This window comes from Pipistrellus hanaki (genome assembly GCF_964339955.1).
Source record: "Pipistrellus hanaki genome assembly, chromosome: 3".
Lineage (NCBI taxonomy): Eukaryota > Metazoa > Chordata > Mammalia > Chiroptera > Vespertilionidae > Pipistrellus > Pipistrellus hanaki.
Window position 1 is genome coordinate 16,874,809 of NC_140505.1, and position 72,089 is coordinate 16,946,897.

Here is a 72,089-nt window from a genome sequence, read left to right on the forward strand (position 1 = left end):
GCGTCTAAGAGCAGGAGTTACAAACAAAAACTTAATAAACAAAACTACAAAGTTATTATTTGTAAAGCAATCCAGATTAACAAGGAGCAAGACTCTGGTCAGTGTGTTAACAGAAGTCTAGGAATAACCACCACCATCTCCCACCACCAACATCTAAGGCTTAATGAGGGTTTTTGCTCTATTCCTTTATAATAAAACTGGTCAGGTAAGGCCATGAGAAGAGAGAGGAGAGGCTCAGAAAAACAAAGGTTGATATACCATATTTTCCAGTGTATAAAACGACCACCTAATTTTACAGTTAAAACATATGTTTAGGCCTATATTCGCTGTTTAAGACTACCCCCCACTTCCGAGGCAACACCAGTTCTTTTTTTAATAGACAGCCTCTCTACTCAGCCAATCCAAGCAGACTTTTTATGCATGCAAATTATACATGTTCTGTACCCGAAGCTACACTGTGTTCTAGTAAAAAGCCTGCTCAGATTGGCCAGAGTCAGAGAGGTGGTCTATTAAAAAAAGAACTGGTGTTGCCTCGGAAGTGGGCGGTAGTCTTATACCGCGAATATAGGCCTAAACCTATGTTTTAACTGTAAAATTAGAGGGTCGTCTTATACGCCAGAAAATACGGTACTCACAAGTCCAAGAGACAGGAGACAGGGCACACTACCCGCCACGTGGACAAACACCAGGGAAGTCCGGAGGCAGAGTCAGGAGAGGGGAGCACTTGGGCATGGCTTTTATTGGGGTTTGTGCAGGAAGGACAAAGCAGGGCAGGTAAACAGCTTCATGGTGGCTAGTTTAAATCATTTCAATGGCCTTTGGGCTAAAGGGGTGGAGTCTAGTTGCCAGGTTTGGGTTAATTGAGGTAGAGGACTAGTGCCTCCTAGGGTGCAAAGGTCAGATAGAGAAGATAGCACTCTGGATTGGTTAGTTGACAGGTCAAGACATGATCCCAGCTGGGCCCTCAGCTATAAGAACTGGCTACCTCAGGGAGGGGCAGCCTCCCCCCAGCCAGAGGAGTTCTTGTGTGTTTTTTAAGATGCTAAAATAGCATGATACGCAGACAATTTATATGTGCGTATGTATATGTATGTACATTTAAACATACGATTTCCGCTGAAACCGGTTTGGCTCAATGGATAGAGCATCAGCCTGTGAACTCATGGGTCCCAGGTTCGATTCCTGTCAAAGGCATGTACCTTGGTTGAGGGCACATCCCCACTGGGGGGTGTGCAGGAGGCAGCTGGTCAATGTTCCTCTCTCATTGATGTTTCTAACTTTCTATCCCTTTCCCTTCCTCTCTGTAAAAAATCAAGAAAATATGTTTAAAAATTAATAATTTTAAAAAAATAAACATACAATTTCCTAGGTACCACAAACACTTTTTTGAACTGACTTTTTTAAATTTATCTTTATTGTTGAAAGTATTACAGATGCCCCCCTTTTTTCCCCCCATTGACCCCCTCCACCCTGTACCCTCCATCGCCCTCCCCGCAGGCCTTCACTGCACTATTGTATGTTATGCATGGGTTATGTATATTCATATACATTCTTTGTTTAATCTCTTCCCACCCCCCTACCTTCCCTCTGAGATTCCTTTGTCCCTTCTATGCTTCTATGTCTCTGGATCTATTTTGTTCATCAGTTTGTTTTGTTCATTAGATTCCACATATGAATGAGGTCATGTAATACTTGTCTTTCTTTGGCTGGCTTATTTCACTTAGCATGATACTCTCGGGTCCCTCTGTGTTCTCTCAAAGGATAGGAGACTTGATTCTGGATGGCAATCCTGGTAGTGAGTTAAGCTATCTAATGCTGAATGCCAGAGGAAAACCAGAGTGGCCTATTGTTTTGTGCTAATCAAGTGCTCAGCTATTAGAAGGGTGCAATTGAAGCCAAATTGCTATAGATTGAAAGTGAATTGGAAGTAAAGAAGCAAAAACAAAGAATGTGTGTATAATACTCCTTTAAGAGTGCTGTGATGAAAACACATGATACAGAATTAGACCCAAAGGAAGATTTGGTATTTTTAGGTTCTGGGGTTTATATAGTAAGGGAAATGAGCTGTGAAAAATACAGATATTGAAAATATGAGTAGTTTTGGAAATACATAAAAAAGGAGAACTTAGATGAATTACTTGACCTCTTAGACCCTCACCTATTTCTTGATCTGTAAAAATAGTCATCATTATCCAAACTGCCAAAATTTTGGTGAGAATTTAGTGCAATGAAATGAAATATAGCACATTTAGCACATATTCTAGCATAAAGTATTGCTCAATAAATTATCTTTTTATTTCTTCCTCCTTCTTTTTCTTCTAATATCACACCATTACTCGTTCTCTGAAGTCCAAACCAGCTGCAAAATATAAACTTGCCATACTTCTTCACCTTTTCAGGTTTTTCTTTGAGTCATTTTCAAAGTAGCAGGGGGAGCTGAAGAACTTCAAATAAGTTATTGAGAACCTGATAAATGTCAATGGCTACCTCCCAAGGCTGCCTAGGAAATGAAGCATAGCAATAAATGTCCTGCTTTTTTGAGATGAAGACAGGAAGAAACACTGAAATAAGAGAACGCATTAACCTCAAAGATAAACACTTACTGAGTTTGTTTTTATCTCAGCTGGTTGCAGCATTAAACTATACAGGCCAAAGTATAGTAAGGATCCTTGATTGCCTTCCTTAAGTGACATTAGCCATGTAAATCAACGAGGCAAATTATCTACGTAGAATTAACTGAACTATACAAATAGGGATGAGAGTGAATATTGGATTTTTATTTTTTAAAATATCCTAGGGCAAGAGAAACAAAGGAAAACATAAATTATGGATGAAAAAGGGGCCACATGCTAACCTGACAAGCTCAGGGAAGGCCTGCATGGCAGTCTTGCAAATTCAAAGACCTAATGTAACCACAAAGGATGGTCTGAAATTAAAACTTTAACTAAAAGCAGTTATGGTGGGTAGTCAAGTCCTAGGCCAGTATCTTCCCTGACAAAGATCAATCTTTACCTTAATTGAGCCTATTGTCTTTTTGCATCTACAATAACATTGCTGAAATGTCAGGGTAACTTGTAACTTCCCTTTTTCTGAATCCCTCAGGGCACAACCAAATGCCCTGGGCTCCAGAATTCTACCACACATCCCTTCATTGTTATTTTTATCCTGTTAATTGTAGACTGTTAACTATCTTAAAAATGGAACTGCTGTTTGACCACCCCTTCCCCCCGCCCAGTTCCCACTTTTGAGAATATATCCTAAAAACCCCAAAACACCAATCAGAAAGAATATATGCACCCTATGTTCTTGCAGCAAAATTTACAATAGCTAAGATTTGAAAGCAGCCCAAGTGCCCATCAGTAGATGAATAGATAAAAAGCTGTGGGGCATTTACATAATGGAATACTATGCAGCTATAAAAAAGAGGGATCTCTTACCCTTTTGGACAACATGAATGAACCTGGAGACTATTGTGCTAAATGAAATAAGCCAATCAGAGAAAGACAAATATCGCATGAGTTGCACTTATTTGTGGAATCTAATAAACAAAATGAACTGAGAAAAAAAAAAAAAAGACCTAAAACAAGGAGTCATGGAATAGACTAACATACCTCAATGAGGGGGTGAGGGGATGAGGAGAGGTAAACCAAAGAATTTATATACTTATATGCATATCCATGGACAAGGACAATAGGATGGTGAAGACCTGGGCGTGAGGCTGGGAGCTGGTTGGAGGATGGTAAAGGGAGCTGGGGAGTGGGGGGGAGAGAATGGGAGACATCTATAATACTGTCAACAATAAATATATATGTAAATATAAAAATAAATTTTAAAAATTTAAACTACAATGACAGTTCCAGGGACATATAAAGGCAGGAAATGTCAAAGATTAAAATGTTAATTAGAACATTTGGTTTCTTATTAAAACAAGCTGCAGTGTTGTCCCTTTTTGACATTTGGAAAGCTGAAATTCTTCTCTACAGTTTATCCTTGACTAATATACTCCTTCATTTAAAAAAAAAATCAGTGAGAATAGTATTTATTTTTTAAAGTTTCAAAAGTATGCCCTCACTGGAGAGCAGGTATCATGGAATCAAACTTAGTCATTCCACCAAAGGTAAAAATCTGTAGAAATATTTGCTTAAAATCCTCTGGAGAATACTCTGTATCCCTCCAAGGTAGTGAGCAGAGAGTCACTTCCTGGCGCTCTGTAGCACCTGTTAGCATACCTGAAAGAAAGGGTACTAGAATTGCTGGAGTAAAAATGGGCTTCAATGCAGCACAGAAAGAATACATTTCAGAGGAATGGGTCTCTACATGAAGTCATGCATAAGCAACATAGATTTACATGCTCCTCGCACATAGAAAGCACATATAAAGCTGTGTATACATGTCTGTGTATATAATGTGTGCATAAGAATCTTTTGAAGATCTAGTTAAAATACAGATTTATTGTTTCCCCCAACTCAGCGCCCCACTCTCCCAACTTTATTAATAAGTCTCAGGTTGACTCCTGCAGGAGTAGCATTTTAAACTATCATCTCAATTGATTTTAAGCAGGAGGTCTGAAGACTATATTTGCAAAAACACTGTTATAGTGTGATTTTTAAGTTATTCACAAAGAGAAAAAAGAATGATGCTGTAATTAGTACCTTTATCTGAGCTGTTCTTACCTTCAGCAGAGTAAAATAACCTAAGTTATCTGATGTCTGGACTTCTGGGTCCATTCTGTAATTAGAAGGCATACTGAATAGGTGCTTTCTCTATATAATTCATGCATTGATTTTCATTCACACTCAGAATAAAATTACTCATACAAGCATAGGTAGGCACCTTCGTAGTGTGCAACATATATAAAGACACCACCCATCAAGGCCTTGGATGTTAGGTCTCTTGACATGTTTCATCTCTAGTAGGCTGCATATCAACTCTATTATTCCACTCCCATGACCATACTCTGCACAGCTGAGTTTCACCCAGAACTGCTGAATAGCTCATTTCCCTTTGCCTCATTAGAGTCTTTACTTTTCTTGTTCATTTTGTATTTCATCATCTTAACAATTTTCTTGATAGTGCAACTCCTTTCTTCATTATTGTTGTATCTTTCATACCTAAAAAAAAAAAACACAAACCCTAGAGCAATCCCACTGACCATTTTCCTGGAACTCGCAGAGGGATGTTCAGCTGTTAAAGAATCTTGAAAAGCAATCAGATGATTCTTACTCTAAATTCATGATTTACAAACTTCAGCCAGGTTCTCAAACTTCTCCGAAATCCTTCTTTAGTTTTATTAGTACACAGTCTGTCATTCTCTACTGTAGCTACTTCCAATTTTTAACACTCTCTTCAAACTCATTGACCACTCATTCTGAAGGGAAAATTAATCTCCTATTTCATAGAGAAAATAAAACATACCATTCAAGAACCCCTATACTTTCTGTCTCCAAACAACACAGTGCCTACACATGCTCCTGTTATAGTCAACAAAATATCCCTTTTCCTGTCTCCAGAGAATCCTACCATGGTTCTCTGAATCCCTTTTCCATCTTCTGTTTCTCAAAGTATTATCTGTGTATCACCCTCATCATATCACCTAGTTACAGAAAGATCGACCGGGTACAGAAACCTCAGTTCACTCCTGCTGGATCAGATTCTCTAGATTTGGCATCAAACAAGCATCCATTCTGTATGTTTTCAGGTGATGCTTGTTCTCCCTCAGGTATGACAATGACTGACCTGCAGCCTCATCAGAGACCTACATTGTTTACTTCCCCTCATCCCTGGGTCTTAGGCTTTTCCCATCTATATTTAAATTTGCATAATTTTCTCATCAACTTAATTGTCTGGCCCTCACCCAGTTAGACTCTTTTTTCCCTTCTGCTTCATGGGCAAAATTTTTCTACTACACTTACTTTCTATACTTTCTACACTGACATTCCCTAATCTTTTGATTTTAGAGAGGAAGGGAGAGGGAGAGATAGAAACATCAGTGATGAGAATCATTTATCGGCTGCACACCACCTTCTGGGGATCAAGCCCTCAACTTGATCCCCAGGAGGTGGTGCTCTTGCCCAGAATCAAGCTGGGACCCTTCAGTCCACAGGCTAAGGCTCTGTCCACTGAGCCAAACCAGCTAGGGCTGACACTCCCTTTTCAATCAACTGTCCTCACCACCACCATTCCCATCTACTTGAATGACTATGAAAATCTCTAATCACCTCATTGCTGAATCTAGGAAGCATGTTTTTGGCCTTATTTGATCTATTGGCAGCATTTAACTCAGGTGACCTCCTACCTTGACTTCCCTGACACTATCCAAGTTGCTCCTTCTCTGTCATGGCTCACTCCCATTCTCTGCCCAACTCTATTCTTACTCACTCCACTGCAATTTCCATACTTTTGTTCAAACTACCTCCATCTTTTGCCTCTGTACTATTATAACCTACTTCCCCTGTGAGCCATGCTTCAGCAGGAGATTTTTCAAACATAAAAATCATGTTCTCTTTAGTATTAAATACTTCCATTGCTCCCCACTGCCTTTAAAATACCATCCTGAATCTTAACCATGGACCATCAAACCCACATCAACTAGTCTCTGTTCTTCCCTCTTATCTCTCCCCACAAATCTTGTCCTACTGCCAGATGCCAACTTTGCTGAACTGCTTGCAGTTCCTCACACCTACCTTGTTTTCCTCCGCTTTCTCTTCCCTCATCCTTTGCTCAGATGAGACCTACTCCTCCTCCAGTGTCACCTTAAACATCTTTTCTTCAGGGAAGCCATGCCAGTTTGGCTCAAAATAGGCCCAGATGACCTTCTAGTTTAAAAGCAGGATTTTATGGTTTTTCAGTTTATAAATCTGATAATCCACATTATTACATTTTAGCTAGAGCCTAAGGAATGCATTCCAGCCTTGGCTTTGGCTTCAACGTGTGGAACAAAATTTTTCCCATTTCAGGGGGAAAAATACTCAGCCATATGCGTCCAATAGATTGTCCCCGTGCAAATGTATCTGGGCTGGATATCAGCCTGGATCCAAATGAGGACTTCTAGGCTCGATCCCATGTCACAACCAAAACAAAGTTAAAGTGACCCCTGGGATAGCTGACAGGTCATCACAACTATTCTGGTATGTATGCAGGTAGCATACTCTAGCTGATAGAGACTATTGCCATAGGAATAGCTCTGGTGTATTAAATAGGTATTAAAAAATAGTCCAGCTGCACATGAAGAGTCACTCGGGCTTGGGAGGGAGAGGTGAAGGGTCAAAGCCAAGGTTAAGCTCTGAATTAAGAACATGCTTAGCCCTCAAAAAATTTAAGACAAGAGGAGAGACAAATATTTTACCTAACACCAGAACCTAAAGTGGAAAGAACATATATTTTCTTCTTTTTTTTCTAACAAAATTCAGTAAGTGACTGGTCTCCAGTACAAGTGATGGTAACTGCATTACCTAGAAGCACTGGGCCTGCCTTTGTCAACAATATGAGGCTCATATTTTAATTCTGTGAAACTCAACTTCAGAGGCGAAGGTTTAGACAAGGGATAGAAATGGTAAACTGGAGAATGTCAGTCAGCACAGGCAACAATAGTCCTACCCTGCTCGGTCTCCCCAAACACCCAGAGCTGGGGGGATCTGAGGGCACTGAGTTGCTGGACTTATTGTACAAGGAATCATACTACCAGTCACTTCTATAGCTGTCTGGACATTCAGTCATCTGCCCTCTGCATTAGACCCTTCAATACTATTACTGCATCCTCCTTGGAGCATTGGCTCACTCATTCATTTATTCAATCATCAATCATTCAACAAATATTCTTTGAGACCAGGCACTGGAGACACCGTAATTAATAGGTCGGACAACATCTTTGTCCTCACTGAGCTAAGACTCTAGTTGGGGAAATAATACATAAACAAACAAATATACATGCAAAATAATATAGGGAAGTGATATGGGGTTATAAAGGGGGAAAACCTAGGGGGAAAAAATATATTTTGTTTCTGACAGAGTGGCTCAGAAGAGCCTTTTGAGAGTAAATGTGATCATTTTCATATGGTAATGCTTTGTTTAAATTTTTGAGGAGCCGCCATAGTATTTTCCATAGCAGCTGCACCATTTTATATTATAGGATTTCTGTTTTTGAAGAATCACTCTAGCTGCTGAGTGGAAAATAGATTGTGGAGGGATAGGAATAGAATCAGGGAACCCAGTTAGGGGGCTGTTGCAATACGGCAGGCAGTCAGTGAAATGTTGATGATTATAGTGCTCTGCTGGCTGGGGGGTTAGAAAACTAGTGAAGGCACCAATCATGGGCTTGGTGTAGACCACCAGGCTCACAACAGGAACAGAGCAAGCCCCCGTGCGGCGGGGAAAGGGGAAGCGGGAATAGATGATTCCATTCACACTCTGCTTAGTCAACAGTCTCTGTGGGAACACCGCCAAACGTGGCTGGAGGCTGAGAAGTATGACAGATCCTGCATACAACATCTCACACACTCAAATATTCCACTAACGAGGGTGGGAAGCAAGGCAGGCCCCTCCTTTGGAAACCAACTCTCGGGGGAAGACATGAATCAAGGAGCCCCGAAAGGCACTACCATTCACTGATTTGGCTAGTCCCTTGGTCACTGAGTATGACTTCAGGGCCAGACTAAGGAATGCAGTTGGTTCTTTTTAAGAGAAAACTGCCACTTCTCATTTGTGTTTCGGCGCAGGGACTTGGAAGGATTTGGAGATCCGGGGAGCTGTGATTTCTCAACCTTGCCGTTGTTTCTAACCATGTTCAGTTATTTTATGTTTGAGAAAAACCAGCACACCTTGCGCTCAGTAGATCTAAATAGTCATCAACATTCTTTTGTTAATAATGACATTTAATAAATGGCTTCTGTTTCACTCTTTTGGAATAGGATCCACAGATTCTTATGGGAACCTGAAGAGTTCCTGAACTTCTACAATGACAAGCATTTCATTTAAAGTTACTGGGCTGACCCACTTCGGATGAGAAGAGGTGTGCATTTGTTTTAATGCAGTGATCTGTTTTAGAATAAGAGTGCAATACAGGCAGCTAGAAAAGTTAAGCCTTGAAAAAATTGACTCGTCTAATTCCCTGCTACCCAATTAGCAGTTTTTCATTTGCGGAGTATGCACTTCCCACTGCTCCAGGAGAGCCTTTGAACCCCAAGCCATAAAATCTTATTGCTGATTTTCTACTGAAATTCCCTCTCCAGTCGGATTATATACTAAACCAGAGGCTCAGATGAGAGACGGTGGACAGGGACCTCTCATGAAAAAAGTTAACAAAGCGTAACTAAACAGCTAAAGTGATCATGGAAAATTGGGAGGACCTAGGAGATTTTTGGAAGCATTTCCTCACCAAAGTACTTAATTTTTTTTATCATAAAATATTGCTTAACACATTCATATGTTTCTAGGTTTGTCCACAGAGGGATACCAATAATCATTTGCATTTGAGTGTTTAGTTTATGAAATTATTTCCTTATGCAATATTTCATGTAAATGGAAAAGACTTCTATAAAGTACAAAGTTTAGGTTCCTTATTCAAGTCACATGCCTCTTTTTTTTTAATATATCTTATTGATTTTTACAGAGAGGAAAGGAGAGGAATAGAGAGAAACATCAATCAGCTGCCTCCTGCATACCCCCTTCCTGGGGATGTGCCCACAACAAAGGTATGTGCCCTTGACCGGAATCGAACCTGGGACCCTTGAGTCTGCAGGACAGCGCTCTATCCACTGAGTTAAGCTGGTTAGGGCAAGTCACACACCTCTTCATCTTAAATATTTTGGGCAGCAAATACCTCAGAAGACATTAGTGGAAATAATTTCATTACATTTTAGGTACATGGAAAGAAGGCTTTTCAATTAGGATGATACGTTTATTTAAAAAAGAATGTGTGTGTCTGTTGTCACTTGAGAATGTGGTGGCTGCTCATGCTCTGTGCCCTAAGGAAAGGCAGAGAACGTCATGGTTTATGCTTAAGCTCTGGGAGTGGTGGCCCTGGCTTCTGAACCCAGATCTGCCCAGACTCACCGTGTGACCACAGGGAAGCTCAATAACCTAAGCCTCAGTTTTACTAATATGGACTGTGGGGAAAGTAATAGTGTCCCCCCTCAGGGAGGCTCTGAAAGCTGAATGTAATGCTGCACATGAAGTCTGCCCAGCCGAAACCGGTTTGGCTCAGTGGATAGAGTGTTGGCCTGCGAACTGAAGGTCCCAGGTTTGATTCTAGTCAAGGGCATGTACATTGGTTGTGAGCACATCCCCAGTAGGGGGTGTGCAAGAGGCAGCTGATCAATGATTCTCTCTCGTTGATGTTTCTAACTCTCTATCTCTCTCCCTTCCTCTCTGTAAAAAAGCAATAAAATATATTTTTTTAAAAAAATCAATAAAATATATATTAAAAACAAAAAAAAAGTCTGCCCAGTGCCTGGCACACAGTAGGTACCCAGTGAGAAGTGGCCATTGTAATGGCTCTTGTTCTTACCTTCCCCTCCCCCCCCCCCCCCCCCCCCCGTCCCCAAAGAAAACTCCTAAAAGCCTGTAGGGTGGGAAGTCACACAGCCCTGATGGACCTACCAAGTTTGAGCTGAGGGAGTCCTCTCGTTGCTTAATAGGCATGAGCAGCTTAGCATTTGGAATAAGGCCATGGCAAGGAGACCAGCCACAACAAACTGGACAAATACAGAAAGGAGTTTCTTCTCTTCCTGGCCCTGAATGATTGTTGTTGGCAAATGCCCTTGGGGCTCAAAGATGATGGTTCACCTGACTGTTTCTCTGTGGCTCACCACTAGTGAAGGACTCTTTAAGAAAGGATGTGCTTTTTTAGCCATTTGGTTGCCCAACCTATTTTTAGAACTCGAGCACTCTTTTAGTGCTTTTATTTCAATCACATTGCTATTCTAAAAGTACTGTATAACTCATAGTTTATCTTTAATTCTAATACTTTCAAAATCATTTTATTTTTAAACTTTGATATCCTTAGCTGTTCTGTATCTACTAGATACATGAAATTGCATGAAATTCGTGCAAGGGGCTTGGCCCTTGAAGCTCTGGCTGACTGCCTCTTGACCCCAAGGCTCTTTTCCCCCGCTACCCCCACCACAGGTCCTTCTAGAAGGTCATTCCCTTAGGTCATCCTGTGTCCGGTCTAATTAGCATATTAGTTCTTTATTATATAGAATTGGTTGCATTAAAATAGAAGCTGGTCTTGGCCAGTGTGGCTCAGTTTGTTGGAGTGTCATCCCATAAACCAAAAGGTGGTAGATTAGATTCCCCATCAGGGCACATACCCTGCTTGCAGGTTCAATCCCTAGTCGGGACTCATGTGGGAGGTAACCAGTTGGTATTTCTCTCACATTGATGTTTCTTTCTCTCTCTTTTTCTCTCCCACCCCCCCCCATTCTTTCTCTAAGGTTAATTTAAAATAAATAAAATAAAATAAAAGCTGTTTCATGAATGCAGAAAATGTTGACTCAGTGGATAAATGTGAAGAAATTTGTAGTTTAAAATTATTAGCTAAAAAATACGTGCTGGAGTATGTAATTGAAAAATTTGTCTGGGAGTTGTCAAAAATTATCGAGTTGTACTTTTAAGAACAGTGAATGGGATCCCCTGGTGGGTGTGTCCTTATAACTTTAACATAGGTCCCAGTGCACAAAAATACTTTCTACCTCTTTTTTTCTCAAATCTTCCTCAACCTCTTCCTCCACTCCAACAAATAGCTCTGAGAGATATTGACTGTACAGATACTACTAACTGTCCCCAAATCTGTTCTCTCTCTTTGGGATCATATTTCCTAGGCTGCCTTGCAATTTGATCACATTCCTCCATGGGTTGTAAGTGGATGTGATGTCTCCAGACCAGGCCTATATGTTCCCTCATTCTTTTTTGCCCTTCTGTGCAGAAATGGAGATATTCAGAGAAATCCTAGAAGTCACATGTTGAAGAGAGCAGAGTAGACCACTATATGGAAGAGTCCCATCCCACTGACCTGAACCTCAGCCTTGTACTGTGGGAGACAAATAAATAAACTAAATGTCTTTTAGTCACTAAGTGTACAGGGCCTTCTATTACTATAACCTAACCTACCTTAACTAATGAAAAAGATGATGTTACAGACTATGTCCTTTATCTATGCACTAGAGACCCGATGCATGAAAATTTGTGCAAGGGTAGGCCTTCCTTCCCCTGGCTGCTGGTCGGCTTCCCTCTGGTACCTGGGAACCAGGCTGGCTTCCCTCTGGCCCCAGCTTGATCAGGAAGGAAGTCCAGAATGATGTATAATAATGACACTCCAACCGACTGAGCCACACTAGCCAAGATCAGCTTCTATTTTAGTGCAACGTCTAGTCTAATTAGCATATTAACCTTTTATTATTATAGATGGGTACATTCCAGCATCCCTCAGTCTTGTCCACCCATCGCCTCTGGCCAGGGCTTCCCCATGCTCTTCTTCTCACCCTGCACACCTGCAGGATCCCAGCAGAAAGCCCGCCCTGTGACCCTCATTGGAACCACAAATAACCTCTGGGTAGCTGCTTCTAAAAAAGTACTTTGCATTGGCTACTTATGGGAAAGTGAGAGGCATCAGATTGGGGAGTAGAGATAAAAGGAATAAACAAGATAGAGGGAGGGGGGCATCAAGCTCCTTCTGTATTAGTCGGAATCTAACTCAGATCTGCTCCCAACCCCACTTCTGTTCCATGAACGACATCTTGGCATCCTGTCCACATGCTCCACGGCATCCAATCTTGGCTTGCCCTGGAGTGATCTTTTCTTTTCTATCTCAGCCCACACAGCTGGGAGTGCTGCAGAAGCAGAAGTCTGCCAAAAACAATAGCCTTCCTAAATGTTCCACATCAAGGGAATTGGTATATAAATTATCAACCGTCCAGCCAGCGGAGCATTATTCAATCATTAAACAAGAAAAACATGAAGCCTTTGTAACAACATGGAAATTGTCCCTGAAATAATGTTACTGAAGTTTTCCTCTCCTAAAAGCAAGTCATAAAATTACATCTGCAATATGGCAAAAACATTTTGAAAAATGTGCATATGGGAATAAAGCTGTGGATTAAACTTGGAGAGAAAAAAAAACATTGTTAGGTTAGAATAGTGGGATTCAATGAATTATTTGTTTAATTAAAGCTATTCTATGTCTAAATGGCAGGGGGAGAAAACAGCCTTTGCCATCCCGGCCTCATGACCTACAAAGTCCTCTCAGCCCTCCCTGCCCTCAGGGGAAATCACACCAGTGAGAGCAGAGGGAAGCCTGGCAGAGCTCAGAGAGGCACCTGACTTCAGATGCCCGTGGTCTGCACTGATTCAAAGTCTGAGCACAAGTCCTACTGCTGCATCCATATGGCCTCGCTTTATTTTTAAGTCTTTTCAGATTCTAAACATCTTACATTCTGATGGTGATGTTGTCTCCCTTAGTAACTCCAACACCCAAACAGAAACAGCCCTACCTCCCCTCTCTTTTCATGGTCCCAGTTAATGTGACATTATTTTAGAGAGCTAGTGGAAAGGGCTATGTCCTTAGCTAATTGGAACATGTTACTATAACTCTGTTGATGAAACTGATGAAGCGGGACTTGCATTCCTGTCACTGTGCAAGAAGGCATTTCTACCAGGGTCAGATTTTAGCTATTGAAATGTGCATGGAGAATGCGTATATAGATAGCAAGCACTACAAATAGGAGGCAAATTAATGCACGTTTGCACATATTCCTGACCACAAAATATTTCATATCTCAGAAAGCTTATCACTGCCCTCTCATCTCTATGCCAGCAGTTCTGTCTTCTCTGGTCAAGGAAAAATCAGTGTGCATGTGTCATTTGTACATCAGGCCTTTGTCCTGGCTTCTCTAATGTGAAATCTGTGAGAGGAACTCTCCTCCTGCCTCCAAGCTTTGCAGAATGCGACTTCAGACAAGGCCTTAGACAAAAGAGAGAGACCCCCACTGGGAGCATGCTAGGCACAAGACTAAGGAATGACAGCTGGACAAACTGCCGGGATTCTTGCTCTGGGGGATAAGGACTGAAAAAAAATGTGAGCAGCCACTGCATGAGATTAATGACATTTTCACAGGGAGTTCGGCCCTAAAACTCATCTCTCAGTTTAGCGGGGATAGGAACCAATCATGGGCAGCTGAGAGATGCAGGGAGCGTACTGTGAGGCAGTGCCCACAGGAACAAGACCTCTCCAAGGCGGTCTTCCCTGTGGCCTGATGCTCAGACCCTGGGCAAGGCAGCCAGAGCTGGTCTCAGCCCTGGAAAACCACTTTCCCCCTTTCCCGATCTCCTTTCCCACTCTCAGCCCTCTCCTCTCATCTTGCTGCAGGTCGAACATGATTGTCCAAATTGCCACTCCCTTCTTTGTCTTCTGCAGCCTCTCTCTTCTTCCCCTACATTCACCACACTTTCCAGTAATTATCTACTAGTATGTGTTATGCTGGCTCTCACATTATGCTTTAAGGATTCCTCAAGACAATGCTCTTTTAATAGGTCCTCCAGTAATATCTTTTCATTTGTCATTTTGTTATAATGTTGATGAGATGCTGTAGGAACTTGATTCTTGTTTTTATCAAGTAGCCTGTGGTGAAATTGGTTTCATTACCTGTCATTTCACTTAAAATGGTAGCATCTACCAAAAACCCTAACTGAGGATTTAGTGAACCTAAATCTGTATCAGCGATGGCTAGTAAGGTGCCTAGCAACTAGTAGGTGCTCAATAATATTTTGTTGTATCAGTATTAACTTTCTAACAAGGAAACTCTCTCTAGTGTGGAAAGCCCATGGCAGGAGAAAAGGGCTGTACTGTTCACCATTCTAATCCAGTCCCCCCAGCAAAGCAAGTGCCCAATAAGGATGAATTTGGAATTACATGCATCTTTAAACGAGTCTTCCCAGAGATGCCTGACTCCTGCAACTTCTTCCTGGATGTTTCTCCTGCAATACCAGGTGAGAAAAAGGAAGAACTATCAAGTTGTTCTCCACAAGAAATCATCTTAAGTCACCCTCTGCTACAGTCTTGACTTTATGTGGCATGCCGTGGAACTTGAGGAGTAAACACCAGACCTCAGGGCGCTAAGAGGCAATGTGAGAGATGAGTAGTTTCCAATATCTCTCACATCCCTCTGCAGGATGCCTGGTAGGGTGATCAAGGGAGACCCCACTGGCACCCACCTTGGCTGGTCTGGGACCTGTGGGCTGGGGGCAGCTCCTGTGTTGAGGGTATACCTCCTGGTGTTCAGTACGCATCATAGAGACTGGTTGTTCCACCGTTCAGTCTATTTACATATTAGGCTTTTATTATATAGGATGCCACCTCAATAAATTTAAAAATATAAATAGAACCAGGCAGTTTCCAAAACCTGTTTTTTAAAGTGTGTTTTTGTTTTTTGGTTTTTTTGTTTTGTTTTTTGTTTTTTGTTTTTTAGTTAAAAACTAAATTAAAATGCCATTAGTTATTTTTAATCAATGATTGAATTTATGGGAAGACTGTAAAATCCATTTCTACTAATTTTTCACTTATTGTGTGAAATGATATATACTTTTTGATCACTCCCATTATCCATGGATCTGAGAAAAACAGCTGGATGAAGAAGAGATCTCTAATTCCTCCCCTCCACCTTGTCATGACTGACATGATAAACATGAAGATGATTCATGAGTACTGGCAAATCTTTTAAAAAATTGTATCCTGACAATAAAATTATAAATGATCCCGGTAAGAAACAAAGAGAGGGCACAGCTAAAGATATTAATGTCCTTGAATAGTGAAGTCCCTAGAAACTCCAATTCCAGGAGGCATATGAAAAAGAGAAAGACTATGGGAGGTAACACACAAAAAAGAGAAAAGAAAGAGAAGAAATTGGCTTAAATATCTAAGAATGATATAAAATATCTAAACTTTCAAGTAAATGAGAAATGTCAAGAATGTTAAGAGAGCAAACACACATTCTTTGTTCTATTGAAAGTAAACAGAATAATAAGCAATGGAGTTATCAGTTGCCTGGGCTACTGATACAGTGTTAACAGATGACAGTGAGGCAGAAAGAAACTCAATTTGGATTTTGCATTGGTCTGCCTTGTCAGCAAGCATGATTTTTATTCTGAACAGGGTAGAAAAAAATATTGATAGATGAGTAAGGTATAACAAAGCAGCACCTGGCATCTCTGAAGTGGTTAGGTTTCCTGCCTGTAAAAGCATACATCGTGGTGTAGTCTTCTTCAAAAATGTACAGTACTTTGTGGAATTATAAAGACTGGATAAATGTGTTCCCACTTATCTAAAAAATGATACAAATGGAGCTTGTCATTTATGGAGCAGCAAGCTTGACATCAAATCCAGACAAGTTTCTGGGATGGAAGGTTACTAGGTTGAGTGTGAGCACATACAAGGGGACGTGGAGAACACTAGGAGATGCCACGGGACCTGTCAAGAATAATTGTGCCAAACTGACTACACATCCTCTCTCTCTCTCTCTCTCTCTCTCTCTCTCTCTCTCTCTCTCTCTCTCTCTCTCTCTCTCTCTGAAATAAATGTTTCAGATAAATCTGAATTTCAGGAAACTCACATTTTTATAGAAGGAATAAACTTTAGTGAGACAGAGGGCAAACTCCCACTCAGTGGATGACCTATTCAAAAGAGTATAAATTAATGCATGTTGTCTGCATTGAGGGGGTCTTCTCAGCAGTTTAATCAATAACAAAGGACACCACTTTGACCAGATGCATGAACTTTATGAAAAGGGGAAGGATACCTAATAGATTGAATGGCAGATTCGTAAAATTGTTTTAGGGGAAAAGTACCTGGAAGTCATGCTGCTTTTTGGAAACAAAACAAAACAAAAAACTAGTTTAACTATTTTACTTGGTAAGTTGAGCACTGTTAGATAGGTAGCATTGAATGTAAATATATTGGGGGGGGGGGGGGATTAGTTAAGTCTTGAGAAAAGTTTAATTTATTCCAGGAATTGATAAGACAGCACATGGATTAATTTTAGAAGGGCAGTCTGGAGCACAGTCTGAAACTCACTGTATTGCACTGCTGAAAACAGGACAACAAGCTCAAAATGGAGTAGTTTATGCTAATCCCCACATCACTAAGCTGAGAATTTCAGCTCTCCCAGAAGTGAAGTATTATTATAAACCAACCAGGAATTACCTGACTAACACTAGTTAGGCAACCTGCCTGATAGGCTGCTGAAACTCCCTAAAGGAAAGTGATATAATAACTTTTCTCTTGTTCCCACTCTCATCTATAATAATAAAAGCTTAATATGCTAGTTAGACCAGACAGCCGAACAACCTTCTGGACGTCCATCCAGATAACCTTCTTGACAAAGCCAGGATTGCGAGGGCCAAGGCAGCTGTCTGCTGCCAGAACCAAGGCAAGCCATTGTGGCTGTGAGGGTTGAGCCCTTGCATGAATTTCGTGCATCGGGCCTCTAGCCTGCCTATAAAAAGTCTTCCAACTCCCTAAGATCCATTCCAACCGCTAGATTGAATGCTGCCAGGTTCAAATAGATTTTTGCTCAAATTAACTCTTAAAAATTTTACTATGCCTCTATTTTATCTTTCAACAATATTTAATGTCAAGTTGCTTCAGTTTTGTTTTGTTTTGGTTTTTTTTTTTTTTACAATATCAAGCCATTCATTGCTAAATCAAGCAATGCAAAGTGGAAAAGTTACGCTGTCTCATTTCATTTATTTTTGACTGAATTTGTTGGACTGACATTTGTTCATAAAACCATACAGGTTTCAAGTGCACAACGTAATAAAACATCATCTGCATTGTGCACCTGCCACCCCACACAAAGCATCTTTCTATTCCCATGTCTGTTCCCCTTTGCCCACCTCCAACTACCCTCCCTCCCCCTTTCCTCTGGCTATCACCACACTATTGTCTGTGTGTATGTGTTTTATATACCGTTTTTGTATTTTTTGTTTTTTGTTTGTTTGGGTTTTTTCTTAATCCTTTCATCTTCTTTCACCCACACTGTCTCATTTTCGTTGCTTAAATACAAATAGAATGATTGACCTCCTCTCTCTCTCTCTCTCTCTCTCTCTCTCTCTCTCTCTCTCTCTCTCTCTCTCTCTCTCTCTCTTTCTCTCTCTCTCTCTGAGTTCTAGGAAACTGGAAAACCCCAACGACCATACACAATAAAAGGTAGACGTGTCTCCACTAGAGTCTGGGAACTGCCTTAGCGTGATGTCTCCTGGGAAGACCTGGGTATTCCCAGTCCTCCATACCCAGGGGCTTTCCTCACATCCCTGACCTGTTTATAGAAACTAAACTGCTGTGCCCTTTCAGCTAATATCAATGTATCCCTTTGAAATTTCCACTCAGGGTCTGACATCAATCATTTACCAAGTTCCTAGGCAACTCTGTGATGTCATCATCAGGTATGCTCAAATACTGTCACGGGCATTGTGATTACAGGAACTGATTGATTTTTATTGTGCCTAGCTAGAAACAAACATTCCCCTCTTCTAGTCAATTCTAGAGGTAATGATTTTTTAAAATCTTCACCAGAGGACATGCTTTTCATTAATGAGAAGGGGAGGAGGAGGGAGAGAGAAAGAAACATCAATTTGAGAGAAACTTTGATGAGTTGCCTGCCTCCTATATGTGCTCTGACCAGGGATGGAACCTGTAACCTGGGTATGTGCCTGCCTGGGAATCGAACCTGTGACCCTTTGGTGCATGGGATGATGCTCTAACCAAGGTCAGAGGTAATGACTTTTTTTCCACCTTTAAATTTCACTGAATTCTAGTTGCTCAGTTCCACACTGGATCATTCTGAAAAGCTTTATTCACATAAGCAAAAGTGTGAAATATCTTGTTAGAGCTGTCTATTTATTACATGACCTTCAAATGACTTAGCTCAAAGGACAATAGACTGCCTACTAAAAAGCCACATGGGGAAGTGCCCGGCTAGCTCAGTCGGTAGAGCATGAGACTCTTAAAAAGCCACATGGATTACAAATTCTTGGAAAGCTAAGTTGGATGAGAGCAATAGCCTCCTGTCTCCTCCTGAAAAAAAATCTTGGTAAATTGACACCATCTAAATTTTCCCAGCCAGCTATCTGAGTAAGCTTGTATGAATTAATTGGCTAAAATTGAGCCTATTTGAAATAGTATTTGCATTGTCACTTTTATTCATATATTTTCTGTTGACATGAGCACTTTAGGTTTTACCTTTTATTCTGTACTTCATCTACAATTGGAGTGTATAGCTCTGTGAGCATTAGTTATATTTTGGACCTAAATGAATCCTCATTCCTTATTAGATACTTTGCTCATTTTGGTAGTGTAAAGCCGTGCTCCTAAATCATTTCCCTAGCATGTACCTCATTTCTGAAGGTTACTAGTCACAGACTCATGAGCAATACTGCCACCCTCAGGGCGTGCTGGGAAGTGCCTTTCAATGTGAAAAACTTCACAGCCGTAGGAGGCTGGGAGACCCATAAGACATTAATGAAACAATATTTGTTTGAGTTGCAAGCTGGGAGAGAAAGGACCATGTTGTTGAGATGTCCCAACAATTATGAGAAGGATGTTTCAGTTGTTTTAGCAAAAGCTCAATGAAAGCGGGCATTTGATGAGAGCTCCCGGGGGTTTCCAGGAGAGTGGGATCAATGCATCCTCTCCAAATACTTGAGCAGCGACTCACTGAAGAAATGTCAGCTGATCACAGTTCACTCATTGTCCGGTACCCTCGCCTGGGATACATGCTCCACTGCGGAAGTCCCTTTTGTCCCAAGGTCACTTGGGATCCCTCACTCCCCCGGTATTCTTTTGTGGGTGAATGTCACCAGTGTTCTGATGACCACATGTTGGTTCTGTGATCAAAAGACATTTTTAACCCTCTCATTTGGGTTGCAAATTAATAGCAATTCAGAGAAGCCTAGAAGAAAAACCCTCTTTAGAGAAAAATCTTGATATTTAAAATCTGGAGGAAGGGCTCCTCCCTTTGATCTCTGAGCAGCTCAAGACTCCAACACCCAAAGCTCAAAAGGCTCTTGAGCTGTAGAATGTCATCTCATCAGCAGGATGAGATGACATCCTTTTGGCGGATCGGGCCAGTTTCTGTATTGTCAGAGGCCCAGGCAGTGTCCAGGAAAGCAAGTTATCAACAATGCCCCTGATCCCCCCTCTTATCACTACTATGGGAACTATGAAATGTTAGGACAAGGCCAGGATTACCCACCAACAGCAGTTGGAACCTATCTACCAGGCTCCCCTAACATCCACCTTCAGTTCTGTGCTGACATTTTTTTTAATGTTTTTATTGATTTCAGAGAAGAAGGAAGAGGGAGAGAGATAAAAACATCAATGATGAGAGAGAACCATTGATCGGCTGCCTCCTGCATGCCCCACACTGAGGATCAAGCCCACCCTGACTGGGAATTTAACTGTGACCTCCGGGTTTATAAGTCAACGCTCAACCTCTGAGCCACGCCAGCAGGGCTGTGCTGGAAATTTAACCAATAAAGAGCTTTTATTTTTACCACTCAATTGAATAGTTTTCAAAGATTTTGTTTATCAAGCTGTAGTCAAATAATATGTCCTCCTTTTATACATTAAAAACTAATGGAAATTTCAAGCAAGTCTTCTGTTTTGATTGGCTCATTCGGCATTAGTATAGGTAAGCATATATTGTTTTTTGGTGTGTGTGTTTTCTATTTTTTGTCTTTGGTTTGAAAAACTACTTTTATTAAATACCCAGACTACTAGAAGCTATCAAGTGTCATTTTTAGCTTGTCATGGAAGCTTATAAGAACCATTCTTGCAAGCAATGTCAGCATAAAAAAGGAAGACCGGAGGAATCCAAAGTCCTAATGTACTGAGAAAGGCATTTCCAAAAAGCAGGGAAGGAAGGGAGTTATGGAAAGACTTGAAAAGAGAACAAGGAGAAAGAGAAGTAAAAGCAAACTTCACCTAGGAACACTTTCATTAAAGAACATTTCACACACAAATCCTTTTAATTTTGATATTTAGAAATTCATGAACACATAAAACAGTGCCCGACACATAGCAAGTCCTCAATAAATGTTTACTGATGAATGGTGGTAAGTAGAGAGGAGAGTTACTTTTTAAATATAGTTTTACATTCTTTAAATTTGCTAGAAAAATGGTAAACTTTGCCTTAAAAAGGGAAAAAAGAAAGAAAATAACATGGTGTTTATTTATCAGGAGAACCTGGAATCTGATCAGCAGGGCAGAGGATGATTTCCCAGGGCAGAGCCTCAGCCCCGTGCAGCAATGAGCCTGGGCAACCCAGTCAGATCATTGTTGTCTTTTATCATTTTTTTTAATCTTTGGAAATCGCTCGTGTTCTCATGAAAAAGTATGCTGCAAAGCCATTAGAGAATAGAATATGATCAAATAATGCCAAATAATTAGCTTGAAATATGTCTGATGTGACGTGCTAGCTGAGGAATTAAGTGTTATTCTGAAGAATTATAGCACACAGTAACGCTGAGAATTGCTAAACAAGATGACACAGTGGAGGAGAAAAAGTTTCTTTTTTTCTTTTATTACATTTGGCTCAGCATTTATATTAAAAGCCTGATGTGTACACTTATTATCCTAATGATCACGCTGAATTATTCTGTGAAGCTTTGCATTTCAAATGTAACTGACCAAAACCGAGTCTCCTTCATTCAGTTATCTGTGTTCGGAATAACAAAGCTTCTCCTGCCTGCTGAGTGCAGAGCACAATACCGGACACACGAGTGCTCTGCTCACGTGAGGTTGAAGGAAGTGATTACTTGTTAATTGACACCTGATTCAATGTGAGCAAGTGAAATGTGCCCAGAAAACTGAGGCCTGATCTTACTTAAAATAAGGTATGTAAAAATGCAGCATAGGTGTTCATTTTTGTGTTCTTATTATTACAAAGCCAGCAGACAAATGATCATGATAGCAGTGGGGAACGGTATCAGAAAGGATAAACAATGAGGGCTAGATGGTAATTTGTTTCTCTTCAAAAGCTCTCATTCAGTCAATCAGCCAGTCAGCACATCATTCATTCACTCATAAAGTCACCAATATTGATGGCACACTACAGTGAGCTGCGTCCTAGGAGCAGAATGATAACCATCTAGTTATAAAGCTTTACCTTCTATGCCAGAGGTAAAGAGTCCAGCAGCCATAAAATAAAATTTTAAAAGCGGATTTAGGGTAAGATTCACTTCTATAAATGAACTGGGGCCAGATATTCTTTCATGAACTCTCAATCTAGGACCAACGAGGCTTTCATCTATGAAAAATACTAGTACTGTAAGTTTCATTCCCCATAGGATACTAATTTAAGGCACTGATTAAACTCCATCTAGGCCTAAAAGACGAAAATGGCTACAAGGCCTGCAAGACTTCCTGAGGAGCTGACACTGACCCCCTACCCCCAACCCTAAACTCTTCTCTAATTGACCTGCAGCAATTTCTGTTGATGCTCTATGACCACATGACTGAGACGAGGCAAGCTGAGGCTGCCTTTGGAGTCAAGTGCCTTGGACTTTCCCAGATTGGCAAACTAGCCTTTCCTACTATAGGTTCACAGTTGCCATTGGCAGCTCAAAAGCACTGCTCACCACTCAGTTTGTAGCTCCAGTAAACTCAGCTGCGCTGTGAATTTGCCCATGACTGTATCTGAGTTCTTCAATCCCCACATTTTATCAGATCAAGCTACTTAACAGAACTACAAGTACAAGGTAATTGGCTTTCTGACTATGTTTTCTGCTGTGTCATGGGCTTTACATAGCTTCTTGTTTTATGCTATTCTGAGCTGTCATTGTTTCTTATTTTTGTCCTTTATCCTGAAAATAGAACACCCTTTCCCTTGCCTTCTCTTTTTTGTGTATGGTGGAACTATATTTGACAATTTGGAGTGGTCCACAAACCTAGTATCTATAAACCGAGGCACGTTGGAAGCATCTCAGATTTATAGGTGTCAGAGCAATATGAGGACAGAACTTCAGAAACAGCCTCTTCCCATTTATGGGGCTCAGGACGGAATTGGCTTTCATAGCGGAGATAGAGATCGACTTTTATAAGAAGATACCCCTAGATTTATGGTGCTGAAAAAAAAACGTACTGACTGAGGTGAAGACAAGGTCAGCATTCGCACCAAAGAAATATGCCTGCGGGTACATATCTCTGTGGTAACTTTTCCATTCACAAATGAGGCTAGAATACCATAATTGTGGGTTTGGTTTCCTCTGGGCTATATTGAGCCCAAGGACTGAAGAACCAGGAGGAAGAGTGAAGGGAGGGGAAGGAAGGATGAGTTTCCACAGGTCCCCTATATTGAGGGTGGTGGTTAATAATATATGCCTATAGCTACCCATTGACTCAACAAGAATTTATAGCATCCACTTTGTGCCAGGGCCTATGTGAGGCTCCATAGAGAAACAGTGAATGAAACAGGCATGACTTCTTTTCTCATAAAGGTCTCAGCATAGTAAGAAAAAAAAAGTTGAACAAATTATAAATGGAAGGTTTGTTATGAAAAAGGAAGTGCGGTTGGCTGCTATGGGGACATAGGATAATGGGTCCTGACCTAACTGGAAAGTGGAGATGGGATACAGCCTCACATGGATCTGAAAATGCAACTAAGGTATGAAAAGTAACAGTTTAGCGAGGAAAAAGTGCGTTGAGTCTGGAAAAGATGGACTAAGACAAGATTATTATCTAATAAGAAATATAATTGAAATACTCTGAATCATTTTTTCACCCTTCCATTGTCTTCATATTTGCTACTATCTTTTCAGGAACACATTGTCCTAGAGAACAATCTCTCTACCCAAAGTAACTATATGTGAACTAAAATAATTGCTTTCCCAAATTCTTCACCCTTCTTGTGTCCCGATAAGATGTCAATTAAAGTCCAGAAAAAAATGTGTATGAATATGTATGTACATGTATACATATATACACACACAAAAAAAAAAAGAAAAGAAAGAAAGAACAGGACAAGGCTAAAGTGACAAGAACCTAGCTCACCATATATGCCTGACACCTTACAACTCTGTCTCCTTCCTATGTTTATTTTTTTATCTGCCTCAGCATCCATCCTGATCTTTGCATCATTGTAAAGGAATGCTCCTGGTCTGAGGTTTTCATACTCAGGAGGAAGAAGGGTTTTCCTAAGTCAGGAAAACACGTTTTAAAAAAAGAAAGAATAATGTGGAGAAATAGAAAAATTATGAAAAATAAGAGAAATGAAAAGGGATGAGACAGGCAGATATTAAAAGATTTATTGCGGCTCTAGCTGGTTTGGCTCAGTGGATAGAGTGTTGGCCTGCAGACTCAAAGGTCACGGGTTCAATTCTGGTCAAGGGAATGTACCTTGGTTGTGGGGCACATACCCAATAGGGAGTGTGCAGGAGGCAGCTGATCGATGTTTCTAACTCTCTATTCCTCTCACTTCCTCTCTGTAAAAAATCAATAATATCTACATTTTTTAAAAAGATTTGATGGGTAAAACAGTATGGTGTTTTCTCAAAAAAAATAAAATGGAACTGCCATTTGATCCAGGAATACCACTTCTAGGAATATATCCCAAGAAAATAAAACACCAATCAGAAAGGATATATGCACCCCTATGTTCATAGTAGCACAATTCACAATAGCTAATATTGGAAACAGCCTAAATGCCCATCAGCAGATGAATGGATTAGAAAACTGTGGTACATCTACATAATTGAATACTATGCTGCTATTAAAAAAAGAAAGAATTCTTACCATTTGCAACAGCATGGATGGAATTGGAAAGCATTATGCTAAGTGAAATAAGACAGACAGTCAAAGATAAATACCACATGATCTCACTCATTTGTGGAATACAAAGAACATTATAAACTGTTGAACAAAAATAGATAGAGGCAAAGAAGCATCAAACAGACTATAAAACTACAGCAGGAAGGTAGGGGAGGGTTGAGGGGGCGGGTAAAAGATCAACCGACAGACTTGAATGCATACATATAAGCACAACCAACAGATGCAAGACACTGCGGGGTTGGGGGAGGACAAGTGCCAGGAGAGGTAGAGGAGGCGGGGTGGGGGGGAGGTCAATGGGGAGGGAAAAAAGGAGACATGTGTACTATTATTTGTAATACCTTAAACAATAAAATTAAATTTAAAAAAAGATTTGATGGAGTTATGGCATAGTTCTGATACAAGAATAGATAGCCATCAATGGAATAAATATTAAAAAATTTAATATTTGCAACATAATTCAGTGAAGTAATGGAGGATAAAATAGAGTATAATGGTATACATATATAATACTACATCTAATACTTTAAACAATAAAGAATTAAAAATTATAATGTTATAAATTATTAGCAACTTGTGGGGAAATGTACAAACATAAAAAGCAGGTGGTGTAGTGACTAAGACAGAAACATATATGGCCAGCATGTGTGGGATTAAATCCCAGTTCTACAACTTTATTTAGCTGTGTTATTTAATCTTGCAATTTATACAATCTCTTGGTGTCAAATTTTCCTTGTATATATTGTGGGAGTGATAATAATATTTACCTTAAGGTTTTTTATGAGGATTGAGTGGGTTACAACATGTAAAGCACTTAAACAGTTTCTAATATACAGTAAGCATTCAATATATGTTAGTTAGTGTGATGGGGGAAATCATAATAAAAAAATCACTTTCAACATATTCATTCTACATTTGTTTCATTGTGCAATATGAATAGGTTTCTGAGCAATTAAAAAACGAATAATACATGTTCTTGTCTTTGGAGAGCAGAGCTTGCAACCTAATATCAGTTAGGAATGTGCCTGCTCATTCTTATTCTTCAAAGATGAGTTTGGGGGCAGAATTGGAGTTGCCCAACATAATTGAACATATTGCAGACCTAATTTCTTGTTCAGGTCACTGGGAATGCATCCTGCAATAAATTCATTTACTTCTTTCTATAGATGTTGTCATTTATCATTGCAATACTATTCTTATGGGAAAACAGATTATGAATAGTATAATAACTATGACTGATAACAAACAAGACTATTTGCTTCTTGCTGTAAGGGAAATAAATCAGCCAAAAGTTGCATTTCCTGCTCTACCTCCAAGCCCCAAAAGAGAGTTATCTACTACTGGGAAGTATCTGCAATTTTTAAAATTTGACTGCCTCTCCTAAAATCGAGACAAATTACATCGACACTACTGAAAAATTTCCAAATATTTCAGTCTCTTTGCAGAGAACATAGGATGTGTCCCAATGCCTAGCTTTGAAATTCATTACACATGTTTGTAGCAAAAACACTTTGAGAAGGCCTCCTTTAAGTTTGAATCCCCTTCACCCTATGTTAGGACCCTTCATACAGTTACTTGACCAGACCAATTGTTCCCTTGGCATTACAGAAATAACTCTTCCCCTGTCCTCTAAATTGTGAAGGGAAATGAGTCTCTGAACTGCATCGTAGCCTGTCTTCTGAACATGCTTTTCCTTGGGGTCCGTGCTCCTTCTCTTGAGGACTCAAAATTGTGATTTAGGGTAGCTGAGAGTCACTAGGCTAGTGGGGACGTTTGCCTCTTGCCTAGTTTGTAATTCTCTGGACCTTGGCATCCTCATAGTAAAAGGAGAGAGACTATTAGAAAGCTTTTTAAAAGTCATTTCTAAATTTGGCACTCTAGGAAATGAACGTTCTGTACATTTTCATCCTTGACCTGCGCCTAAATCAATTATTAGTCCATGCTGGGGTTCTTGTCCCAGCCTTACAAAGGGTTCAGCATTCTGGAGAAAGGGGTGCACGTAGATGATTAAAGAGTCCCGAGACAAAAGATAATTTTGAAAGGTATTGGGGGGTCAGAGGAGCTTCAGCTAGAGGGAGCTAAAGACTCTCCTCCTACACTCAGGACCCTGCTTTATTCAACATAATTTATCCGAAGGCAAGGTGGAGATAATACACTTTGAAGGGTAAGGGTAAGGTATCAAAGAATATTGTCAGTTTGGGAAATAGTAGTCTACAGATGTTCAGGTGTTTGGCCAACAGGATGCAATAAAATGCCCTGAGCTGTCTGGCACTAAGTGATTATCCTATTCAGTTTGGGGAGGTACCGTTTAACCATTTCCAACAGGTGAACTACATGTGGCTCACCCTTGTTGAACCGCCCAAGCTCCACCAACCTTTTGGTAAAACTCTTGTAATTATTACATGTGGGAATTGGTTCCCAGCAAGTCCAGTTACTTATTTTGGAAGCCTTAACCTCACCTGAGTCTACTTGGTCCACTCTGAATTAATGTCTACCCAAGAATTCATCTCTTTCAGCTTCATCATGGTCCTAACATAATATTCCCTTGAGTCTCCATTCTGCATATTCTAATATCTCTTCACTATGAAATGAACAGCTGTAACCTAGACACTAAGCCATCATTCAGGATAACTGGTACCTTTCAGCTAATCACTTAGCAATAGTTTTAGGATTCTGTTTTCCCATTTGGGAATAAAGATATCAGCATTATTAATTTATAGGATTATTATGATTGGGTGGGGGGGGGATTGAATGAATTTTAAAAAGTGCTATACCAATGAAAATGAAATGGGGATATTACTGAAATTACTTTTTCCCTGAAAACTTGAAGATAACTATCAGGTATATGAGGATACCTTTAATATAATTATTATCACAGAATTAATAACATTAAATTCTTGTTGAGCTTAGCATTTAAAAACTTATTTTGTGCTTTGAGCATTGGATGTCTAGAAACTCTATGGCCCGACATTGACTAATTGTGCCCTACTGCTGTCCTACACCAATTTTCTGAATGTCTGGCCACACTTGAAGAAAATTGCCTTCCACTTTTTAATGTAATTACAATGCAATTACAAAGTGCATATAATTTTGGCTGACTGTGTAAATTAAATGTATCCATTTAAAAAAATTTTATTCATTTCTGATATGATGAGAAAGATTCTTTGATCAGCTCCCTCCTACATACCTCCTACTGGGGATCAAGCCCACAGCCGGGGCATGTGCCCTGACTGGAACTCAAACTGTGACCTCCTGGTTCATAGGTTAAAACTCAACTACTGAGCCACACTGGCTGGGGAACATATCATTTTTCATAACAGCAAACAAACTAACTAAACAAAATGTGCCAAAAACATAGTATAATTTGGATTCAATGAAATGTTAACCTTCTTTGGTGAACAGTTTCCTACTTTGTGAGGGGTCAATGAGTACCCCAGTTAAAGGGGTAAGCCCAATCTCTACTTTCTATGTTAGTGATCAGTTCAGAAACCCAGGCCTACTACAACCAGCATATGGAATTCTAATGGCCTGGGGGATTTGTTCAGGAATTTCTATGTCAAGCCAAAGAAATGGAAGAGCAAGATTGATAGGAATTGGGGTAAGATGTTCCTATACAAATAGAACCACTGGGAGAAGGCCTTGTTATACATCAATGTGAAGTCCAGAACTGCTACAGACATTTTCCCCTAGAGATAAACCCAACACCCAGAAGAGGGCCTTTCTGAGAAAATCAGAAAGTAATGAAACTGGACTTGTGACTAAAATACCTGTTGTCTGCCTGTTTATCTCTTGAAGGTTTTTTGTTGTTGTTGTTGTTGCTATTGTTACATAAAAAGATAAGTCCACTTTAACATTATAGTCATTTTGAGTTTGACTATTAATTATAGCTGAAAGCATCAGAATAACATGATGTCCACAACACTGTTCTCTTCTCTTTCACCACACAAATAATTCTTTCTAACTATGTCTTAGTTTCTCTCTCCCATCCATCTCCTAAATATGCTATGTTCCAGCATTCCGTTCTTGGACTTCTTTCTCTGTTCCTTTTCCTTAGCTTCAACTTTCACCTGTTACTTTCAAGACTCCAAAATCAATAACACCAGCCCAGACTTTTCTTCTGAGCTTAAGACATGGATTTTCAATTATTTCCTGTACATCTTCATGTGAAATGTTCCATCATGGGTAATCTGAATATCTTTAACACTACATACAAACTGTTCTCCAAACACTTTTCATGTATTTCGTAGCCTAGTAATATGGCATCACCAAGACCTTATATCTGAAACCAGAATCTTTGTTTTCCTCCTTGGCTGCGCCTTATCTCATCCTAAACAGCAATCATAAGGTCCTGCCAATTCTAACCTTGTAAATATCTCCTCCTTTTTTGTAAGGCATAACCTCATTGGTCTAGTTTATGATCTCATCATTTTCATCTAAACCTACCTCCCTCCAGTCCATCTTCCAGTCCATTCTCCACAGTGCTACCAGCTATTCCTCCCAAATATAGACCACATGAAAGTGTAAAATGCAATTTCCTTGCTTAACATTATGAAATGTAAAATAAATTTACCTGTAAAATAAAGCTTATATAACTTAGCTGGCTCTATAAAGTCTTTGCCAACTATATCAGAGCTTACCTATTCAATCTTAACTTCAATTACTCCCTAAAGCCTATCCTTGGTATCCCCCAAAAAAATATTTAAATTTGTATGTTTCTATCCTATGCCTCTCTTTTCCCTATGCCTTGAATATTCTTCCCTTGTTTCTAAAGTTGGTGTATTCCTGCTCAACTTTCAAGGGATACAACAACCACCATTATAGAAAAGCTTTTCTGACCATCCAGGCAAATTTTACTATTCCCTCGTCTTTTATAACTACAGTATAATACAATGCAACACATGCTATAGTATATTAATGTTTATTAATAATGCTGCACTTCTCCTAAGGCTATGAATCAAGGCTTTTGGTTTTTAACTATTGAAGAGCTACTCTGTCATTTGACACATAATGGATAATCAAAAATTATTTTCAATTGAAAGAATGAAGGAAAAAAAGGACAATCACAGGCTAAGTGGTTATCTATGGAGTAACCACCCGGGATTCGGTGTCTTCATTTGTAAAATGAGACAATTTTTATGTTTCTTCCTGCTCTAAAAACATTCCATGGTTTTATGAAAACATTACAAGGAGTAACCCAGTGATTCTACCATAATATTAAATTTCACAAACTGCATTCTGGTCAATCAAATATAAATTCAAATACTGAAAAAATGTCTTTCTTTTTCTTAACTTCTTAACTTTTCTTAAAATGTGTTCTCCAGTTGTAGGATGAAATGTGTTAGTTCTGGAAAGAAGCCAATACTTGGCTCAGAGAAGAGTTAAAAGCCAATAGAGACATTATTTTTAATTCTATTAAAAGCATATTATAAATTTCCCATCAGTTATATCATAATTTCTCTCCATTAATCATTGAAGTACAAGTGTTTGCAGTTAGGTCTATTGCAGATAAAATCTGGGTAAAGAATGTGTCTTACTCTCTTCAAGCCTTGTCGATCTAAGACACACAAATACATAAACATGCAGGTGTACACACACATATATATACACAAACACATAACCGCCCAAAATATGCAGGGTTTGAAATTTAAAAGTTATTTGATGCCAGGGGAAAATAAAGATGGGTGAGTATACATTTGCAGAACATTAGTGGTAAGGGATTCAAGTCATTGATGAGTGATGATCATAGGAACTAAAATGGGGGGGGGGGGAGATTTTATTCTTTTTGGCCAGACAGAGGGATGGGTAGCATTGTCAGGCTGAAAAATCAAGATGTAGGTCTAATTCTATTTCTGCTATTAATATATTCTGTGACCTTGGTTCAGTCAATTATTCTCGAGGATCTATTCTTAGACCAGGTTAGCCATTGAAAATCTACCTATTAATACAGTGTGGTTCCTCCCAGAGTTAACCTTCACTTTTAATACTATTCTGTTGGTTTTTATGAAAGATCATTCAAGAAACAATAATTCTATTATTCTATTTCTAATGTTAGTATAAACCTGTAAATGATACAAGAAGGCACAAGATATTTATTTCCTTATTTTGAAAGTCCAGAATACCCAAAGTCTGTTTTTTCTTTCTTTTTCTTCTTTACTTCTAATTATAACAATAACATAGTTTTATTATATGTATAATTCTGCAACTCAAAGTTGTTTTAATATATGCCCCTCAAGTTTTCTTCTGGATAATTTTTTTATCCAATTGAAATAATATTAGCATCTTCCCCATAATTAGCAAATTTGCTTCATATTTGTCATCATTAATAGAGTCCAAATTAATATACAGTCGAAACAGTCATATCAGCTTCCATGGTGAGCATAATGCCATTTCCTCCTTTCTCCAGCCCTATTGCTACTGTAGACATCTTTTGTTGTGATTTCAACTTACAATTAAAATTAAACTAAATTAGCCGGGACTGGTTTAGCTCAATGGATAGAGCGTCGGCTTGGGGACTGAAGGGTCCCGGGTTCGATTCCGGTCAGGGGCATGTACCTTGGTTGTGGGCATATCCCCAGTAGCGGGTGTGCAAGAGGCAACTGATCGATGACTCTCTCTCATCGATGTTTCTAACTCTCTATCTCTCTCCCTTCCTCTCTGTACAAAATCAATAAAATATATTTAAAAAAAAAATAAATAAATAAATAAAATAAAATTAAACTAAATTAAAGCTCCTAATTGCAACTATTATTCTATTCTTATTTTTTCTACTTTATGCACAGAAGTATCTTGAGAGAAATTATGAAAGGTTTTTATTTCTATTACAATCAAGTACATTAAGTCCTCATACATAGTTTTCTTTTAATTTAAGTAAGTCATAAAGAAACAACCTGATCAATAAGAAATCACTGATAAAAATCATATATAATACTAGCAAAAGGATAATATGCAAATAGACTGAATGATGGTATGGCGGAGCAACTGAACAACCAAACAACTGATCACCATTATGTGCACTGAACAACAGAGAGGGAACGCTTAGAAAATGGTGGGTGTTGGAGCAGGCAGCAGTTAGGAGCCAGTGGTCCCAAATTGCGAGAGGAATGTCTAACTGACTGCCTGAAGGGTCCCAGATTGGAGAGGGTGCAGGCCAGGCTGAAGGACACTGCCCCCGCCCTCCTGCACAAATTTTGTGCACCAGGCCATTAGTAGATAATAAATGGAAAAGTGTTTGGGGAAATGAATAATCCCCAAAGGCAGCAATTTTAAGTCATTACCTGTCAGTTTATTTAAGACCAAAATGAGGATGGCTGGTCCTTGTGAAGCTTATAAAACTATCTAGGCATAAAGTAGGAAACTAGTGCTGACAGACTGAGTGGACTCTAGGCAACCAGAAAAGCATACAAATAGCAGGGTAGGCAGGAGGCCAAGAACCCAACACAGAATGCAGCTTTGGGTGGCTTATAATATAGCTGCCATATAGACTTATGTGAGGCCTCCAGAGAAGCCTTCAAGGTCATACCTCTTTTTGTGCCAAAATAATGTCAGAAAATTTACCTAAAGGTTGAAATTAAGGCAAAAAGGTGAGTGGCATGTCTTTCCAATATTATATGGGGGGAAAGGATACCCAAGAGTTGACTTGGGGGATATATTTAGTTCATCTCATTTTTTAGTATAGATTAAAATTTCCAGACTATTACTTGATAGCTTTTGATTTTTATTGGTTAGAAATGCAAATAATTTCTGTCTGGTAAGAAGAGATAATCCAAAAGGTTTATGGCTTGCTTGACATCAAATAGATTTATATTTAACTCTGCAATCTTACTCTAATATTTTCTTGTTAAGTTATACATAAACACCTTAATTATTTTTAAATACTCTTCAAGGTGGTCATAATATCTGACTCCTTCACTGACTCATGAGTTATTTAATAATTTCTTTCCACCCAATTCCATTTGGCTCAGATCTTCTCCCCAAAATATTCCTTGGAGTCCCCATGGATGCTTTTATTGTTTACTAATGGATTCCTTTGTCCCCTACCTTCATTGTCTGCCTGTGGACCTTGTTCTCAGCTATATAACTCTGCAGTTCACCTCTAGCCATCTCAGAACCAGCCTTCCCAAGCGACTGTTTATCTCCATACCTATTGCTCCAAGCATGCACATGGGTCTAACCTCTAACTCCCAAAACTGAGCTGAGATGAGGTTGTCACATACCCCACAACAGGCTTTGACTGAAAGCTGAAGAAGGCATAAGGAAGTATTAGCTGGCCCACTTGTGCATGAGCATGCACACATGCGTGTGTGTACACACACACACACACACACACACACACACACACACATCACTTACAGGACCACCTTCCACTTTCTTTTGCCCCCACCTCCCAAATGCCAACACTAGGCAACAGCACCTCCCCTTAGGAGACCAGGTCCCACTTTCCCTCTTTCCGACTCAGAGACCCCACTATGAGCCAAGCGGTGGCCCCTCCTCAGAGTTCTGAGCTTCACCTCCAGGGGGCTCCTCCTTCAACAATTTAACTATTAACTATTCCAACCTCTTCTCATTATTCCCTGAGCTCTAGAGGGATAGGTATTTCTTTCTGCCGCTACCTCTGTGAACCCATTTTAGTCCGCTCATTAGCAACATGTAACCTAATTCATAATCTCTTAATTGAATTATCTTCTGCTGTGGTTCTGCCTCCTGACTGGACCCTGACTGATCCCGTGGCAGAGCTGAGGTTCCAACAAACACAGGTTGGCATCAGGGGATCTAGTCTCGCCACTACGGAGAGTAAAGAAAAACACCAGCGAAAGCACAGCAAGTTCCCCCTTCCCCTGTCATCACAGACCAGCCTCCCCTCACACATAATCTCAGAGATGCTATTGTACTCCTGAGGAAGACAACCTTCAGCCTAATCACAGAGAGCCATTCAGCTTCTCCTTGTCTCCTTTCCAACTTAGGATCTGGGCTTTAACTTTGCAAAACCTACAGGGTGTTTTTCCAAAGCAATAGAACTGTTGGCCCCCAAAGGTGCAATCAAGTCTCCAGCTTTAACAACACAAGGAGCATTAACATTTTGAAAAGAAACCTGTTGTTTTTCTTAGGTTTCACATATCTCAGGGCCAAGTCCTTCGAGGAGCTCAAGGTCAAAGCATTTTTTTTTTCAAAAGCCTCTTCAAGGGAAACACACTTTTAAGCACAAGGTGTAAGGTAACGGGGACAACCTGAAATGAGGCTACATGAACCAAGTTCCCACTTCTCCCCTCCCCAACCTCCCTCCCACCAAAGCGAACACTAGTGGTCATGGCCATTTTACCTGGAATATTTACTCGATTCATTAAAACTGCTTTGGCAGCAAATCACAGAAATGAAATTAATAATTCAAGCCAGTTTAAGAAAAAAAAATAGACTTGGTTATTTGAATTCAGTGGTGTATCACAGAAACCTCAGGTCAGATTTCAGTGGCCTTAGAGAAGAGTGAGAACTTAAAACTAGAAAGCATCCTGACCATTTTCCCCCTCCTGTGCTTTTCATGTCAGTTCTCTCTTCTCGCCTTCATTTGCTTTTCCAGCAACCTATGCTCTTACCTGGGTAAGCCTGCTGATGAGCAAGTCCCTGGAGACACTAACTCCCTCTCTGAGTCCCAGCTCAGAGCCCACGGCTGCTCCAACCAATTTCTTAGGAGTCAGTTCATGTGTTACAAAGTAGGGAACCGAGTCCTTCACCTGGGGAAACAGTGAACAGAGATGGAACAATCATTCGTTCAGTTCGATGGTTCTTCCTCCCCATAAGATTTCTACTCGATTTATTATAAATATCTCAGTGCTTATCTATTATTCAACTTTATAGCAGATATTCATTCTCAGGGGGAAAAAATTCTTCATTAAATGCCATCAGCTGTCATTTCTGAATGCTTAGAGAAAATTAAATTTTAACTAATACTGCAGTCCTCAATCCAACCACCTTGCTACCAAAATTAGAGGACAAAACAGAAAACATAATAGAGGTGGAAAAATTTACTAAGGCATTTAGGTACCCTGAGGGCATAATAAACGTAGAGATGGATTTATTATTATTATAATATGTACAATAGTATGGTTTGGACAAGTAAAAGACAATATGATTATAGTGTTTATCCCATCCCATAAGGAAAAGAGCTTTGGGTAAGGGGAGAGAGGTAGGGGGGATGATGTCTGTGACCTTCTTGAGAAGCCTGCTAGAGGCTCTGAGCAAGAAGAGATCCATCCCCTGTGAGTTGTTCTTCGGGCCTCACCAAGGGCACAGACTGATGCTCCCTCCCCTGAGGGACCTTCGGGAGCAGGGAGCTTCTTTGGCCTCCACTCCTGAGAGTGTGCTCTTCATGCCAACTTCATTCATTCCCAACCTATGACTCTCCAACTTGCCTCTTAGATGCACACACCCCGGCGGGCACAGTCGGGCCCCGAGGGGAACTGTTTCATCACAGGGGAGACCTGGTCTGCTCTGGCGAATCTATCCTGCTCCCACATCCAAGCCAGCCTCAGCAAGGAGAGCCGGCAGCCCCTCTCTGGGTGCACATGCACGGTTTGGAACCATCTGCCCCAGCTCTCGTGCTATCCTATCTCAGGTCCTAACTCAGTTTTGTCTCATGACTCACTCACCTGTTTGTCCCTGGGTGAACACCTGAACTGGCTCGCTTCCTCTATGCTTCTCACGCCAAGGGCAGGGTCAGTGAGAAGCAATCGTGTCAGAAATGAAGATACAGAGACAAGGTAGACTGGGAGGGGCCCACACGTGCCTCTACCTGAGTCCTAGCCCAGTGATTCATTTTTGTTCCAAATCAGGGTCTCTCTGAGTTAATAACTAGAGACTAGGCTCAGATATTTTACTACCAGGAAAAAATATGATAGGTAGGACATTAAGTATGTGATATATATGTTATACACATCACAGACATATGTATGTATGTGTATGTGTGTGCATATGTTGGTATGTATACTTTTTAAGAGCTCTGTAAAATTCTGGTGGTATGAACTGTTACACCTCCACCCCCACCACCCCCAAGGGAAGAGCCATTTCTATCTATTTTTAAGTCAACAGTGCAGGATTATATTACTGAAAGCCTAGGCCTCACACCAAAAGAAACAAAATAAAGACAGAACGCTCAAATTATATAGTAATAATAGCAACTTCCATTTGTGATTTCTTACTGAACACCAGGCACTCTGCTGAGGGCCTTAATTCCTTCACTTACTCCTCACAACCCTAGGGGCTGGTTCTCTTGGTGTCTGTGTTTTCTAGGTGAGGAAATAAAAGTTTTAAAATCACATTACTTGCAGGGTCACAGAGCTCGTAGAAGAGGGGTTGGGGGTGGGGGCATCCACTTTCTGTCTGTGCTCTCAGAAAGGATGCCTTTCTCCCTCCTCAGCTGGTCCCAAGTCTTACCCATCAAATGGGGGAGGGTGGCACATAAAATTAGTCCAACCACCAGCAAGCCGCCTATGAATGTCATCTCCCTGGCATCCTGAGGGTGGGCAGATGTGCCTCTAGGGTTCCATCTACAGGCAAAGGATGTGTCCTCACTCCCTGCCTGTGACTCTCACTGTCCAGCACCTCAAGAGGGAGAGAGAGAGCATGAGTGAGAGGGCGGAAGGAGCAAGAACACCTCTCTGTGATAAACACCCACAAACTGAGGCTTTCTAGAGCGGCCAGGCGCTGTTAATTCCCAAAGTCTTCAGTGTCCTCGTTTACAAGTCTTCGGCATTATCAATTAACAAAAGGTGAACAATTCTATTAACAAGATTAGCTGTGTCTAAACATTAATTAATCTTACTGAAACCGGTTTGGCTCAGTGGATAGAGCATCAGCCTGCGGACTGAAGGGTCCCGGGTTCGATTCCGGTCAAGGGTATGTACCTTGGTTGCGGGCACATCCCCAGTAGGAGGTGTGCAGGAGGCAGCTGATCGATGAATCTCTCTCATTAATGTTTCTGACTCTCTCTCTCTCTCCCTTCCTCTCTGTAAAAAATCAATAAATATATAAAAAGTAAACATTAATTAATCTGGTGCTCTGCTGGCTTGTGGGTGGTGGTGTGCCTGTGTATGCTTAGAGGAGAGGCCAGCTGGGTGGTCATAGTGGAGTTCAACTTGGCGGGGAGGGAGTCACCTGTGAGCCACTAAGCCAGTCCCCGCCCACCCATCTGCCAGGCTACACCTGGTTGCTGGCCACACACCCTGGGAGGCCTGGGCAGAAACAGGGGACAGGGCTATTAGCAAAAGATGGTGGGTTACTTGCAAACAGTAAAGCAAATACTAGACATATAAATATAGTAGAAAAGTCTTTTGGAGCAACTGGTCAACCCCTAACTGTACCGGACAGGTTCTGATTGAAGGAATATTGACTAAGTTGTGTAGGAAAAAAAAGCCCAACAAGAGGCAGTTTTTCTTATTTAATGATATCCTTGTATATGGCAATATTGTCATCCAGAAGAAAAAAATATATAATAAGCATCATATTAGTCCCCTGGAAATATGTCCCTATTGATTCGGTCAAAGATGAGGGAGACCTGGGGAGTAGATGACTTATCAAATTGCCAACTAAATTATTTGGTAGCTGTCACTGCCACTGCCACTGAGAAATCAGGATGGGGGAATCACATAAATAAATGAGCTACTGATTTACTCTCCAAAAGTGGGAATACACCCAATAAGGAGCCTGCTGCTGTCTGGGTTCCTGACTCTGAGGCAACTACAATAAAGTATGTGCTGTCAGAAGGCAAAATTCACACCTGGTCACCTCATCACCATTGCCACAAATATGGTTTTGTTGTCCTTGGGCCCTTCTCTGAAGAGAGATTTCTTTTTCCCAGCCAGGCCTCTAAGCCTGTGTGGATTTGTGACTTCTGCTATGGCCTGGGGACATGGCCACCTGCCAATCTACTAGTTCTGACTCCTGCCGTCAGTCATTGAAGTCTCCCTTAAATGATGTATCAGATGATGATGCCAATGGTGATAGCAGTGACTAAGGACATATGTTGAAATATTTCATTGGGTGTGACTATCTGAGAATTCGGCTTTGGGGGGAATGGGAAATTCTGAGCTCTCTCTCATTTTTGCTCTAGTCATGAATTTGTCTGAGAAACTTTTAACCTATGTGCCTCAATATATTCTATAGGGGGTAAAAAGCCCTATTGCCTGTTGGGGTAGCTTTGTTGGTTAGAGTGTCATCTCAATATGGCAATGTCTCGAGCTCCATTCCAGGTCAGGGCACATCCATCAACCAATGAATGCATATGTAAGTTGAACAACAAATCGATGTTTTTTGCATGTTCTCTCTTTCTCTCTCTCTCTCTCTCTCTCTCTCTCTCTCTCTCTCTCTCTCTCTCTCATAAAAAAACAATTAGAAAAAAAGAAAAAAGATCTTGCTGTTATTCCCCTCAACCCCACCACTGCCATCCCCCTATCCTAATTCTCTACTCTTCTGCAGGGATAGCCTATTGCAAATATAGCACATAAATTTTTGGTTTCTTAGTTTTGTTTAATTTTAGATTATTTTCTTGGCAGATTGGGAAAAGGTGTTCATTTAATAGGTCATATACTACATTGTTGTTTATTATATGTTCTCTTATATGGAAAAACTAAAAGCAAAGAATGATGAAAAAAGTATAGTATGGCTAGTTGCTAATATTATTAAGCTTTTTTCTAACCATTCTATCTAATGGTTAAGATACCAATAACAAATATACATGCACCAAGTGGTACCTTAGCATAATCACACTGTTACATGAAATAAACACCATTCTCACTTTTTAGTTTGTTTTAAAAATACACTTGGGCTCTTTGGGTAATAAAATGGTTATGAATGGGTATAATTAGAAAATACTTGTCATCTGATAGCTACAAATAACTAAATTTAGAAGTTATTCATATAAATATTTCTCCATAAAATAGTTATGATTACATTTTTACATTTTATATGTATCAAATTATAATTGTCAAATATAATTAATAGGAGATCATCATTAGAAATTTGGTTTGAAATTTATCCAATATAGAATTGTCATATTGCATTAGTTTCTATTTTTTAGTAAGATATTGGTAGGTAAATTCATCTGCTTTAACATTATTTCTAGAATGGAAAATCTTAGAAAATATTTGAAATACATTAAAATCCTATGGTAGAAAAATAAAATGAAATCCTAAGATAGAGCACAGATCTATTTAGGGTAAAATCCGGAAGAAATAATATGCAAGCATACTTAAGACAAACCAATTAAGTATGACTAGACTTCTATGGAAGTATTATCTATTTCAGTGTGATACTATCTTGAATTTATAAATATAGTGTTATATTTTATAAAGTTTTGTAAAGTCCCAAACATTATTTCTGTTTCTGTAAAGCAACTGTGTGTTTAATCTGTTTCTGAAATCATTTTGCAATGTATGGAACCAGAATAGCAATTGATCTTTCTAAATTGTGAACTTTACTGAGTCAGTCTAGATTGCTTTTGAGAAGTGGTCATTTTTCACTCTGCTTTGAGGCAGCCATTAGGTTGAAAGTATATTTATCACATAAAACTTGATGCGTTTTGTACTACTCGCTTTATTTATAAGCTGCAAATACCTAGGGTCTTTCAAATAATAAAAAATTAGCCTAAATATTGCTTTAAATTCTAAATTCTTTTGTTTTTAAACCTTCAAATCAGGATATATTGCATATGTTATGAGAGGTCTGACTCAGTAACTTGTGGAGGAGGATTTTTTTGGTTTGGTTTGGTTTGGTTTGGTTTGGTTTGGTTTGGTTTGGCTAACTTTCTGTGAGACTGTGAGAGTATCTGAGATATGTAGATCCCTGCAGAAAATGTCAAAGAAAGGCACCATAAGTTTGTTGTTTCTTTGGTGTGTTTTTTTTTTCTTTGTTTGTGGTTTTGTTTTGTTTTTAATATTTTTTATTGATTTTTTACAGAGAGGATGGGAGAGGGATAGAGAGTTAGAAACATCAATGAGAGAAAAACATCGATCAGCTGCCTCCTACACATTCCCTACTGGGGATGTGCCCGCAACCAAGGTACATGCCCTTGACCAGAATCGAACCTGGGACCCTTGAGTCCCCAGGCCAATGCTCTATCCTCTGAGCCAAACCAGTTAGGGCAAGTTTGTTTGTTTTAATATCAGATGGACTCTTGTTTCCAAGCAATGTACTGTATAATCAACCTATCTGAAAAAGACCATGTAACCCGAGAGGAGACTTCCTGGTTCACAGGAGCCCAGCAGATTCAGGAACCAAGAAGAAATGTTCTGCAATAACATTTGCACTGTCAACCTCTTGACTTTTTTTTTTTTTTTTTTACAATAAAAAAATATATAAATAAATAAACATTAATCTAGGTAAATATGAACACGTGATAAAAGTGAACCCTCTCAAATGCTTAAGAACCAGATTTCTATCATGCCATCTAAAAGAGATTTATGCCAACACTGACTGTGTCCTGGGAGAAAAGCGGACACCGACTCAGAATTGCCAACTAATAATGAAGCTTCGTTACCTTTGGGGAGTATCCACCGTTACAGTTTTGAGCATATTCCCAGCATTGCTGTTTCCTGCTTGCCTGTCTCACTGTGTTTGAATCATTACAGGAGAATAAATTTGTGATCTTCTAGATCTTTTAAAATTTCATTTAGAAACTCCTCAGTTTTGCTTTCTTACTAAATTCAAATATATTTTATCTCATTTATACTGTATTTTATTATTGTTTAATTATATCTATATTTGTTCCCATTCAAGTTCTTGGAATACTGTCTAAGAAGTATACTCATATTTGTTAAGAGGATACAAAATAAAATTATTAAAGTATTCATCATTTTTGAACATTTTACCATAAAGGAATGATAGAGTACCCTCAATTTCCTAGCCTATGAGAAATGGTCCTTCTGTTCATTTCCTTTGAGACTTAAAATGATGCAATATGTTACTTTTCCCTGGAAAATCATGAATGATAAAGAGCAAAGTGTGCCTGTGAGTGTACCTTCTCAGCCTATATTGTTCTGTGAGGTTCTTTTATCAAAAAATTGCACTGATTGGAACACATTCGCCTGTGAAGAACTCATAAACAGAATGATTGCCCAACAATATTGAATCGCCAAAGGGTGAAAACGCTATTATATTCTGATCACAGAAAATAAGTAATGTCTCCTTTTCTATAACTGAATGGACACAAAATGGTTAAAACGTCATCAAACAGCTCTGCTCTTTCTTCTTTTATGAAAGCAAAATGAGAAAGATCAGAGGATAGCTTAGATTATGCCAGGAAGTAAAGATCGGCTGAAGGATTAAAGGAGGAAGAACCTCTAGAGAAAAAAATATTACATTAATGGGGAGGTCAAGAAAACAAGTACACGAACACACACAAAATCAAAATAATGTGTTTAAATCATAGAACAATCAACATGTATGCCCAGAAAAATGAAGGTAGCAGGTAGCTGTAACCTAAACAAATATAGACTTTGGGGGGGGGGGGGGAGGGGGGAGGAATGACAATCAATTGCATTTATATAGCATTTACCACTTCTTTCTATCTGCTTCTGAGCTCCAGTGCTGAGGCAGCAGCTCGAAAGGCGCAGGGACATACGGGGAGAAACTGAATTGCCTGGCATCGGGGTGAGAGCGGAAGGGGCAGCTTTCTCCCAGACAGAAGTGCTGTCAGAGGCTCTTGTTTCCTTTCAGGTAGGGAGAGGGGTCTCCTCCCACTGAGCCTGCAGGCAGGCACCATATTATCAACCTGGTTAACACTCTCCACCCCACTCTGGTGACTCCCTGAGACTCTGCCCAACCCAACTTGCAGGCCCACCCAAGCCATTTCTGGTGGCTTTTCCATACAAACAGCCTGTCTTGCCTCATGGTTCAGACCGTCCTAAGATCTCTCAAAAGAGCAGTATCTGGCCCTGGTGTGCTGCGCCTCTTGCTAAGTGGCCCCAGATCCAGGATTAGTGGCAGCCAGCCTCCGTTAGCAGCTTGGTCTCTCCCACCCAAAGCCCAGCACAATCCCAGCACTGGTTTGCACACCTGAAACTAATATGATATTGTACATCAACTGTAATTTAAAAATAAAAACTTATTTTAAAACAAAGAAGTACAGCCCTAGCCAGTGTGAAACTTATTTTAAAACAAATAAGTTTAAAAACTTATTTAAAACAAACTTATTTAAAAACTTATTTTAAAACAAAGAAGTACAACCAACCTCAGTTGGTTGAAGCATCATTCCATGCACCAAGAAGTGGCTGATTCAATTCCTGGTCAGGGCAGATACCCAGGGTGCAGATTTAATTCCCAGTTAGGGCGGATGTGAGAGGCCACTAACCGATGTCTCTCTGTCACACATCAATATTTTACCCTCTTTCTTCCTCTCTTTAAAACCAATTTTTTAAAAAAGAAGTACAAGTTGATTTTCAAAACAGTCACGAGGATGTAAAGTACAGCACAGGAAGTATAGGCAAGAATATTGTAATACTATGTATGGTGCCAGGTGGGTACTGGAAATACGAGGGGGATGGGGGGAGGGAGACACACAACACTTTGTGAAGTGTAGCGTTATCTGACCACTCTACACCTGAAATTAATACAAAATAATACTGAATTTAAACTGTAATTAAAGAAAAGAAAAAAATTAAAGAATGAATTCCAGAAGCTTAATAAAGTATAATAAGGTCAATAAGGAAAAAAAAAAGTGAGAGCCAAAACCGGTTGGCTCTGTGGATAGTGCGTCGGTCTGCGGACTGAAGGGTCCCAGGTTCGATTCCTGTCAAGGGCATGTACCTTGGTTGCAGGCACATCCCCAGTGGGGGGTGTGCAAGAGGCAGCTGATCGATGTTTCTCTCTCATCAATGTTTCTAACTCTCTATCCCTCTCTCTTCCTCTCTGTAAAAAATCAATAAAATATATTTTTTTAAAAAAGTGAGACAAAGGAAGAAATTCCTGCACTTTATATGTATTAGTTTCTCAGGTCGGGGAGAAAGCCTTGAAATACAATTGATGTTTTAAGTGGGCTTTGTGTTACCTTCAAGATGGAAAATGCTTCACTCTGTCAGCACGGACTCTGGCCACTCCCCACATTATATCTAACTAAAGCTGATAAACACTCAAGGTATCTCCATGGTACTCAGTTCATGCGATTGTTTTTGACCCACCACTCTCTCCATACAAGTATTATAGAGAAATGGGTTTTTAAAATTCTCAATGTGGGAACAGCCTGAAGTGGTGAGCCTGAACAGCTCAAGGCGGAGCTTGAAGATGGCGACCGAACAGATGGACTTGTTCTGACCCCAGTCCCAAAACAGATAGAAGCAACATCTGAGTCGCTCAGGGAATGTTGATTAGCAGCTAAGGGGCAGCGGATCACTCTAGGAAGGTAAGGAAGTGTCCGCTGGACAATTTTTCCTGACCAAGCGGCCAGCACTCCCGACTTCTCCCGGAGCTCCGGGCTCGGCGCAAAGGCGGCACCACCCTACCAGGAAGGGAGCAGCTTCTCTGAGGCCTGGAAAACCCATAGCCAAGGAGTCCATCGAGCACCTGTGGCGCCCCGATCGGAGCAAGCATGTGGATTCAAGGAAACTCTTCAACCACCCACAGAAAGGTCAGAGTTTGCGTGGCTAGGCTGAGAGTTCAGGCTGCGATAGCCCCATTGCTCCCGCGAGGCCCCGCCCCCAGAGCGGCCCTGAGCGCCGGGGCCCCACCTATTGATATATTGTAGCACCAAAGCGCCGCGAGGCCCCGCCCCCAGTGCGGCCCTGAGCGCTGCGCCCCGGAGCGCCGCGAGGCCCCGCCCCCAGTGCGGCCGTGGCCCCGCCTATATTGTAGCCCAGGAGAGCTGCGAGGGCCCGCCCCCAGAGAGAAAGAAGGCCAGAGCAACCAAAGTCTGGGAGGTCAAACCAGTAACACTGACACCTAAGGGCTGAACTACAAACTGCCTTTTTTTTTTTTTTTCTTTTTTCTTTTTCTTTTTCTTTTAATTAATCAAAAATAATTGGACACAAATAACTAAGATATAGCCTACCTAAAATGAAGGACTACCTTACAAAACTGAGGTGCAGTGGAAAGCTGGGAACTGCAAGACTCTCTGATCCAAGAACCAGGCATACCAAATACAATAACAGAGGAAGTGATTGAACTCTACTGGACAATTTTATGCTAATTATACTATTCTTTATTTTATTTTCATTTTTTACATTTTTTATTTAATTTTCATTTTTTACATCTTTTACTTCAGAAACGATTTTTTTTCTTTTTTCCTTACTTGATTTTACCTTTTCAATTATTACATTTTTCAATCTCTATCTTCACTATTACTACTGCTATTTTGCAATTTTTTTTTCTTTTTCTTTTCCTCCCCAGTACCATTTTACTTCGTCTTTATTTTACATTGGGAGTAACCTTCATTCTATTTTAATCTCTACTATAGCATCATTCAACCCTATCTCAATTCGACCTTTACCCCATCACTCTCTTACTAAACTTTAACCTTTTAGTCTCCAGTTTATCCTATCCCTTTCCGGCTTTAGTTTTTCCTCTATTCTTTCTGTATACCCCCTGCTAAAGCTCTCACTATACTCATAGACCTAAGTTCCAACCCCTGATACAAGTGTATAAATATCACTCTCTGCACTATATTAACTAGTTAAAAAAAAAAAAAAAAACACAAAAAAAAACGGTTCTACTTTCTATCCTTTTCTCATTGTTTGAGTGAAGGTTGATTATTGTGAATATTTGTGCTTTTCAGTGAAATTGTTATGCTTATTCCAGTGTTGTTATTGTTGCTTTGTATTTTTTTTTAAATCCTCTGTTTTTGTTTGTTTCTTTGACTTCTGTATATCATAACCTTACTTAATAATAGTGGATATTGTATTGTAGTTTGTATTAATCTCCAAGTATTGTTACCGGCATTGGCTGGGCTCAGTGGTTGATCTATGGCAATTTTCTCCACATATATATAGTTTGTTTCCCATTTTTTTAGTTTGCTTCTTCTCTCTCTCTCTCTCTCTCTCTCTCTCTCTCTCTTTCTCTCTCTCTCTCTTACTCTCTCTTCTTTTTCTCCCTGTTTTCTAACTTCATTTTGTCATTACTTTATTTCTTCTTTGACTTTTTTTTTTTAATTTTTCTTTATTTTATTTTTACCTTCCTTCCTTCCTTCTCTCCTATACCCTAATTTGCCTATCGCTAGGGGTTACCTTTATTAGAGGTTATTAATATTGTAAATACATTCCTGTTAAGTGCCTCTCGTGTTGTACCTGGTAGTGTTGTATTTTGCACCTATAAATTAACGCAAGAGAAAGAACACCACATAACCAGACATCCTGAAAAGAGATACCATGGGAAGACAAAGAAACACCCCACAAATGAAAGAAAAGCAGGCATCACCAGAAAAGGAAGTAAACGAGCCAGAGGCAAGCAGCCTACCAGAGCAAGAGTTCAGAATAATGATTATTGGTTGGCTAAAAAGAATGGAAGAGAAATTTGACAATAACCAAGAAGAAATGAGGAAGAACCATCAGGAATTGAGGAAGAACCAAGAAGAAATGAAAAATGACATCGCTACCATGAAGAACTCAATAGAAAGCATCAAGAGTAGACTAGATGAAGCGGAAGACCGCATCAGTGAGCTAGAAGACAAGATGGAAAAAAATACCCAATTAGAGCAGCTTCTAGAAAAAAAGATTAAAAAGCAGGAGGAGAGCCTACGGGAGCTTTGGGACATTACAAAACAAAATAATATTCGAATAATAGGGGTTCCAGAAGGAAAGGAAACTGAGGTAGACGTGGAAAAAGTATTTCAAGAAATAATGACAGAAAACTTTCCTGAGATAGAGAAGAAAAAACCCACACAAATCCAAGATGCTCGCAGAGTCCCAAGCAAAATGAATCCCAGAAGACAGACGCCAAGGCACATTATAATTAAAGTGGCAAACAACAACGACAAAGTAAGAATCTTAAAAGCAGCCAGAGAGAGACAGAAAGTTACTTACAAAGGAACCCCCATCAGACTAGCAACTGATTTCTCAACAGAAACATATCAGGCCAGAAGGGAATGGGATGAAATATACAAAGTCATGCAAAGGAAGGGTTTGAATCCAAGAATACTGTACCCAGCAAGACTATCAATCAAAATTGAAGGGGAAATCAGGAGCTTCACAGACAAAAAAAGACTGAAGGAATTTATCTCCACCAAACCAGCAATGCAAGAAATGCTAAAGGGTCTACTGTAAAAATAAAGAAATAGGAATTGAAGAAGGAACATGGGTATAGAATAAAAATGCCATCAAATGAGTACCTATCAATAATAACCTTAAATGTAAATGGATTAAATGCTCCAATCAAAAGACATAGGGTGTCAGATTGGATAAGAAAACAAGACCCTTACATCTGTTGCCTACAAGAAACCCACCTCAGAAAAAAAGATGCACACAGACTGAGGGTGAAGGGATGGAAAAAAGTTTTCCAGGCAAATGGAAAGGAAAGAAAAGCTGGGGTAGCAATACTTATATCTGACAAATTAGATCTCAGAGTGAAGGACATAACAAGAGACAATGAAGGCCACTTCATAATACTAAAGGGTACAATCCAACAAGAAGAAATAACCCTGGTAAATATATATGCACCCAATACAGGAGCACCCAAATACATAAAAAAACTGCTGGAGGACATTAAGGGAGAGATTAATAGCAATACAATCATAGTAGGAGATTTTAATACCCCACTGTCACCCTTCGACAAATCATCTAAACAAAAAATCAGCAAAGAAATATCAATCCTAAACGACTCACTAGACCAGATGGAATTAATTGACATCTTTAGAACATTCCACCCCAAAGCCACAGAATATACATTCTTCTCAAGTGCACATGGGACATTCTCAAAGATAGACCACATTTTGGGACATAGGCAAAGTCTCTTCAAATTCAAGAAGATAGAAATCATATCAAGCATCTTCTCAGACCATAGTGGCATAAAACTGGAAATTAATTACAATAAAAATAATCCAAAGAAATCAAATACATGGAGACTAAACAACATGCTATTAAACAAGGACTGGGTTACCAGAGAAATCAAGGAAGAAATTAAAAACATCCTGGCAACAAATGACAATGAAAACACAACAATCCAAAATCTATGGGAAACAGCAAAAGCAGTTTTGAGAGGGAAGTTCATATCCTTACAAGCCTATTGCAAAAAACTAGAAAAAATGGTAACAGATGAACTAACTCTACAACTCAAAGAGTTAGAAAAAGAGCAACAAGAAAAGCCCAGTGTAAGCAGAAGGAAGGAAATAACAAAAATCAGAGCACAGATAAATGACATAGAGACCAAAGAAACAATACATAAGATCAACAAAACCAAGAGCTGGTTCTTCGAAAGGATAAACAAGATTGATGGACCTCTAGCCAGGCTAACCAAGAAACAAAGAGAGAGGACCCAAATAAACAAAATCAGAAATGAAAGAGGTGAAATAACAACAGACCCCACCGAAATACAACAGATTGTTACAAAATACTACGAACAACTCTATTCCAACAAACTAAACAACCTGGAGGAAATGGACATATTCCTAGAAAAATACAAACTGCCAAAACTCAATCAGGAAGAATCTAAAAATCTCAATAGACCAGTGACGTGGGAAGAAATTGAAACCGTCATCAAAAAGCTTCCAGCAAACAAAAGCCCAGGGCCAGATGGCTTCACAGGAGAGTTTTACCAAACATTCAAGGAAGAACTAAAACCTATCCTCCTCAGACTATTCCAAAAAATCCAAGAGGAAGGAACATTTCCGAACTCCTTCTATGAAGCCAACATCACCCTAATACCAAAACCAGATAAAGACAACTCAATGAAAGAGAATTACAGGCCAATATCCCTCATGAACATAGATGCCAAAATCCTCAACAAAATTCTAGCAAATCGACTCCAGAAGAACATCACAAAGATCATACACCATGACCAAGTAGGATTTATTCCAGGAATGCAAGGATGGTACAATATCCGCAAATCAATAAACGTGATACATCACATAAACAAATTGAAAGATAAAAATCATATAGTCATATCAATTGACGCAGAAAAAGCATTTGACAAAATCCAACACCCTTTCCTGTTAAAAACTCTTAAAAAGGTGGGAGTACAAGGATCATACCTCAACATAATAAAAGCTATATATGATAAACCCACAGCCAACATTATACTCAATGGGCAAAAACTAAAACCATTCCCTCTAAGAACAGGAACAAGACAGGGATGCCCACTCTCGCCACTCCTGTTTGACATAGTTCTGGAAGTACTAGCCATTGCAATTAGACAAGAGGAGGAAATAAAAGGCATCCAAATTGGAAAAGAAGAAGTAAAGTTATCCTTATTTGCAGATGTCATGATATTGTACATAAAAAACCCAAAAGACTCCATTAAAAAACTAATTGACTTAATAAATGAATTTGGCAACGTAGCAGGATATAAAATTAATGCCAAGAAATCCATGGCATTTCTATACACCAACAGTGAAACTACAGAAACAGAGGCTAAAAAAGCAATTCCATTCACCATCGCACCAAAAAAATTAAGATACCTAGGAATAAATTTAACTAAAGAAATAAAGGACCTATTTGCGGAAAACTACACGACACTGAAAAAAGAGATAGAGGAAGATGTAAGGAGATGGAAGAACATACCATGTTCATGGATTGGTAGAATCAACATCATCAAAATGTCCATACTTCCTAAAGCAATCTATAGGTTCAATGCACTCCCCATTAAAATACCAACGACATATTTCACTGACCTAGAAAGAACTCTCCAAAAGTTCATTTGGAACAATAAAAGACCCCGAATAGCCACAGCAATTCTGAGAAAGAAGAGTAAAGTAGGAGGGATCTCAATACCAGACTTCAAACTATACTACAAAGCCTCTGTTCTCAAAACAGCCTGGTACTGGCACAAGAACAGACAAATAGATCAATGGAATAGAATTGAGAACCCAGATATCAACCCAAATCACTATGCTCAATTAATATTTGACAAAGGAGGCACGAATATACAATGGAGTCAAGACAGTCTCTTCAATAAATGGTGTTGGGAAAATTGGACAGACACATGCAAAAGAATGAAACTAGATCACCAACTTACACCATTCACAAGGATAAACTCAAAATGGATACAGGACTTAAACATCAGACGGGAAACCATAAAAATACTAGAAGCATCCACAGGTAGCAAAATCTCAGACGTATGCCAAAATAACTTCTTCACTGATACTGCCCCTAGGGCAATGGAAGCTAAAGAGAAAATAAACAAATGGGACTACTTCAAAATAAAAAGCTTTTTTACAGCAAAAGAAACCATCAATAAAACAACAAGAAAGCCCACGGTGTGGGAGATCATATTTGCAAATATTACCACTGATAAAGGTTTAATCTCCAACATTTACAGACAGCTTATACAACTAAATAAAAGGAAGATGAATGATCCAATTAAAAAATGGGCAATGGACCTAAACAGAATATTTTCAAAAGAAGACAGAAGGAAGGCCAAAAGGCACATGAAAACATGCTCAAAGTCACTAATTATCCGAGAGGTGCAAATCAAAACAACAATGCGGTACCATCTCACACCTGTCAGAATGGCCAACATCAACAAATCAACAAACGACAAGTGTTGGCGAGGTTGCGGAGAAAAAGGAACCCTCGTGCACTGCTGGTGGGAATGCAGACTGGTGCAACCACTGTGGAGAACAGTGTGGAGTTTCCTCAAAAAACTGAAAATGGAACTCCCATTTGACCCAGTAATCCCACTTCTAGGAATATATCCCAAGAAACTAGAAACACCAATCAGAAAGGATATATGCACCCCTATGTTCATAGCAGCACAATCTACAATAGCCAGAATTTGGAAACAGCCTAGGTGCCCGTCAGCAGATGATTGGATCCAAAAACTATGGTACATCTACACAATGGAATACTATGCTGCCATAAAGAAGAAGGAATTCTCATCATTTGCAGCAACCTGGATGGAATTGGAGAGCATCATGCTGAGTGAAATAAGCCAATCAACGAAAGAGAAACACCACATGACCTCACACATCGGTGGATGATAAAGATCTTTATAAACTGATGAACCAAGAGACAGATATAGAGAAAGTAAAGCAACAGGCAGACTGTCAAATTACAGTGGGGAGGGGAGGGATATCAGGGGGAGATAATAGATCAACCGAAGGACTTGTATAAATGCATATAAGTACAACCAATGGACATAAAACTATGGGGAGGGAGGGGATGTGTGGGAGGGAGGGAGGGGGGCAATAAAAAAAAATCAAGAAAATATGTAAAAAATAAATAAATAAATTTAAAAAAATAAATAAATAAATAAATAAATAATAAAATAAAATAAAATTCTCAATGTGTTACCTGAGAATTAACAGAGACAGAATAGAATAGAGAGATGTTCAAGATTGACTTTGTTTACCATATATCCTAGTAAGGTATTATTAGGCCAAGTACTTTTTAAATCCCTAAAAGATTCCCCCGTGATCATTTTAGTTTTGATGTCCCAAGGCCAAAGCAAAGTGGACCATCATATCACTAAACACTGTGAGCCCTGAGGAGGGTGATTAACAGTGGAGTCAGAGAAGCTATGTGTGCTTCAAAGATTCATCGCGTGCAGTACTAAGGCTGGGAAAGTAGTGACTTACACAATTAAAATTATACCATCTATTGGTATATCACATTATGGTTTATGAGAAACTTTCACATACCTTGTTGTATTTTGTCTTGAAAACAACCCATGAAATGAGTAATAGATAGACCATCAGCATTTCTAGAGTTAGTCAGTTGCAATGAGATAGTCATAGTAGCACTGAAGATACATAGCGTAGATAACTTTGAATTTTGCTGAGCTATATGTTTACACCATTTGTGCTATGGCAATATAATGTGGAAAAGAAGCTCTTAAAAATGGAGTGAATCTTACCAGTTGCTCAATACCTATATTCTGATGCAACTTCACTTTGTGGCTACTTGATGCCAAAATGGGCTAATTCTGATCTGAAGAGTAATTTAATGTTAATGACATGTAAAAAGGGTGGAGGGTGGAAGGCAAGTTTGGGAAAAAGGGATTGCAGAGAGATATAAACAAAAACTTTAGGGGATAATGGATGTGTTCATTATCTTGATTGTGGTGGTGATGATTTCACAGGCATATACATATATCAGAACATAAAATTATACTCCATGTCAATTGAATATTAAAATATGCCCATTAAAAATTGTACTGTTCCAATTGATTAAAATTTGGGAAGTAAATAATACAACAGAACAGCATTTCCAAATATGAGGACTTACGAAGGCTTCACGAAGCCTCCTGTTCCTGTGTCAAGGATTTGTTGTACTATCCATTTTCACAGATTGGGAACTAAGGCTGCAAGAGGTTAGTGATCTGCCTAAGGGTGGGCATTAAATAGTGAAGTCAGGGCTTGAACCTAACACCTATTCTTAAGCCCCTATGCCACTGAGCTTACAGCACTAAAATGAACATTGTTCCGACAGTCCAGAAAGTCTGTTAGGAAGAATCAGGCTGATTCAGGGCAAGAAGTAGCCCTCAGTCAAATTGTAATCAAAAGTTGATATCTATGGTATATATAATCAGTCTACCTATACATTGTTCCTTCTTGGATCTAAACAACTTCAGTGCAGCCAGGTGGCTTTCCCAACCCTGTGCTGTGATGCTACACCTTGATCAACCCAGGTGAAATGTTTTATCTCTTCTTGATCTTTCTCTTTGCCTTCTGGAACAATAGCCAATTTTATGAGAAACTCGCCTATCACCAAAGTTTAAATGATGAAAACAGACTTGCCTGTTCTCCCAAAGACATTTGTACTTCAGCAGAATGTGTAGACATGTAGTACTAGCTCAAGTACATGGATTTTTTTTTTTCTTAATGGTGGAAATTTAAACCACTGGGTAAGTAATTTGGAAAGATTTGGGGTGTTTTGTTTTTTTCTATCATCAAATGAGGACCACTTATTCTATTTATAGGTAAGGGACCCAAATCAATGTATGAATGTCAAACTCTAAATCAAGTTACACCTAACTTCATCAAATGGATGATCCTCTCACTAGCCCTTATCTAAGAGCCAGTTTAAACTGAATAAAAATAGCAAGTAATTGGCATGGAGTGGGTATTCAATTAATACCAGTTGAATTAAAATGTGGATTTCGGGGGAGGAGGGCGAATGGTCAGGAAATTATGCCTACCTTTGCATATCCTTCTCTCTAATTTGAATTCTTGATAAATCCCAGAAATGTAATGAATGCTTAAAAAATAGAATGTTCTTCTGATTTACCCCTTGATATATTAAGCCTTTGGAAGGCACAGTATAATGGACAGATCAAATCTAAGGTCACTAACTTGTTCCCAACTGGTAGGTACTCAATGCTACTGATTAGCTAACAGTATTCCTGCTGTTGATTTAAAACAGATAACAAAGACAAAGCTTCAACTCTATAGAGATTAGCTTGTGTTCTAGAAGAAGGAAAAGCAGATGTTTTCCTAAGCATGTGTACAGCCAACCCTTCCACAGGTTGTGAGCCAGGCTGTCAGGGTGATGGGTCTTAGAGTCCAGAAGGTTGTACTCCCAGATTTTGAACACAAGACTATAGGAACAGGTGTGAAAAGTCTAAAGAAATTGTTGCCCAAAGCATCCATTTTATTAATTTTAACAAAATTATTTTAAGAAAATCTTGAAGATCAAGGTATGAGACATTTAATAATGCATTCATCTTCATAAATGTGCTAAAGCCTATACATTACAGAAGTCTGCTAATATGATTTCACTAAGTCCAAAAAGTAAATGCAACTTGAGAATCACCCCTATTTTCTCTGAAGAGAATGAGCGTGGGTTTATCTGATAACAACCACTCTTCTGATATTATTTTATGACTTATACTCATAGTCAAGCCCTCTGTAAATCATGATGGAGAAGTTCTGGTTTATCATGTTTTCTGCCAAAAGAGGTAGACAGAGAGCAAATGCCCCATCCTCATCATTCTGTCATCATCATTTTTCACCCTGGCTCTCTTTTCTTTTTAAATTTTTTCTCTTTTATTTAGAGACTATAGAGATTCCAAACTTGGAAATAAATTTTAATATGACAAACCTTTAGGCAGAACATTTGGAGAGCTTTTTCATTTCATACTGTGATCAGTTAAGGAGCTGTTCATCTATTTCAATAATCCACTGGGCCAACGCCAGGACACTAAATTCTGCAGAATGACATTTTTTCAAGTCTCCAAATTCTAATATGGTTGTGCACCATTCTCTCTCTCTCTCTTCCTCTCTCTCTCTCTCTCTCTCTCTCTCTCTCTCTCTCTCTCTCTCTCTCTCTCTCTCCCCTAAGCTAGTTAAACATTTACTAGAAGTCTAATAAAAGAGATAAATTACATGCCTATTTTAATCATTGATGCCCAGCTCTAGCTCAACTTTTGAAAATCTATCTCCTTCCTTCTCCTTTGCCAACTGCTCTACCTGGCCAGCATTTGACTCATTTCAAATAAGTAGAAGATAAATTTAACCCCATTAAAACACACACACACACACACACACACACACACACACACACACACACATGACCAACAATAAATTATTGTCCTCAGAGGCTGCATATGGAATTCCTCACTGTCTAGAATACATTCACTTTCCCAACCTCACAGAAGATTATTCCAAATCTTCTCTTATCTACTGAAACCCACAACTCCACCACTATGCTCACTACCCTCCCTACCAGATGATATTACTCCCTGCTTCACACAGAAGTGACCTTCCACAGCATATCTCCCACCTTCCCACCTATTAATAGATTGACTTCTCATGTTCCTGTCTAAAAGCATGCCCTCCACATGGATACCAGATCCCATCCCTTCTGTCTTCTCCAGAACTTCACTCCTGAATTCTCTTTTCCATACCATCCATTTTCACTCTCTACTAGATCATCCCCATCAGCATGTTAACATGGAAGTCCTTCTCTCATTTTAGAAAAAAGAAAAAAGAAAAACTTTGTCTTCACTTGACTTCCCCCACCAACTTACACCTGAGTCCTTTGCTCCCCTTTATAGCAAGTCCCTTGGAAAAGTTGTCTATAGTCTCTGTCATTCCTCTCTTCTCACTATCTGTTAAAACTTTTCATCAGCATCCACCACCCCTCCACTCCACTCCACTCCACCAAAACTGTTTTTGTTTTTTTGTTTTTTGGAGGGAGGAAGGGCTGCAAAAAGCTTTTTTGTTCCATTTAGTCCAATGCATGGGAGAGGGCTCCAGGGTGGTTAAAAGAATGGCTATTAGTTTTGGGAAGAGGCTCAGGTAAAAGCCAGAGACATCAGGGGGATGCAGAGGGGCCTCTGCAAGGCCTCTGAGCTCCAAGGGCTCCTAGTCGTGCTTGAGGTGAGCCTTTCGAAGAGACACTCATGCAGCCCAACCTGGGGGGTGGCCAGCCTGCAGATATTAGTCTGGGGGTCGCCCATCTTCTTGATCAGTTTCACCTCCTCAATCAGGAAGTGGTTCTCCAGGAAGTCACCGAGATGAGGGTCTGAGGGTAGAAGCAGGGCCTGCAGCTCCAAAAGGGCCTGGTTCAGGTTCTTCTCAAGGCCAGGTGACTTCCATGGCATCTTCAGTTTTGCCCCAGTCATCTTGAGAAGGTTTCTGCATATCCTAGAAGAGATTGCTGCCACCATGCTTACTTTGCAGCTTTAAGAGATGCTCAGTGCCCTCATGCTTCTTCTCCACCAACTCACAGAAGAAGTGGCCCACACCCTCCAGAGCCACATCATCACGATCGAAATAGTAGCCCAGAGAGAGGTAGGTGTAGGAGGCCTACAGATACAGGTTGGCCAGGCAATTGACCGCAGGTCTACCTTGGTGGAATAATTCTGCAAATTTGGGAGCTCATGGTTGTTCAGCAATAAGGAGTTAGGTAGAAAAAAAAAGAAAGAAAGAAAGAAAAAAAGACAGTGTGTTGGCTGGTCCCAGAGATGGTTCTGAAGGTGGTGACTGGATGAGACCCAGGAGAGTGGTTGGAGGCTGGAAGAAGGGGTGTCCCTGGGTCTGTTCTGTCCAAATACTGTTGAAGCAAGAGACAGATCCAAGGCCTCCGAGTGCACTGCTCAAAACTGCTCTTATCTCAGTCACCAATGAGCTCCACATTATTAATCAATGGTCAGTTCTTAGTCCTGTTCTTACTTGACCTAATAGTGAAATTGTATATAGTTTCTCACTGTTTCCTTCTTAAACTACTCTCTTCACTTGCCTATCAGGACATCACACTCTTTGTATTTCTCTTCTAGATCACCAGTGACTCATCTGTGTTCTTTGCTAGATTTTGCTCTTCTATGCAAGCCTTTAATGTTGGAACACCCCAGGGTTCAGTCCTTGTCCTTCCTCTCTTCCCTGTCTACCTTTGCTATCTTAATTATATCACTTAATGACATCACTTAATGAGTCTCATAGCTTTAAATACTGTCTATATTCCAATAGCTCTCAAATGTTTATTTTAAATCCAGAACTCCCTTGCAAACACCAAGCTCATATATCCAACTGCCTACTCAGTATGTCCCTTTAAATGTTTATATTCATGTCAAACTCAATTTAGCCAAAACTAAACTTGATATTCCCAGCACCCCTTCCTTGTCATGATCAATGGTAACTCCATCCTACCAATTTCTCAGGCCAAAAACCTTGGAATGATCTTTGACTTTAACCTTTCTCATTCAATACATCCAATATGTGAACAAATCCTTTTTGGTTCTAGATTTAAGATATATTCAAAATTAGCCACTTCTCACCACTTATACTCCTATCACCCAGTCACAAATAACCATCATTTCCTGTTTGGAGCATTGGAATAGCCTGCTAACAGGACCCCCAGTTTCCACACTTGGCTCTTGTCTACTTGCAATCCAGCATCCTGAGCATTCTTAGAAGGTAAGTCAAACCATGTCATTCATTTGCTAAAATCCTGTGATGACTCCTGTTTCTTTGGGGTAAAAGCCTAATCCTTGCAAAGACCTACAAACAACAACCTGATCTGACCCTTCAGCTGCACCCCCTACTTCTCTCCTGCTTCCTCATTCTGCTCTACATTCTAACCTCGTTGTTCCTCAATCATTCCAGGCTTATAGCTTTTGCTCTAGCTGCTCCTTATGTCTGAATGCTCTTCTTCCAGCTCCTTCTTAGCTAACTCCCTCTCCTCCTTTATGGCTTTACACAAATCTCACCTTGATGAGGCTCATCACACCGTGTAAAATTGTGAGTTGTTTTTCTACCTAGCAACACTCTCAATCCTTTCACTTTACTTTCTTCTCCATAGCCCTTATCACTTTTTAACAACTTTATACTTTACTTACTATGCTTCTTAATTATTTTCTACCTTCCTCAGCTAGAATGTAAATTCCATGACAGCAGAAATCTTTATCTTTTTTTTTATGAATGAATTCTAAATGCCAAGAACATTGTCTTGCATATAGCAGAAACTCAATGAATATTTGGTGAATGAATGAGTGTAAATGCACTTAGTGACATAAACAAATCTTGCTATCATATGATTATGTGGGAAATATGATCTTGTAACACAGATGGAGTCTGTTCCAAAACCAGCTAACCATAAGGAAGGCCAGGCAGAAAATTTTGCTACTAGACCCAATCTGTATTGGAGAGTGTCCAGTCTAGCCAATCCAGTTGCCTATGGGTTGTAACTCAGCATGCTAATCATACAAACAAAGATGTGTAGAAACCAAATGTTGAGAGAAGGCAGGTAGTAGAAGTCTTATGCAGATAGAAGCCAGGAGGTAATTAGTAACAGATTTGGTAAGAGGCAGAGAGAAGCCAAGACCCAAGAATGTTAGCCTGAGATTCTGTCTTTCACTGGAATACTATGGTATTCTGAGTAAGTTTCCAGTTCTTCACAAAACTTTCTCTATCCTTATAATAAATCCCCAACAACTCAGGCAACCTGACTGCATCTTTGTTTCTTACAACCTAAAACTGCTAATTAATGCACAATTGTATTAACTTCCTAATACTGGCCTTGCTCTGTGTAAAATGCTGAAGCAACTCTCAACACCAAGAGGCAGGGAATCGAGGTGAATAACTGTGAGCTCTGGAGCCAACCAGGCTGGGTTTGACTCCCAGGTCTGCCACTATCCAATTGTATGAGCTTCGTTAAGTTACTTACTAGTCCCGTATCGGCAAACTGTGGTTTGCGAACCACGTGCAGCTCTTTGGCCCCTTGAGTGGCTCTTCCACAAAATACCAGTTTATTTTGAAGAAGTGGCATTAAAAGAAGTTTAAGTTTAAAACATTTGGCTCTCAAAAGAAATTTCAATCATTGTACTGTTGATATTTGGCTCTGTTCACCAATGAGTTTGCCGACCACTGACTTAGCCCTTTATGCCTTGGTTAAAAATGAAACTATATTAGTATATATTTTGAAATTTGTTGTGAGGATTGAAACTAGAAGGTACATGTAACATGCTTAGAACAGTGTTCATAATGCATTGGATGTTCAGTAAGTATTAGTTACTATTATCTATAGAATTGCTATCCAATGAAAAATTATATATATAATTTTAAAATTTTAGGGATCATACTTAAAAACGGTACATGGAAATAGGTAAAATTACTTTTAATAATATATTTTATTTACCCCAATATCAAAAATATTATTTCAACATATAATCAATATAAAAATAATTAATGAGATATTCTATACTTTTGTTTTTGTGTGAATTCTCCAATGAGTGTTTTACACTTGCACTACATCTCAATCCAGACTGGACATATTATTAAGTGGTCCAGAGACACATGCAACTAGTAGCTACAGCAGAGGAAACTCAAAAAAAGTACCGCTTTCTGTCTTTCTAGAACCTATATTCTAGGTGACACTAGCTGCTCATAATGCATGCCATTTTCTTTAAAGTTGAGGTAGAGGTCCCAATATTCAGCCCACCATGAGTGTCAGAAGGAGAAAATTAATGGGGAGTTTGAGTTGATAAAATCTTACACCTAATCTCTCTGAGGGAACCAGATTAATCCATCCTTCTCCTAAGACATCACCCATTTCTTCTTTCAGTGAGCACATTGATGCTGGCAATCTGCCATCATTCATTCTTCCCAAATGTTTCTTTCCTGCATTTGATTCATGTCTCAATTTATATATTGATTTCTATTTTCAGTCTCTTTCTCTTGCTTTTCTCATTATCATCATTTTCTGGAAATGAGATATGGAATCAGATGACAGCTGGGTAAGGGAGAGGTCAGAAAAGAGAGCTAAAGGAACCATTTTGATGGTGGGAGTCTGAGAATTTATGTGTGGAGTGGTAGAAGGAGAGAAGATGAATCCTTCCTTTTTTTTTCCCTCCATCTTCAGTGCCCCTTCTTTATCCTGTTCTATGGCAACAGCTTCTTGATAAGAATGTCAGAAACCCCAAGGCTAAATGTTTACCTTTTTTGTTTAGCTCACTATCTGCAGTGACTAGAATAATACTGGCACATAGTTAACACTGGTTAAATAGCTAGGGAAGGGAGGGCAAGATGAAAGACAGTTTCCTCTTGGTTTTCCTTTAATTCATTCTTCATTTCCTTTTTGTTAATGCTCAAACTCAATAATATAACCAGAAACACCATGCTTGATCTTGCCCCTGGCTTGATCTTGCCCCTGGCTTAAATCTTCTACCTTATTTGACTAATTTCTGCACCACCACCACCCTCCCCCCCACATACACTCACGCACACACACACACTACATTCCAACCAAACTGCCTCTTTTTAATTTCTTGGACTAGCTGAGATCACCCTGCCTTGGAATGATTGTTTTGCCATTATCAAGGTCTGGATGCTCTTTAATGAATGTCTCATTATTTTTTAAGTTGAATATTAAACATTACTGATTAAAACAGGCCTTCTCTGATCTCTATTGCCATTCATTGTTCTTTATGAACAGCTATTGTTACCTTGTGTTGGATGCTCTCATTTTATAATTATATATTTATGGGTAACCTACTTATTAGCCTACATCCTCCATTGCCCAAACCCACCCAATAGTGAGCTCCATGAAGGACAGACACAATGTCTATTTCATTCACCTCTGCATACCTAATACCTTGTATAGTGCCTGATACATATTAAATTCTCCTTTCATAAGAGCTGAATATATGAAACCATTGCATGACATACAAATGGTTTCTCTGAATTAACGTAATTTACTTTATCATTTCCTTTAACTTTCATCTGAACCATTTTGAAAATGTGGGACACATTCTAAAGTGATGGCACCACCCTAGCCGGTTTGGCTCAGTGGATAGAGCATCAGCTTGAAAACTGAAAGGTCCCAGTAGGATTGATTCTGGTCAAGGGCACATGCCTGGGTTGTGGGCTCGATCCCCAGTAGGGGACTTGCAGGAGGCAGCCGATCCATGATTCTCTCTCTTCATGGATGTTTCTATCTCTCTCCCCCTCTTCCTTTCTCTCTGAAATCAATAAAAAATGTATTTTTTAAATAAAATAAAAATAAAGCAATGGGAACTGGATGTCCTATTTGCCTGGGAAGAGCACCACTGCTGGAATTCCTCCAGCAAGAGTGATGGTTCAGCAAGACATAGTCTGCCTCTAGTATAATGCTTCACCAGCTGTGGAGAAAATTTCCAGTGGCATGATTCAATCCCCAAAATGGGGCACCCTAAAGCCAAATAGACATTGTTCTGAGAAATTCATGTCTTTATTGATGAGAAATCTGCTTAAGTGAGAATCCTGAATAAGGCACCACACGGGTATTCTAACAGAGAAGCAATGAAGATCAGGGCTTTACCACCCTTTTCTCCCGTCTTTGAAATGTTTTGTTCCTTAGCAACATAATCACTCATTTTTCAACACCATTTACAATTTGCCAGTCACTCTGCTAAGTTCTTTACATGCATAACCTCATGTAATGCTCACAACAACCCTATGAAGTTGAGATTATAATTATATTGATTTTACAGACAAAGAAAAATGGTTAACTTGCCCATGAATATTCAGCCATTTAAACTGCAAGGCTAATATCTAAAAACAAGTCTAATAATCCCAGTGTTGATGGCTCTGTGCTTTTAGTCTAGCATTCTGGAATTTGTAATGACAGTTGGAAGATGGCAGCTTGAATACAGATGGTGAGAAAGTCTCCTTCAGCCACAGGACTCATGCTGATTGTGAGAGGGTTGACGTAACTACTTGGGTGGTATTCAATGGATGTTGACAGTATGTTGTTGTCCCTCCCTTGAATGGGGCATATTTTCTATCAGAGAACAGCAGGATTGAAAGCCACAGGAATCTGAGAGGCTATATAAGCCAAGTGGGTCCTCTGAGCAAAATGTCTATGCTATTGTTGCAGGCAGATCTCAGTCTAGCAATCCTGACCCATGCTCCCCTACTGCAGCCCTTTTCAGAATATCCTCTTCCTGTTCAATTGTCCCTCTTTTCCTAGCCCAGTGACACTTCTATAGAAGGCCTAGTGGATAGCTGAAATGTTACCAAAGCAGATCAGAAATCAGTTCTCCTACAATAAAGCATCAGACAGCCCTAAACTTGTCAAAGCATGGAAGGGGTTTTATCCCAAAACTATACTTCTGTGACCACTTGAGAAATATTACTTGCATGTGAATCTAATGACTGGATCCTAGACTTGATCTAATTTCTACCTCTGACAAATAGAATCATAGAATTCTTGAGTTTGGTGGTCCCTAATTGATCCTTGTCATACTGCTGGCATGCAGAGAAGAAATCACAATATTCAGCACTGTTTGGGTCATGTGACTAATTTTAAGATACCTGATATGGGTTGAATTATATCTTCCTTCCCTTCCCCCCACCCCGAAATATGTTGACATCCTAGCCCCTAGTACCTATGAATGTGACCTTATTTTTGCAGATAATCAAGTTAAGATGAGGTCATTAGGGTGAGCCCAAATCCAATATAATTGATGTTTTTATAACGAGGGGAAATGTGGACCCAGGAGTACCATGTGCAGATGAAGGCAGAGATTGGGGTGATACAGCTGCAAGCCAAACATCAAAGATGACCAGCGAAGTTTGTAGAAGTTTAGACAGAGGAATGGAACATGTTCTTTCTGTTTCATGAAGAAACCAACCCTGCCAACATCTTCACCTTGAACTTCTAGCATCCAGAACTCTGAAAAATACACTTCTATTGCTTAAGCGTCCCAATTTCTGGTACTTTGTGATCGCAATCACAGCACACTAAGGCAATTTTAAAATAAATTTAAAATTAATTTGAGATATAGAGAGAGAGAGAAGAAGAAGAAAGGAGGAGGAGGAGGAAAAGGAGGAGGAAGAAGATGGGGAGAGAGAAGAACAGGAAAGAGAGAGAGAGAGAGAGAGAGAGAGAGAGAGAGAGAGAGAGAGAGAGAGAGAGAGGGAGGTAACACTGAAAATATATGATGATCTAACCACTATGCTGTACACCTAAAACTAACATAAAATAATACTGAGTGTAAACTGTAATTTAAAAATAAGATTAGCTTTGGCTGGGTAATTTGGTTGGTTAGAGCATCGTCCCTATATGCCACAGTCGCACATGCAAGAATCAATCAATAAATGCATAAATAAGTGGAACAACAAATCAATGCTTGTCTCTCTTTTCCTCTCTCACTCTCCTTCTCTAAAATCAATCAATCAATCGAAACCGGTTTGGCTGAGTGGATAAAGCATCAGCCTGCAGACTGAAAGGTCCCAAGTTTGATCCCGGTCAAGGGCATGAACCTTGGTTGCGGGCACATCCCCAGTTGTGGGTACAGGAGGCATCTGATTGATGTTTCTCTCTCATCAATGTTTCTAGCTCTCTATCCCTCTCCCTTCTTCTCCGTAATAAAATCAATAAAATATATTAAAAAAATAAAATCAATCAATAATTTTTAAAGAAAATTAAAATACTTTTGGAGAGTGTATGTCCTCTCCTGCAATCTCTAAACATGGAAGGGAATAAGTAAGGGGGTCTCCAGTACTGATACACAATCCCCAAAAGATTGGCGGCACCCTTGGAGCAAGTCTTAAGATGGGAAACAAGGTTTGATTTTCCAGGAAAAATTGGTTCATTCAGACCACAAATGCTCAATCTTATGTTTCTGATATATTTTTGTAGTGTGTAGAATTTTGCCCCCTGCCAAAAAGACATATTTATGTTTTAACTCCCAGAACCTATGAACTTATTTTGAAATAGGGTCTTTGTAGATAAAATCAATTTAAGATGAAGTCGTTCAGGATTAGGTTGTGCCCTTATCCAATGACAGCTGTCCTTCTTAAGAAGTGAGAAATTTGGACACAGAGACAGAAGACACATGACACAGGAGAAGGCCATGTGACTACCAAGGCAGAGAGAGATTGGAGTGATGTGTTTACAAGCCAAGGAATGCCAAGGATTGCCAACAACCACCAGAAGCTAGAAAGAAGCGAAGAATTATTCTCCTCAAGAGCATTTGGAGAGAACAGAAATATCCTATTTCACATCACCTGTCTTTATCTATAGCCTTCAGCCATGATGGGTTAGTTCTTACGAACAGTTACATGGGTTTTTATAGTCCAAATAAAGTTTCTCAAAATCTCTCCTGGCACCAAAGACTGCCAAAACTAGGAAAGTTTATAATCGTCTAGAGAGCTCCTTTTCCATTCAGATTGTTAGCTCCTCCATAATTGAAAACCTTTAACTTTCATTTAGAGTTCATTCTGTCCAGAGTCAGACCTTATATCAAATTCTCAGAAAGCTATTTCCATCCTTTTCCCTCCATCTCCCTACAGTTTCATAAAATTACTAGTTCAGAAATGATCATCTAACTCAATCCCTTCCTGACAAAAACATTCACAATCTCCCTTGGTTGGAGTCATCTGTGCTTTTAGGCAGTGAGACATACGTATCTCCCTGTCTCCCCGGGATCTCACTACCTCTGCTGCTGCTATCTCATCCATTCATACATGGAGTTAACTACTCTGTGTTAGGCATAATTTTAAGCCCTGGAAATAGAGCAGGAGGAAAATGTTCATTGAGTACTGTTGTGTGTATAATTTCTAATAGGTGAAGATCATAAGTAAGTAAACGAATAAAGCACATCAGGTGTTGATAAAGACTACAGAGAAAAATTCAATGGGGAGATGGGGTAAAGCAAAGGTAAGGTGCAATTTTCAAAGAGTAATCAGTAAAAACCAGCATCTAATTATTATAGTAAAATGCAATGACCAAGAGCACTTGGTTGCACAAACTCTGTTTGTTGTTGTGAATGGCAGTAGGTTTTTCCTTTTGATTTTCTAGAAGGTATCATTCCCCAGTGCCCAAGATTCATACCTTATCTCTCCTCTCCTTCAAATAGCTTCTTTTCCAACCTCTCCTCCTTAGTCATAATATTTCATTCTCTTTGGTGCTAATGATTGTGAGCATCCTGGTGTCTCTGGTTCAGCTTCACTCTAAATATGGTTCCCAGGTGGGCTTCAACCAAGACATAATAAAATGGGTCCATCATCTCTGACATTCTCTATTCTGCATATTTTATATCTGATGGTGCAAACACAACTGTGCCCACTTTTTTTATATATAACCATACTGCACTGTTGACTCATACAGAACCTAGAGTCAGTAAAATTGCTAAGAAATGTTTATGTCTCCCAACTCCTCAGTACCATGCTCTTTCCACTCTGTGAAATCTCCTCCCTCTACATTCCAAGCTTTGGGGGAAATTACACTAGTGAGTGCAGCAACTGTGTAATCAGGACACACCACACATACTGACCTCTAGGTATCCTCTTCCGCTCCCTCTAACTCTGCCTACTTTATCCTAGAGATTTGATTAACACCATCCCGATCTGCAAAGCTTGAAAGTGCTGAGTTATCATCTGCCTATTTTTTTCCCATCTAATGTTTAAAAAGAAATCAATTGATGGCAGCTTATGTTTCTGTCCTCTGCTTCGCTTGCCAGAGGTGAGCCCTGCAGTTTCTGAGTGAGAGTGGCTGTGTTCCTGCCCTGCAGACTCTCCAGCTGAGGCTGAGAAAATTCCTATTCTCTTCTCACTGCACTGCTCCTCCTCATGAAAATTCAGCCATGTGGTATGGAGGATAAAATGTTCTTATACCCAATCCCAAGGAGTTTTTCTTTAATTATTATTTACCTTCCAAAATCAACAAGGACAAATCATCCAAAGAGGCCCTAAGAGAGAGTTTATTACTGCTGTCATGAGAGTTTAAGTCCACTAGTCACTGGCTGTGGAATCTGGATAAGTTACTTAACTGCTCTGACTCCCTTTTCCCCTCCATGAAACAGATATATTAATAGTAGCTATGTCTAAGGCACATTGTAGTCACCAAATGAGTTCCATGTGGGAGGCACTTAGGGCAGTAACTGGCATGTAGTGAATGCCATGTAAGTATTAGCTTCCATTTGGGGTTAAAATTAAATTCATAGCTCACTCCCAATGACTGGGAGGCAGATTATCTTCCCTGTGCTTTCCCCAGGAGAAACAGGGTGACATGACAGGCACTGGAGTCAGACAGACAAGGAATAGTATCTGAACTCAATTGTGTGACCTTGGCAATGTTATTTATTCTAGGTAAGCCTCGATGCTCTCATCTGTTAAACAAACACAACACGGTCTTCATGGAGCTGTTGTGGGACCCAGGTGAGTTCAGTGTTCATGGTGCATTATAACATGCCTACGAAATTTATAGCTTTGGGTGCACAAAATACAGTGTGCATACTTGGTTGGAGAAGATTGTGTGTGTTTTTAATCTTCACCTGAGGATACTTTTTTATTGATATATATATATATACACACACACACACACACACACACATATATATATATATATACACACACACACACACACACACACACATATATATATATATATACACACACACACACACACACACACACACACATATATATATATATATATATATAGAGAGAGAGAGAGAGAGAGAGAGAGAGAGAGAGAGAGAGAGAGAGAGAGATGGGAAAGAAACATCGATTAGTTGCCTCCCATTTATGCCCCGTCAGAGAACAAACCCACAACCTAAATATGTGCCCTGGGAATCAAACCCACAACCTTTTGGTATTCAGAACAGTGTTCTAACCAACTCAGCTACCGGGGCAGGGCCGATTATTTTTGAAGAAGAGAATCTCATCATCCTAATGCTACCAAGAGACCTCAGCTCCTTTTCTAACAAGGGGCCGTTTCTCTTGCCCTGGATGTCCAAGTTTTATAAGACAAATATGATATCCTTGCCCACGTTGACTCCCTTTACCAATAGCCCATCCATTATTTAAACCCTCTTCCCAATGATGGTGGGTTTAGGGGTTACCCTTTCTGATTTGTTAACTGTAAGTGCTTTTTGTGGAAGAGCATCAAGAGAGGGGCACATCAGGCACTGGAACAGGATTTGCAAGAGTGGGAAGCATGATTCTTCATAGACAACACAGTCATGAAAATACATTGACTGTCTTAGAAAAAATAGCACTATACAAGTACAGCATCCTGTTTCTGACTGCATCAGTTTTTCTCTTGATGCTTTGATGATAACAGTCTGTAGCTATCCGTGTAAAGTGGAAGGGCTAGAATCACTCCTTCTACATACCTCACTTTGTATATGAATCAACTTAGAAGGGCAGTGATTTGTCCATGTCATGAATGTAAGAAATGATGAACTCAGGTATAGAGCCCTGGTCCCAATTTTGGGTCTACTATTCTTCCTACTACATCATACAATTTCATATTCCTGTTGATCTATGGGATTTGATATCTTTACAACAGTGATGCAGATATTTTTCTTGTTTTATAAATTCAGGCCCTTATATTAATAGTACACTTAAAGTAGTTACATTGGGTGTGTAAAACCAAGGTCAAAATGCTTCTAGTAGTTTCTTGGGAAAGAAACTAGTCTTTCCCAAGAAATGCTTTTACTATCCTGTCTTTCTTGAATCACTCAAAATGAACATATGCCCTTGTTCATCTCATTTTCCAAGTAAACACCATCAGTCACCTTGAAACAGGTTACTTCCTGCTGATAAGAAGCCTTGACGAGGCTGTAAGCAGTCCGTTTTAACCACCTGGTCATTAATCCCTAGAAATGCCCTGCATCCAAATTCTTAATTGCTGAAACAAATGGTTTCCATGGGTGATTAAACATCTGAGCAAATCCGCAGCATTTGCTAATGGTTAGAGTAGTTCTTTCTGCCACTATGCCCTCGCTTCCTCCTTCAATCCCAGTGGAGGCTGAATGGCAAGTCAAGAGAACAATGATGGTCACAAAGAAGAGTCTTGAGGGTGAGGGGACAGTGCTCTCATCCCCTCCTCAGATGTCATCCTGAAACAGCAGGTGAAGCAATGAAGTATGGACACGTAAGATAGAAAGATCTTGTGGGGAAACACTTCAGTGAAGTCTCTGTCATGATTAAATGAGGGTCTCTGCTGAGCAGCTTTAACAGAGGGATACTTAAACATGATTTGGGGAAGCACAGTTCTTGTAGAAATGGCCTCTTAGCAATCATGGTATACCCTCATCACCATTTAGGTCTGTCTTTCTTTACTGGTTCAATCAACTGTCTGGTTTTTCTGTAGTCTGTACCCTCCAATCTCCTCACTTCTACTCCCACAGTCACCATTCCTATGTTCCCTTAGGAGCAGCCAGTTTACACTGTATGACTCTAGCCCCAGGTTGACTGGTCCAGCTGTGAACCCTGATCTGACCTAAGCCAATCAGAGCCCCTTCATACAATTTTTGGACTTGAAGCCAAATCCGAAAGCCAGTATCTTTTCATTGCCTAAAATATATGTGCTAAAGCTCAGAGCACTTCAGGACTATGTTTCCTGTCTTGCCTTCTGGGGGAAAAGAGACAGTCAATTTGGAGGGGAAAAAATGAGAGAGAAACTGGGATTAATAAATGAAAAGGGAAGACAGAGATGGTTGTGATGATCTTTATTGCTTGTTCCAGTTGTTTCTGGAGACTGCAACCCTGACCTTAGACGCTTGAGAGCCCCTGGCATCTGAAGAATAAGTTTCCTTTTTCCATTAAGCTAACTAGGAACCTGTCACTACAAAACAAAACAAAAATACAGACAAATATATTTGTTTCTTCCCTTTGATGGTGCCTTTATGATGGATCATTTAAGTCCAGGGCCTCTCCTTTAAAGCAACATATGTGTTACAGTTAGATAGAGATGAGATTTTTAGTTTTCATGCAATGTTGGTTTTTCCAGATAGTGGAAAGGTGGATTATCTTTGCTGCCAAATGTCAAGAACACTCAGTTCTACGTGAAAGCATAGCCAGTACTAATGGGCAGGTAATGTTAGCAGTGCAGGCTTTTTCATCTTCTAGCTCCTGTCACCAACCTCCTACTTACTGTGTGATCTTGGTCATTATGGGGATCAGAGTGGTTCTCTATGAATGGATAACCTTTGACCTGAGCTTGAAAGGTTGCTTTGCCTACTATGAAGCTTCTGGCAATCATGAGGTCAGGAGAGATTTCTAAGATTCCCTATGCATGACTAGTTTTTGTCTTTTCTACTTTGCCTTGGTAAGCACTGAGCAATTGTGGCTAATAAGGGGAAGAATCTCCTCCCTGAGGTGACAGCTATGGTCAGAAAGTGAAAGTATTATGGAACGTTCTAATGGGTCTTGAAAACTGCTTTATTGAAGCACAAATAAGGCATGATTGTGAATATGAGAAAAGGTGACAAAGATTAAAGTAAAATGAATTCCATTGTTTCCCACCATCCTCCACCACACATACTGCCTTATATTCCTAGCTTGAGGGATTCATTATATTCTGTCCAATTCTCCAGTTGAAGGCAGTTTTTGAGCTAATGTATTATATGTATAGCTGCTCAGAGTCTTCTTCCTCCTCCCGTCACGCTGCCCTCAGCACCCAGAGCCCCAGACATGAGATCCTAGCCAGTCCTCATTTCCCCTGGCAGGGCCTCAAGTATCTCCATTCTTTTACATATATATATATATATATATATATATATATATATATATATATATACACATATTATTGATTTTAGAGAGGAAGGGAGAAAGAGATATAGAAACATTAATGATGTGTCTGAGTTTCTATAAAAGAAATATGTGCTGCATTAAAGTGCTTATGCTTATTTTATTTCATTCTGTTTTGTATTTATTGAGGACCTTTCCTTCTGAAGTTTTAACTACTACACAGCATACTATTTCTCTCGATCCTTTAAAAGAGGGGAATTGAGTCATTCAGAATCTTGGACACTCAGGCTAGGAAAAGACATGTATAGAAGCCCTACAATATCTAACATATTACCTTCACAAATTGAAAGAAGAGTGAGAGAGATTTTACGCATACATTTATGTATACAACCATATATGTATGTTGTATACAAATAGCAAACATTCTTATTTCTGGCCTCCTTGATCCTGACACTGAATGAAGAACTTTCAGACTTGCAGGCGGCATATATTACTCTTTAACAGCTGCACCTGGACTTGAGCTAGTAACCAGCATCTGGTGCTGAATTCCCACATGATTCATTCAACAGTTACTAAGGAGCCACTGTGTGCCAGACACTGTGATGAACTGTACAGTTTCCTCCTGTTCAGAGATTTGTGTTTTCCCACCCACTGCCTAGAAAGACTGTGTTAGGAAATGCTTAGGGTACTCAAAAACAGGGACTATATGTGTCATATAAAGGATCATTACATCTTTATTTGTTGTAAGATTGACCAATGCTTTGATTGCTAACATATATCAAAAGGAAGCATCTGATATATATTTTTGTATCTAGAGGTGGAATTATATCCCTCTTTCTATTAGATTCAACATCTTCACTTCTCAAAATGACAAGGGGAGAGTGTAACTCAAAGAGAAATAGATCAAAATAAGATCATGACCAATGATAATGAGACAATTTGCAAATGATTTCCTACTAGCCTAAAGTCATTTATTTGACTTTTAGTATTTGGCATACTACATTTAAATTTTTCAAATGTTTTTGAGTTGACCCAGTCTAAATTCTTCTAGAACATTAGATTTTATAATGAACTAGAGGCCCAGTGCATGGCCTCAGTGTGGTCTGTGGGGATCAGGCTTGAACCAGCAGTCCAACATCCATTGAGGGATGTAGTAGTGTACCAAGCAGCAGGCAGCCGGGGAGGAGCCCAAGCCCAGGCCAGGCACCACACCGCTCCCACTCATCCAGGCCCTGCTGCACCTACCACTGCCAATGCTCATTAGGCTCCCTGCTGCTTCGCTGCGGTCTCCAAGCTCCCATCTTAGGGCTGATACCAGCATACCCATGACTGAATAGTGGCCGTGGGCTTGCACCCAGTAGTCCAGATGCCAGTCCCAATCTCTGTCCTGGTCCGGATGAGGGAGGGTCATGAAGGGGGAGAGTCTCACACCACTATAGCTGTGCTCACCAGCCATGAGACCAGCATCTAGTACCCATTGGTCAGCTGAGCAATGTTCCCACTGTGGGAGCACACTGACCACCCAGGGTGTTGAGCGTCTGCCTCCTGGCCATCAGTGTGCATCATAGCAAGTGGTCAAATTGTTGAATGATCTAATGGTCACTTAGGCTTTTATATAGAGAGACTAGAGGCCCAATGCACAAAATTTGTGCAAAGGGCTCAGCCCTTGCAGCTGCAGTGGCTTGCCTCAGCCCTCACAGCCCCAGCTTTGTCCAAAAGGTTGTTCCGCTGTCCGGTCTAATTAGCATATTACGCTTTTATAGGGAGAGATTGGTGAGTAGCCATCTGAACCTTTACTAGGCTGAAGAACAAAGTGCTCACTCATGTGGTTGGCAGTTGATGTTGGCTGTAGGCTGAGAACTCACCTGGCATTTCAAACCAGTGGCTTCCTATAACATGACAGGTGGCTTTCAAAAGGGAGAATCAAACAAATAAGCATTTACGAGGTCCAAGCAACAGCAACAAGGCTTCTAGGCTCAGAAATGTTACAGTATTGCTTATTCTACTTCTTATTGGCCAAGAATGAGTCACAGCACCAGCCTAGATTCAAAACGAGATGCTGTTATATGTTTGGCATCAGCTGTAGCACCTGGGGCTAGTGGATCATGTCCAAGATGGCTTCTTCACTCACATCTGGGATAATGATACCACCTGGTGTCTCTCTCTCTATATCTTAGTCTCTTTCTCTCCATGGCATACCCTCACATGACTTTGCTTTTCAGAGCAGGGTAGTCTTACTTGGTCACTGAATTTCCCCCAAAGAAGTTCTTTTTTTTCATTTTTTTAATATTTTATTGATTTTTTTTTTTTTTTTTTTTTTTTTTTTTTTTTTTTTTTACAGAAAGGAAGGGAGAAGAATAGAGAGTTAAAAACACCGATAAGAGAGAAACATTGATCAGCTGCCTCCTGCACACACCCTACTGGGGATGTGCCCGCAACCAAGATACATGCCCTTGACCAGAATCAAACCTGGGACCCTTCAGGCTACAGTGCCGATGCTCTATCCACTGAGCCAAATCAGTCACGGCTCCCCAAATAAGTTCTTAAAAATTCTAGAATATCACTTTTGCCATGTTACATTATCAAGCCAAGTCACTAATACCAGCCAAAACTCAAAGGAAAGGAAATAGACGCTACTTCTCAATGCCTGTGAATGAGGAAAGGAACTGAAGGTGGCCATCTGGAGACAAGCTGCAAGTGTTCCTTACTACCTTTCAAAAACAAAGAGCTCTTCTGAAATTCTTCCACCACTCTACCACATCTCAGCCAAAAGGTCATTTCCTCAAAGTGGCTTTCCTTGATTGTCCTATGTGACACTTATTTATAATCTATACTAATAAAAGAGAAATATGTACATTGATGGTCACTTCATGGTGCCTACAGCCAATCAGGAGTGAGTATGCAAATTAACCTGACAAAGATGGTGGCTGTCCCGTCTCCTGGCCGCTCAGGGGCCTCTGTGCAGCATGCCTTCTCAGGGCCTCTCTACCACACTCCACACCTGTCAACCATCCTTGCAGCCTCCCAGTGGCTTATCCCCTGGCCTCAGAGGCAACCCTCTGGTGCCTGTGGTCATAGCTCCCAATGTCTGGTCTCTCCCTCTACCCCACCCCTGCTTTGCTACTCTGGTAAACAAAACCCTAGCATTGAAGCAACCCCACAGGCATGGAAGTGTGCAAGAGATCACTTGGTGCACATTTAGCAAGCACTAGGAGCCCCAGGCCAGCCAAGGGGTGATAGTGGTGGCCATGGCGGTAACAGAAGGCAGCTCACCTTTGTTTTGAATAGATAAAAGAGGCCACCTACACAGTAACCCAAATTATCAAATCTCCCTCCTCCTTATTTCACCAAATCAAGAAGAGAGGGGTGATGGGCATGGAGGGAGGGCAGGTGGGCAGGAGGCAGAGTGTGGAAGAGGAAGAGGATGAGGAAGGGGGCCAGTTGCAACCCATGGTGAACCCCTGACTTTGACAGGAGGAAGGTTTTCATATACATTTCACTAATTTTCTTTCATCTCTGACAATTCTATTATAGAGAAAGGACAAATAGCTATATTAAATTATTTCCTCTAATTAACCTCCTTTTAATGTGCACAAATTTTGTGCACCAGGTCACTAGTCCTTTTTTAATAAACTGATGATCTAGTAAGTAAAATATTTTCTGAGTTCCATGAGCAGCTCTACCAAATTAACTGAACCTTAGGACACCTGATCTATAGCTAATCTGTTAGAAGCACAGGTGACAACCTGAACTTGCAATCACTCTGTCATAGGACAGGAAGCACACCTTGAGGTCCCCTGTCAAGCCCATGGGGGTGGGGAAGGGCATAGCCTCAAGTCCCTGCTGATTGCTTGTTTAGGCTCCTTATGGGAACTTGGTCTCAGCTATGGGTGCAGCCATCTTTGTGACCGAGTGATGGGAGTGGGGGGAAGTCTCAGGGAACTGAACCCTTAACTTTCAGGATCTGTACTGTGTCTCAGTAGGTGATAGTGTCAAAATTGAGTTGAACTGTAGGACATCTATCTGGTGTCTGAGAATTGCTTGACAGTGTGTGAAAACCACCCCCCACCTACTCCCCCAACACACACACATACACACACATACACACACACACATACATACACACACACACACACACACACACACACACACACACACACTGGAATTGAGTCTAGAGCAGTGTTTCCCAAACTTCTCTCATGATGAGAATCACCTGGTGGAGTTGTTAAAACACAGATTCCTGAATCCCAACTA

General features: G+C 39.9%; 2 pseudogenes across 2 annotated transcripts; one reads left to right on the plus strand and one right to left on the minus strand.

Annotated features, from left to right (window-relative positions):
• The first annotated feature begins 23,582 nt into the window (after nucleotides 1–23,582).
• Nucleotides 23,583–37,814, plus strand: LOC311618703 (pleckstrin homology domain-containing family F member 2-like; annotated as a pseudogene). The gene is made up of 2 exons: nucleotides 23,583–23,651; nucleotides 36,900–37,814. The product of its transcript is annotated as a pleckstrin homology domain-containing family F member 2-like (transcript).
• A 16,425-nt stretch (nucleotides 37,815–54,239) lies between these two features.
• On the minus strand, nucleotides 54,240–54,759 carry LOC311620318 (ferritin light chain-like; annotated as a pseudogene). Its single transcript has one exon. The product of its transcript is annotated as a ferritin light chain-like (transcript).
• Nucleotides 54,760–72,089: the final 17,330 nt, after the last annotated feature.